The 72089-nt window shown below is 41.0% G+C and overlaps 2 protein-coding genes across 4 annotated transcripts in view; both read left to right on the forward strand.

Annotated features, from left to right (window-relative positions):
- The first annotated feature begins 16197 nt into the window (after positions 1-16197).
- Positions 16198-42278, forward strand: med13b (mediator complex subunit 13b). Its single transcript, XM_053646978.1, has 30 exons — positions 16198-17008; positions 18420-18654; positions 21548-21716; positions 23434-23579; positions 26691-26888; positions 26995-27186; positions 27416-27575; positions 27662-27769; positions 27964-28623; positions 28939-29146; positions 31122-31152; positions 31294-31415; positions 31639-31729; positions 31995-32203; positions 32300-32499; positions 33631-34526; positions 34667-34834; positions 34930-35153; positions 35273-35465; positions 36681-37047; positions 37137-37353; positions 37461-37652; positions 38135-38358; positions 38447-38589; positions 39467-39625; positions 40000-40158; positions 40245-40405; positions 40587-40751; positions 40928-41028; positions 41920-42278. Exons 1-30 carry the CDS (start codon positions 16943-16945, stop codon positions 42050-42052), a joined length of 6297 nt encoding a protein of 2098 aa, XP_053502953.1. The 5' UTR covers positions 16198-16942; the 3' UTR covers positions 42053-42278.
- A 19005-nt stretch (positions 42279-61283) lies between these two features.
- auts2b (activator of transcription and developmental regulator AUTS2 b) overlaps positions 61284-72089 on the forward strand; it is a 13729-nt gene continuing 2923 nt past the window's right edge. The window contains exons 1-9 of one of the 3 annotated variants that reach the window (XM_053646632.1): positions 61284-62252; positions 69815-70127; positions 70234-70457; positions 70656-70700; positions 70884-70979; positions 71288-71359; positions 71588-71617; positions 71708-71779; positions 71959-72089. The exon at positions 71959-72089 is cut by the window's right edge and continues 8 nt beyond it. In XM_053646632.1, coding sequence (XP_053502607.1) covers positions 70034-70127; positions 70234-70457; positions 70656-70700; positions 70884-70979; positions 71288-71359; positions 71588-71617; positions 71708-71779; positions 71959-72089 — 764 coding nt within the window. In that variant the 5' untranslated portion in view covers positions 61284-62252; positions 69815-70033. Of the gene's footprint in view, positions 62253-69814; positions 70128-70233; positions 70458-70655; positions 70701-70883; positions 70980-71287; positions 71360-71587; positions 71618-71707; positions 71780-71955 lie in introns of all 3 variants that reach the window. The other 2 variants (XM_053646631.1, XM_053646634.1) reach the window with 2 other exon arrangements.

Here is a 72089-nt window from a genome sequence, read left to right on the forward strand (position 1 = left end):
ATTAAAATATTGAATTTCAGCAAGAATGATGCATAACATAAACACTTTGTTAAGCATTTCATTGCTGCATTTTAATGAAATTTTAGGGGATGCCAGGCTTTCTATGTAGTCTTAAAGCAATCGTTTGTGCCTTGGATTTCACAGCTGTCAATGATTGGATGAGGAGTGAACAGACCTGGGAGGCAGCCTGTGTTTAAATGCAGCATGCCATTTGCCTTCAAAAACAACAAGCAGACCCCACATAGTCATACACATCTATCTCTATGACCTGGGCAGACATTCTGGCTATCCACAAAGGATCTGAAACTCAAACTCCTGTCAGAAAACTAACTCCCCATTTTACTGGTCCCTTTCATATCCTCAGACAAGTAAATCCAGTTTCTAATAAAGTAGAGTTACCACATACATACATACATACAAAATCACTCCTACTTTCCATGTCTCTCTACTCAAACCCCACTTTCTATCTCCCCTGAACCAAGTAACCAGAGCTGAGCCACCACTGCCATTAGAGATCACAGGAGCACCTTCGTTCAGTATCCGTAAGCTACAGTGACGGGGCAATGTAATGCACTATGCCAGTGACCTTGACCTTGCATTTGATTTACTTTTTGGATATTATTATTTAGTGCCTCACTTTACTCTTTGGATATTATTGTTAAGCGCTTCACTATTTTTTATTTTATTTTCATGCTGAGAATCTTCTCTTGTACAACATCCCAGAGGTGCTCTACTGGATTTAGGTCTGGTAACTGAGGATGCTATTAAAGTACACCAAACTCATTGTCCTGTTTATTGAACCAGTTTGAAACGGCTAGTACTTTAGGACTTTAGGCTTTAGGTGCATTATCTTGCTAGAAATAGACATTATAAGTGGGCAAATTGTGGCCATAAAGGGATGCACATGCAACAGTGCTCAAATAGGCTGTGGCATTCGAATGATGCTCAATTGGTATTAAGGGACCCACTGTGTGCCAAGAAAACCCTCTCTACAGCGTTATACCAGCCTGAACTGTTGACACAAGGCAGGTTGGGTCCATGGATTCATGCTGTTAATACCAAATTCTGACCTTACCATCTGCGAGTCTTTAGGAAAGAGGAGTGCTATCTGGTTGCTCTAATATAACAAACTGCAATTTTTTTGTCTCATTAACTTTGAGAGAGAAAAATAAGGAGCTGGTAAGGGAACCACTGTATACAGCTACTGTAAAGTAAGTGTCAGGAAACTCTTTGACTTTTACAAAGCACTGACACTCCTTCCATAAATGTTAAATGACTGGTTCCATAAATCTAGCAGAAAACATTTTTCCTTGTTATAACAACATGGCATCTTAATCTGTTAATTATTAGGTTTAGATTATGTATATTATATTATGTTAAGTATATGTGAATATTAATGTAATATTAAGATGTGTGCTGCTATAGAAAATTAATCAACACCTTGATTTAAGAATTCAGTCACACTGTGGTATAATTATTGTAATCAACACAATCTCTGTTAAAAGAGAAAAAACCTTTGACTACTCTGGACATGATGTTCAGTGATGTTTGTCCAATTATATTATATTATATTATCATACCTGCTAACCTTCATGCGTTTTGAGTAGTAGCTCTGCAATTTAACACCAGGGTACACTACTACAAGTTATCACCTAAAAATAAGCCAATTTTTTCTCCCCAAAATAAAACGAGATGAGCCCATCGACATATAACAATTTAAATATTCGTGCTGGTGTTTTGAGCTCTCAGAAAGTACATGTAAATGACAGTGGGAAGCCATGGCCCTTTCCCCATGTGGCACCCTTGATTTCTGTCACTGTCAATGGAGAATGTTGAGTTCATTAATATGAAATAAAATAGACGAAGGTTTTGATCTGTAACATTTTACAAATAATGTTAATGGAAATAATATATGCGGTGAGTAAAAGTGCCTTTTTTGTTTTTGTTAGTTATATGTCATTCTGACATATAAATTATGACTCCTTGGCAGACCCGCTTTCATGGGCATTCATGCACCATAGTATTCTATTTTCACAATAGAATCAGCAGAAATTTTGAGTACATTTGCAGCAATAGTATGCCAACTTTGTAATGCACATGCATGCGAAGGAGAGCCAGATTCATAACCCCAGGAAGCAGTTCCTGATTGCACAGCTGATAATATTATTACACCCTCCTCCTACCCTCTGAAATGGTGGAAATGCTCATTTTCCTGCTTTTCGGTTCCTGACAATTGTTGTGGATAAAAATGACATGAAATAAACATGAGGGAGACCTAGTATGAGTAATATGTAATTTTATTGATAATTCACAGGACTGGTGGGTGCGTAATCTTGAGGAGAGCGGTAGGGGGAAGAAAATGGGGTGTGTCCTGGGGACATGGGATAGTCAGCAAAGGTGAAATAAGGAGACCACTGAGAGTAGGGCGGACTGACAGGTGAGAAGAGGGAAGAATGGTCAGATTCAAATCCAGACCCTCCAGTAAAGGAGAGAAGGAAAAATGACGACGGGCACCTAGACACACAGAAGCGGTATTAGGCGGATATTGACGAATTGGATTCACACTTTAAGAGTAACACACTATGGTTTATTAGTCAAAAAGTCAAAAAGAAGTATAAGAGCTGAGGAGTGCAAACACACACACACACTCTCCTACAGTCAAGGGCGGGCATGTAGACATAAAACACACACACACTCTCTCTGTCTCTCTCTCTCACACACACATAAAATTATAACTTTATAAGAATAATAAAAAAGAGTATTAAGATATTATAAGGGTAATATCTTATAATAATAAAATATATACTCTTTATGTATACTCTTTATAAAAATAAAGAGTAGTAGGATATGTAGGATAGTAGAAGGGTAATATAATGATATTATGAAGTAGGAAGTACAGTAAACCATTTTGCAAGCAGTATAACTATATATAAAATAGAGATATAGAGCAAATATGAAAATAAATTATAAACTAGACATACAGAAAAATGTAACTTACTCATAATTCACATGGTGAAGATTCTTGTCACACAAGGAAGGCCTTAATTTTAAGAGAAAACCATGAGGAGCCATTTATAAGGGTAGCTGAGTCAAGCTGCCCCCCCCCCCCCCCCCCCGCAAGATAATAGTGAGACCAAGGTCACTCTAAATTGTTTTGTCTCTCCACTTTTGAACCTAATGGTAACTTGGAAAGCCCTTTTTCAGAACCTAATGGTAAATTGTAAAGGCCTTTTTCAAAACATAATGGTAATGTAGATGAGCTCTTTTTTAACCCTATTGGTATTGATATCATAGTCTTTCTGAAATATATTGGTTATCTACTGTGTAAATACAGTATAAATACTGGAGCTTGAGCTCCGGGTGTCAGATCACTTCTGAGAATTCTCATCAGTGTGGATCTCGTGTGGTGGAACGGAACCAATAAATCTTAATTGTTTTTCATTATTTTTTTAAAATGGTAAGTCATGATTAGGGGAAAAATCAGTATTACACAAGCCTATCAAGCAACATTTTTCCAATCTTCAACCGTACAGTTTCAGTGAGTCTTAGATTCCCACTGTAGCCTTTGATTCCTGTTGTTGGCTAACAGCAGTGGAACCTGATGTGGAACCTGATGAGCCCATCAGCCTCAAGGTTCTATCAGATCCCTTCTCACCACTGTTGTAAAGAGCTGTTAATTCAGTTACTTTAACCTTTCTGTCAACTTGAACCAGTCCGACTATTCTCCACTGACCTCTCTCATCAACAAGGTGTTTCTCCTCCCAGAACTGCCACTAACTGGATGTCTAATTTTTGTTTAATTTTTTGTCACACAGTGTTTTTTGTTTTTCACACAATTTTGTGTAAACTCTAGAGACTACAAAAAATAGTTTTAGTTATCTTTTATACAGATATTTATTACATATATTTTATATTATATATGGTAACATAAAATATATTTTTTTAAAATGACATGGAAATGTTATTTTCAGTGCTGTAAAAAAGTATTTGCACCATCCTGATTTGTTCTGTTTTTGGGAATCTCTCATACTAAATTGTTTCAGAAATTAAAACAAAATCTAAGATAAAACAAATGCAACCTGAGTAAACACAAAATACAGTTTTTAAATGATGTTATTTATTGAAGCAAAAATGTTATCCAATACCAACTGGGCCTGTGTGAAAATTTGCCCCCTTAGTTCCCTAAATCTATGAAACTGCATTCATAATGAGGTTCAGCTGGACTAGACGCAACCAGGCCTGATTACTGCCGTGTTCAATCAAATCAACACTTAAAGAGAACTTTTTCAACAGCATGAAGTTGGTTAAAAGGTCTTACCCAGTAACACACTATGCCAAAATTTAAATAAATTCCAAAAATGATGATGAAGAACGTGATTGAAATACATCAGTATAAGAAGGGTTACAAAACTATTTCAAAGGCTCTGGGACTCCACAGTGAGAGCCATTATCTCCAAATGGAAAAACCTATAGTGAACCTTAGTGAACAGTAGTGAACCTTCCCAGAAGTGTCCAACCTTCCAAAATTCCTCCAAGAGCACAGCAACTACTCATCCAGCAAATCACAAAAGAGCCATGGACAACATCAAAGGAACTTGCATCAGTAAAGGTCACTGTTCATGACTCCACGATCAGAAAGACACTGGGCAAAAATTGCATCCATGGAAGAGTGGCGAGGTAAAAACCACTGCTAACCCAGAAGAACATTAAGGCTCGTCTGAATTTTGCCAAAACACACCTTGATGATCATCAAACCTTTTGGGAGAATGTTCTGTGGACTGATGAGTCGAAAGTGGAACTGTTTAGAAGACATGGGTCCCGTTACATCTGGCGTAAACCAATCACTGAATTCCACAAAAAGATCATCATACTTACAGTCAAGCATGGTGGTGGAATTGTGATGGTGTGGGGATGCTTTACTGCTTCAGGGCCTGGCCAACTTGCAATAATTGAGGGAAACATGAATTCTGCTCTCTACCAGAAAATCCTAAAGGAGAATGTCCGGTCTTCAGTCCGCAAGTTGAAACTCAAGCGCAATTGCATTATGCAGCAAGACAATGAGCCAAAGTATAGGAGTAAGTCCACCTCTGAATGGCAAAAAAAAAAAAAAAGCTAAATTAAAGTTTGACAAAATTTCACCACAGTGCTGTGAAAGACTGATCTCCAGTAATCAGTAACGTTTTATTGGAGTTATTGCAGCTAAAGCTGGCACAACTAGATTTTTAAGGGGGCAATTAGTTTTTCACATGGGTGATAGCTGGTGGATAATTATAATTATTTTGCTTGAATAAAAAAATTAATAGATTGTATTGTATTGTAATAAACTGTATTTTGTGTTTACTCAGGTTGCTTTTGCTTTATGTTATAAAGCAAATATTTTGTTTGAAGATCTAAAACTATTTAGCATGAGATATACACAAAATTTCACAGCACTGTACATAAAATGTTTTCTTTTATATAAAACATTGAAAAAAATTATTTTAAAATGTTTTTATTTATAAAACAAATTCAGTAAAAGGAAAGCAAAAGCAGATATTTAAAACATGTTTCTTTAAAGGTTAAGTGTGGTTCTGTCACACAGACAATGATTTAATAATCTATTAAATTTAACTACTATTATATATTCTATTAATTAATAAATAATTTTGTCAGTTTTAAATGACTATTTGACAGGCTGGATTTCTCAATGGTACTATTAACAGTGACAATTGATAGAGGTTCTGAAGAATAATTTAGGAAGGCTCATTTAGGATAATGATTTCATTACATAATGATTTCTGTACATAACCATAATAGAATCTTGTAATGTTTTCAGCACATCATCATGTCAGTTTTGAAAATATGGCATACCTGATTGTTCCTGCTTTTTAGAGATAAAGCAAGCACAGCTGCAGAAAATGCATGCCCCTGCTCCTGAAAGGTAAATGGTGAAATTCCCTCCTGAAAGGGAATGTTGGAGAGCTATGCCAAATAAGATTTCCCCAGGAGGAGCTGCTGGATATTCATCTTCAGTTCTTGAGTATGTCACATGAAGAGTGTGAAACTGCCTGGTGTTACGCACCTTTAAAATCCAGCAAGAGGAAATCAGACTGAGCTCAAAGAACAAAGCACTGGTTTCTTCTACAGTGATTATATGCATAGATGTTTTCAAATATGTTCATGAACTCGAACAGAACAGAAGTTTTAATGCTCTGATAAAGCATTATAAAATTGCTGATGTGGAAGCAAGAGTTCATAAAAATAAGAAAAGGCTCCCATTAAATTCATTGAAACTGAAAAACACCAGAGCAGCTGTAGATTTCATTCTCAGCTGAAGCCAAAACCATTGTTCTACCTGGCTGCACACCACAGCACTGGAAAGCAGATCTGAAACTACGGCCGTCCAATTGTAGTAACCTGCATAGTTTCACTCAGGGTGTTGCGAAAGTTAAGGCAACAGCTGGTGTCTTATATGACAACTATGCACCACAGATCTTTGCAGGTTTGTCAGTCTGGACTTCAAAGCTAGCCCATACTGCAGACCTTCCAGATGAAGAGAAAAATCCTGCTGTATATGCTGTATAAGAAAATCTGGAAGGACCCAACATGGAACCTATTGATAGATAGATTTATTTATTTATATTTATATGTGTATAGTAGTCTGTAGTCTGAAGACATTTGGGTTTGAGATCAAAAGATGAATATGAGAAGAGACATGTAGATGTGTTAAACGATATAGGACATAGCACATTTTGTTAGACCACCCAATTTGTAGGCAAGTAATAATATTGAAACTGAAAAAAAGAGAGAAAATCAATCAGAGGCATTGCACAAACATTGGGCATAGCCAATACAACAATCTGAAATTCCTGAAAAAGAAAGAAACCACTGGTGTACTGAGCAATAGACAGTGAATTAGTCGGCCAATGAAAACAACAACAGCTGAAGACAGAAACAATGTTAGAGCTGTGAAGAGAAACACAAAAACATCAGTCAGTGGCAACACCAACAACCTCCACAGGGCAGGGCTAAAGGTATCACAATCCACTGTTCGAAGAACATGGTGGAGGTAGTGTCATGGCTTGGGCTTGCATGTCTGCTTCTGGAACAGGCTCACTAATCTTTACTGATGATGTAACTCATGATGGTAGCATCAGAATGAATTCAGAAGTTTACAGGAACATATTATCTGCCAATTTACAGAGAAATGCATCCAAATTAATCTGGAGGAACTTTATCGTGCAGCAAGACAACGATCCAAAACACATGGCCAACTCTTTATCGGTGGGGGGGAGTGAAAGGTTTTATAAAGGCCAATCACCAGACAGTTGAGCATGAATTTCACCTCCTGAAGAGGAGACTGAAGGGGTTATATATCTAGCAACCCAAATTTTGGCACCCCTATGAATTCACCTCAGACTTTTCTAGGTTAAATATAGTTGTGCAACAATTATTTGCACCCTTTTATTCAATACTTTCAGCTATATCCCTTTGCCAAGATAACAGCTCTGAGTCTTCTCCTATAATGCCTGATGAGGTTGGAGAATACATGGCGAGGGGTCTGAGAACGTTCCTCCATACAGAATCTCTCCAGATCCTTCAAATTTTGAGGACCACGCTGGTGAACTCTCCTCTTCATTTCACCCCACAGGTTTCTATGGGTTTTGTGGTCAGTAAACCATTTTTGTGTTGATTTTGATGTATGTTTTGGCTCATTGTCCTGCTGAAAGATCCAACCACAGACTATGTTAAGCTTTCTGGCAGAGGCAGTCAGGTTTTCATTTGATATCTGATGATATTTGATAGAGTCCATGATGCCATGTGTCCTAACAAAATGTCCAGGTCCTCTGGCAGAAAAACAGCACCAAACATTAAAGAGCCACCACCATATTTAACCGTGGGCATGAGGTACTTTTCCATATGGCTCCCTCTCTGTGCACCAAAACCACCTCTGGTGTTTATTGCCAAAAAGCTCTATTTTGGTTTCATCTGACCATAGAACCCGATCCCATTTGAAGTTCCAGTAGTGTCTGGCAAACTGAAGACGCTTGAGTTTGTTTTTGGATGAGAGTAGAGGCTTTTTTCTTGAAACCGTTCCAAACAACTTGTGGTGATGTAGGTGACTTCAGATTGTAGTTTTGGAGACTTTCTGACCCCAAGACGCAACTAACTTCTGCAATTCTCCAGCTGTGATCCTCAGAGATTTTTTGGCCACTCCAACCATCCTCTTCACAGTTTGTTGAGACGATATAGACACACGTCTAATTCCAAGTTCATTCATAACATTTCCAGTTGACTGGAACTTCTTAATTATTGCCCTGATGGTGGAAATGGGCATTTTCAATGCTTGAGCTATTTTCCCATTACAATTCCCATATTGTGAAGCTCAACAACCTTTTGCCGCACATCACAGCTATATTCCTTGATCTTACCCATTGTTATGAATGACCAAGGGAGTATGGCCTATGTGTTACCTCATATTTATACCCCCCTGAAACAGGAAGTCATGGTTGAACAATTTCCTGTACCTAGTCACCCAGACATTTTAAATATCAATGGGAATATACTTCAAATATATTTTTCTCATATTAATTCATAAGATGAATATGAGAAAATAGACTAGAATTTCATTTTTCTTTTCCGGTTATTTTTATCTAGATGTGTGAACAACTTAGAACATGGCACTATTTATTTGAGGAGTTTGCATGTTCTCCCCGTGCTGTGGGGGTATCCTCCAGGTACTCCGGTTTCCTCCCCCAGTCCAAAGACATGCATGGTAGGTTGATTGGCGTGTCTAAAGTGTCCGTAGTGTATGAATGGGTGTGTGAGTGTGTATGTGATTGTGCCCTGCGATGGACTGGCACCCTGTCCAGGGTGTACCCCGCCTTGTGCCCGATGCTCCCTGGGATTGGCTCCAGGTTCCCCCACGACCCTGAAGAAGGAGTAAGCAGTAGAAGATGGATGGATGGATGGATGGACTATTTATTTGAACCCATCCATTTTTCAAGTGACCAACAATGTTGGAATATGTGACTGGCAGGTGTTTTTTGTTGCCCATGTGTGCCTGATATATATATATTGTTTAAAAATATGAGTAGTTCTGAATGTCTGCTTTTGATTTGAGCTCTGAGTTTTGCCTGTGAAGACTGCGTTTTTGTTGTTTAAATGCATAAATCAACATAAAGACCACAGAGCTGTCTATGGGAGGAAAGCAGTTCATTTTGAGACTGAGAATGAATGAAGAAAGTAATAAAATCTGAAAGCAAATCTCTCCCAATGGTGTGATTCTTGCACTACTCCAGCAAGGCACAGGCATTGCTGTTTTAAACTGAAGGAGATAAATATGTCAGTGGTTGCTGGTTATTTAAAATGTAACATTACTGATAATTTGTTGTTAATAACTGTAGTTAGTGAACAGGACATTCATTTTAAAAATTAAGTGCAGACTGCACACTTGCAGAGCAGTGCCAGTTTGGCGAAGTGTTGTTTGATGCCCTCAGAGATAGGTTTGTGTGCAGGCTGCACAATGAAGCATGCAGAAATAACTGGTTACTGGGAAAAAAAATACTTGACATTAACTCACACATTGGAGATAGGGACTTTCGAATTGCAAAGGAAGACCACAGTAGAGTGTCGCGTGAGCTGTGCAACGGAAAAACACATGCATGCTTTAGATGTGGGAAAAAGCCACATGAACCTACTGAATGCTGATTCAAAGACAAAGAATGCAAACAGTGTAAACTGTGCAAAGTGAAACAAAAAGAGAAAAACTTGTGTAAACCAGGAAAGAAAGAGAAAAAGGTGCATGACATGAATGATGTAGGTTCAGATGGCTAATGGTAATAATAATTACTAGTATCTAGAGCTACATTCTCTGAAAGAGGCCGTTGAGTGAATCTGTAACTGAAGAATCTAGGTGACATCTGTAATTGAAGGAGTAAATTTAAAGATGGATTTGGACACATGATCAACACTGTCAAACATCTCATATCAAATGTCATATCAAACATTTTCACACATGAAACCGAAACCTACCACAGTAATGCTAAAACCGTACACAGGAGAGAAAATTGTAACTGTGGGAAAACTGAAAGTGAACACAAAAAAGGATACTTGCCCCTTATGTACTGCAGATCAACACTGTGCCTTTGTTGGATGTGACTGGCTAAGGATCATTCAGCTCAACTGGCAGTCCATAAAGGCAGTACAGCTGACGCAGCTACTGGAATGTTCTGCTCAGGTTCTCCAAGCGAGACTTGGGACTATGAAACATTTGAAGGCACGTATTTTGATAGAGGACAATGTCCAACCAAGTTCCATAAGGCTTGATCTGTGCCATACTCTATTTGCCCTAAGGCTCAGAACTGAGGCTTAACTGAAGCCTCTGGAGGATCAGGGTATTCTTTCCAAAGCAGACGGATGTAACTGGGCATCACCCATAGTGCAAGTAGTCAAAAAAATGTCACTAAATCCTGTGCTACATTCAGACCAATATCCACTCCCTCACATACATTATATCTATCACCACTCTCAGTGATGGAACAGTCATCCAAATATTTTCTCACAATAAATACTCATAAAGGTCTCTTACTACTACAGGGTGGTGTTTGGGGTCACATCAGCTCCTGCTATGTGGCAGAGAGCTCTGGATAAAGTGATCCAGGGTATCCCTGGCACACAGTGTTAGTTGGCTGATATAATTGTCACTGGCAGTGACCTAGCAAACCTTGAAGCAGTCTTGACCAAAGACTACATAGAATTCTGTGGACATGTAATTGATAAGGAGGGACTGTATAAATCCCAGGACAAAATTAGCGCACTTCTCAAGGCACCTAGACTGGTAAATATGAGTCAGCTGCAATCCTTTTTGGGTCTTGTCAACTACTACCAATCCTCTCCATGGTCCTGCATTCAATGAATCACCTGTCGCCTGTGAGACCACATGGAAATGGGAAAAGGACTGTGTCCAAGCATCTAAATATGTAAAAGAACTGATCACTTCTGAAAATATGCTTATTCATTACAACCCTGATGTACCTATGTGCTTAGCTTGTAAGGCTTTCCCATATGGCGTCGTATGTTCTAAAGATTGAGCCTCTGACATACACTGTCACATACACATCAGATGAATATGATCTCATAATGCCTGATGTGTCCATGTCTAGGGGCATCCTAGAATGTAACTGCATTGTGTTTACCTGGGCAGAACTTTATAGTTACATTGAAAAAAGTCAGTTTGGCAATTTCAGTGACCTGTTGTATTAAGCTTTGCTGTCTGACATGTCCCAGACCTTGACTCTAACACTTCTGAAACTGTTGAACCCACCACTTCTCAGTGGCCACGTTACCCTGAAAGGGTATGAAAAATGCCTCAAGGACTTGACTTGTAGCCTAATTAAGAACATGAGGACTGGTTAAAGAACTACAGCTAAAACAACAGTAACTTTTAAGATAGATGTACAGTATATTTGTGTTTATGCTTGGTAGTACTTCATAGCTTTCAGGGAGGAAATGTTGTCTAACAAATCTTCAAGTTATTGGTGAACTCAAGCAGGAACTACTTTGTTTTGCAAACCACTGCATAATGACATATCTGGATGCTCTGTTCTCTGCTGGTGAGCAGTGGACTGCTAGTCCTTCCTTCTAGGCTGGAAGACTCATCCAATGACAGTGTATTTGTCTTGGCTCTCATGAATTTGATCTGGCTTAAGGGATCTCCCTAAGGTTGGTAAAGACAAATCCTTCACTATACTCTCAGCATGTCTCTCTTTACCAATATCCTTTCTGGACTCATCCTGGGTCATTTCTTCAGTGCACTATTTCATGAAATTGTAAATGTCTAGGGGCATCCTAATAAAGGTAGTTATACAACCATTCGTAAATGGCCTATTCCTGAATGCATTTGATAGATTTGCTTGAGTCGGGTTAGTGTTCTAGAGACACAGCCTATCACCACCATGCTCCCCTTTTGCCATTGTCATCTAAATAATTACATTTTGAAAAATTACATCCCTAAGACCCACCAGACACTTACATATTTCTTTGAAATTCATCAGGGGCTGAACTTAGCCCAAGTGGAATCCCAATCCAGTGGTACTGCCCCCATGGCATGGCAAAGGCAGTCAGTGGTTGACTTATCCCTGGTGACTTTTCCTTGGCCTTACACTAAGAACCAGGAACTACCATTAAGTGAGTCCAGCATGTCTTGTGTCCGGGATTTAGGGTTATGATCATGGATGGCTGCAATTATTTATGCTGCATTTGACTTACACCTGAAAGGGGGGGCTGGGGGGTGTAACAATGACAACTCTGTTTGTCTTTTTTTAGTACCAAGCTAGTCAGCTAACTGTGATGAGTGATGTATATTTGTAGTGATCTGTAAAGTCAATATTATAGGTTTAACAAGTGAATATGTCTGAATGTTGGTTGCTTTAAAGCAAATAATTATATGGCATACCTCATTTAACCCTCCAATTAAGTTGTATCCATTATGTAACACTCTTGATATGATGCAGAATTCATAGTTGAATCAATGAATGCAAGCTGTCCAGTCCTTGAAGCAGTGAAGCAACCCCAAACCATAACATTTCCACCACCATGCTTCACAGTTGGTATGAGGTGCTTCTCCTGAAAAGCTGTCTTTGGTCAGTGGCAAACATGTCTGCTGTTACTGTGGCCAAACAACTCTATCTTTGATTCGTCTGTCCAGAGCACATTATTCCCATTATGAATCTACCAAAGGAAATAGGATCTTCAATTCCCAGCAGCCACTGCACCTTTGCATCACGGTAACATGACCACCCGCACCTGACTCTCATCCCAGTTAACGAGCACCTGTATGTATTTAAGTCACGGTTTGTACAGCACTCGGTGTCTGGCTTTGTTTCGTCTAATGTTGTCACGTTATTCTCGCTCTTCTCCTAGGTCTTGGTTTATGTTTGTTTCCCTGTTCACATATGCTATGTGTCTTTTGTGTTTTCACAACTTATTAAACTTTGAATCTGCACGTGCAGCCACCTCCGTCTCCGCATTCGTGACAATTCCAAAAGCCCTGGTCTTTGCCTATATGCTCATTGGCAAACTGTAGTCTTGCAAAGGCTTTTTCCTTGCACACCTCCCATGCAGGTCATATTTGTGCAATCTCTTTCTGATTGTAGAAGCATGCACTTTGACACCAACATTTGTAAGACTTACTAGCAGATCCTGTGATTATATTTTGGTCGTTTTGGTGACTTCTTTTTGCATCAGACGGTCTGCTCTTGGGCTAAATTTGCTGGGACAACAACAAATTGGCAGTTGTTTGAAATCTGAACCATTTGTAGATTATTTTCCTTACAGTGAAAAGACTCATAGGCATCCGCAATCTTTTTTTCTGAAGGCCTTATAGAACTCTTTAGATCTTGGTATGATGACACCACACACCTCAATAGCAAAGGGAACTCCAGACACTAGATATGAGACTTTTAAACAAGACAGGTTCCACCTGCACTCCCTAAGCAAGTTATAATCACTGGTAACCAATCTTGAACACCTGGTTCTAATTTTATGGATTTGAAGGTGTGCTAAATATAGGGGTGTATTTACTTTTTCCATGTGGCTGATATGTTGTTGTTGTTTTTTTGTTCATTTAAATTGTGAAAATTACTACAAAACGTCAATTTTATGTGTCATTTGTAACACATGAGTGTAACACATTTATTAATAGGCACTGTATCAAAGAGGATCAAATGTTTGCTTGTCCAAATATATCAAACAATTTTGATGGGGTGTACTTATTTTTTCACATGACTGTAGGTTTTTTCCATTTTTAATTTTTCTAATTTTTTTGAGTGATTACCTCTATTACCTCTATTGGCATTGCAAACCCATTTTTTACATTTATTTTACAAGGTTTAACTACAACGGACATCTTTGTGTCATGGCACACAACAAATTTTGGTTATACAGCTGTTTACGGAAACCTCAATATATAGGCTCGAGATGGGCCTACCTCCTTGGAACAAAAAACTGATCTCTAGAACATATTACAAGGTACGTGGACATATATAAACATTTTGCACATTCTTGTTCCTTATACTTAGAGGGATTGCTCACAGTTCCAGATTGCTCACAGTTCCACTTTTAGGGTCAATTTATAATGGGAAGGGTTTGAGTCTCATCCTGAGCCAAGATACTGAGGTTTCTGTAAACAGCTGTATAACCGAAATATGTTGTGTGCCACGACAGAAAGATGGTCATCATAGTTAAATTATGTTTTGGGGGTTTTTTAATGGTGATTTCACAATGCAAATACATAGAAGTAATCACTCAAAAAATTAGGACAATTAAAAACAATCAAGCAACCTCCATTATTTTCTTTTTTTGTCACCAGTAAGTCTTTGTTCAGCTATCATAGGTTTTCACAGTCTGGACATGCCTCATGAGAGTCCTTTGTTCAATGTCATGATGTCATGTTTTATTCACAATAGGGACAGGTAGATACATTGATCTTTCTGTCCTAACTGTGACCAAACTTTTCCTGTAAACATCCCCTTGGGAAATGCAGGTGTTTCATAAGGTACAAAGAGCATGTTTTTACCCCTAAAGTGAATTCCTGTGTTAGAAATTACATAGACTGTCGTAACCCACTGGTCATTCAAGTGCTAACAGTGGGCCAGTGGGGCAGAATCACTCTACCCCATGCTCGCTCTATGATTGTTTTGATTATGCGTAGGGGAGGGACATTAGACAAGGCAGTTACTGATATCACCTATCTGTGTTCATCAAACACAGTTGAGGTGGCAGTCTTATGTCAGAGATGTTCAACTAACCAAACTTGATCTTTAAGACCAGACTACATCTTTATGTTTTCTTATTGAAAACTGGTGTACAGTTAGTTTTTTAATAAGCTCATGTTCAAGACTTGTCAACTCTTCAATATGGGCTTACTTGAAAATCCACTAGATTGTAGCCTAAAGCGTAGGTCAAGTGTAATATTCTCTCAACATAATTTTGTTTGAGACTAGATCATTATTTTTTGTCATCCCGCCCCACTAAAATCTATGGTCACACACCACTCCTGGGCAGGGTAATACTAACAAGTCCCAAGACCACAACCAGGTGATTGGATCTATTTTTGTGACAGTAGAGGTTTTGCATTAGAGCCTTTCCTTATGTTATAATTTGCATTCTGTCGTATGCTTCACAATGCTTTTCTAGTAACTTGAGCTGGTGGCTTTCAAATTAACTGATTTACAAATTAAAGGTTTCATCCACCAATGTGGTAGTTCTCCTTGGTATAATGTTGATTGCTGAACTCTTAAGTGAGTTTTTAATTTCTTTATAAAATACTTTACAAATGTTCTGGCAATTTCTCTGACTAATTGTTGTTTTTATTTTTTTTTGTTTTTTTAACACCCAACCAACCTGCTTTTATTGGATAGCTTAAGAAAAAAAAATGCTTTTAAATTAATTTTTTAATTTAACTGTGTTTTACTGGGGCTTTTTTTTTTTTTTTTACTGCACAGAACATATAGTGAAACCAGCTGAAAGGATGTGTGTGGTTTATTGTATTTTAGAGCTTGGGTCTGATGCTTGATACATCTGTGCTGACCAGCTGCTGAGCAAATTAAAAGAAATTATTTACAATTTGTGAAATTATTTACAATTTGAATATGTGTACGATGCATCAGGATTTGGTTAGAACATGCATTTATTTTGTGGAAACAAACAAAACAAAACAAAACATAAAAGCCATTTTCTTAATGATTAATAGTTCTAATGTAATGTCATTTAAAACCACAAAATGCTCCATTATACATGATTGCAATTCTTCATAGTCTGGACACTAAATAATAAATAAATAAATAAATAAATAAATAAATAAATAAGAAGTAATGAGACGTAAAAAAGTTGGAGGACTTCAGTTTTATACTCCTGAACATGTTCCACCTATTACTCTAAATGGTTTTTTGCTAAGGTTTAACCCATCTGCCAACCTACAACACTACAGTACTTGGTTACCCTTTCACAGAAAGCTCCCACAGAACCCTTGTGGAACCTTTTTTTCTAAGCGTACAGACACTCTGCTTTTGCAGTCTATCTATCTATTCAAAACAAGTGTTGGTATTTTCGAGTCGAACGATTCCCGTTAAGAACCGACTCGTTCATCTTTTTCACTCTAAAGAGCCACAGAATCCGGAGTCGACTCATTTCTCCTCGGTTGACTCCCAGCCGGAGCCGAGAGGCAGCTACAGAGTTTGTCCCTGTGGCCGCCATTAAAGGATACAGACCCATGTAGCTATTCAAACAGAAAAAAAACAGCAAGACATTGATGAGAAAGCGGACAATGTTTCGCGTTTTAAACGATTTTGCATTTTGGCTTTTAATTCATATTTAATGGGCATTTTCTAATGTAAACACCTTCTTGTGAAGACCGAGAAAATATTAGGGATTTTTTTTGTAACTGAACACTTTTTTTTTTTTTTTTTACTGGACTTGACTGGCTGGGCTGCCAAACGGTTAGCCAGCTAGCTAACGTTAGCTAGCTTGTTAGCTAACGCTAGTGGGTTGGCTAGCTAGCCGTCCAGATACTCTGATGCTAAGTGAGGGGGGAGGGGGAATTACCTCGAACAATTTTATTTACGTTGTTTTTATCGGGTGTTGTTGTTTTTTTTTTTTTACAAATAGAAAACGGAACGGTATTTCGCAGAACCGGGTACTCTTTTAGAGCTGCTTATATTTGTGTTCCACCGCGGCTAAGTAACTAAAGCGAATGTTGCTGAGTTCAACAAGAGACTGGAGGATTTGAATAGTTAGCTCGCTAGCAGCTAAACTTGCCCGAGACGCGTCTTGACGGCTGATTTGTTTGCGGAGCTGCTCTGCTGGAGTTTATACTCAGCCAGCCACAAAACACACGAACACACTCCTAAAAAAATCTGTTCCTTTGCTGTGAAATGATGGCGAGATTGGCTTCACCGTGAAGATGAGTTCTTGTTTTGTACCCAACGGGGCGAGCCTGGAGGACTGCCACTCCAACCTATTTTGTCTGGTAAGAGATTTAACCGAGCTAAAGCTAAACTGCGGCTAAAGCCAATTCCAGCTAGCTGGCCAGCTACTCCAGACTAGCTTCCTCGAAGTAGCGGCCCAGGCCTGTTGAGCTACTCACTGCTGTCTGAACCAAGTAAATAATCTTGCTCGGTTTGAAAATAAAACCCAGCTATGTCTCTACAGCTCGTACTCGCAACATACACTTGCCTTTGTTTGGTTTAATGTTTTTTTAAGTTTGAATATTATCGTTTGTATTGCGTGTAAAGTTAGCACCGCTAATCTAGCTGTTGCTAGTATGTCGGTAGTAAACAATGTTACAACTATCTGGAGTTACAAGTTGAAGGTTGTAATTGCTCATAAATAACAGTCTGGCAGAACAATACCAACAATATATGTGTGTTACTATTCGTTAGTAAATCAGATTGAACGTTTGGAGTCTAATCTTATGTCAGTTTGGATTTCTATCAGTTTGGCTAGTGATCTTTCCTGTTAAAACCTCCATGCATGATTTTGTAATATATGTATGTATATATATATATATTTATATGTATATTTGAAATCTTTAAATATTGTTGAGCGTTCACCTAAAATGCACGTTACGAAAGCTTAAAATTGAATTGGATTAAATATATATATTTTCTCTGTTAATCTTCAAATCAACGCTAGTAAGCGAGCTAGCATAACTAGCCATCAATCAGACAGAATAGGAGTAAGGCCTACATGTGTGTGTTCTCTGCTCTGCTAACCTGATCAGCTTTTATATAACACTGTGCTTTGGTGTTTACATCGTGTTTAGGCAGCGTTTGACTGACAGCAAGTTTCTTTTGCGGTGTATTGCCTGTCGTCTTACAGAGTTGGGTAGTGACCTCTGCACTGCTCAGCGTAATACCGATATGATCTGATTACTCTGTTGATATTTACATCCTTTCTCAAGTAGAAAAGAAATCCATTCTTGCACAGAGAGCAGAGTATTTCCTGGCGATAATTGAAAACTTTTCCAGTCAGATGGTCTTGTATAACTGGATTTAGGCCCTGGCAGGCAGTGGTATGATGATGATGATGATGCTCTGGGTTTCAGGAAAAGTGTAATCATTCTAACCATAGGGCTATTCCCCCGCCCCCCCTGTAATCTTCTGCCTATTTTTATATTACTAAATGTTCATGCACAGCCTCGTGCTCATGCATGTTTACTCGCAGTGCACGGTTCGAAGGGAATGCGTTCTAGTTACATCAATAAATACTACTTGCAGGCGCATGTTCGTTAAACGTTACTGCATAGTCCTCTTGAAAGGTGTGTGATTGTTTTTTTGTTTTGTTTTCAGGATCTGCGTACAACATTTGTTAAAATTTACAGCATTGTCGTTGACTTTTCTGTCCTAACAATATGTATGTTTTTCTGTCTCTGACCTCAGGCTGACCTCACAGGCATCAAATGGAAGTGCTTTGTATGGCAAGGCCCCACATCTTCACCTATCGTCTTCCCTGTGACTGAGGAGGACCCCATCCTGTGCAGCTTCAGTCGGTGCCTAAAGGCGGACGTGTTGAGCGTGTGGCGGCGGCACCAGACGCCCGGACGCCGAGAGCTCTGGCTCTTCTGGTGGGGCGACGATCCCAACTTTGCCGAGCTCATCCACCACGAGCTTTCGAGTAGGTTCTCGAACTTTCTTCATATCGCAGCTCCTAATACTTATCTCACACTAAAAAAACACACACATCACCATTTGGCCTACTGTTATATTCCTGTTGAAATGTTTCATAGCTTGGCATTATTAATGTCTTCAATTCCATTTTTGGATACGATTGTGAACATTGTAGTGATTTAAAAACTCTCAGTTACATTTTAAATATGAAACAATGAGCTAAAATAAGTGTTTTTCTGTTCATCTTTAAATCAGTGTTAGTTCGCCTTACTCGCTACCTCATGAGAAAGTCATGTGGCTGGCATCGTATTGCGAGGGAGGGGGTCAGGAGAATGTATGTTTATATAGAAGGTGTTGGAGAGGCCACAACATGTACTGCAGTTGTAAATGTGTGAAGTCGTCCTCATCGAGTTTAGGTTCTGGAAACAGCTCGTGTGTATTTGCGTTCGCTTGCTAGTCAGATCATGTTTCTCGTTGCAGCTGGGCTCGGCGCACAGTGACGCGTTGAGAAATGATGCTGAGTGGAGCTCTTGGTTACTGTTTGTTACACAGGAGCTCTGATGATTAAACACTTGTACTTCTGCGTCCACATATTTGTGAACACATGAGGGCGTTGTACATGGGCGGTTGCATAGGTGTCTGCCTTGCATTTCACGTGGATATGTCCACTAGAGGGCAGAAAGAAAGAAAAGAACCAAATCAAGTTTTACATTTCACTACAGAGCAAACTGAGTAGGGAATAAAGTACTCTGCGAGATAATACTGACCATGCCTACTAGTTGTGGCTTTTAAATGACTAATAGCTGTGCTGTTAGGTAGTGAAGGTGACCAGGTAATGGACGGTTTGGGATTTTTCAGATACTCTTAAAAACTTATTAAAAGAGAATGCTACTTAGGCATCGATCACCTTGCATCAATAGTAATTGGAATTATTATTTCATGAAGTAATAGGCAGTTGCAGCCGTGCAACACCAAAACATTAGCTTGGCCAAATAAAATAAAACAATATGGGATTGCTTAGTTATGTGTGGGCATGTTTTGTGCCTGACAAGCAGAGCGCTGCACCCCCCCCCCCCCTTTTGTGTGTGTTCTTGGCAGCAATTTCCAGATGCTTGGTGATCATTATAGTACTAGGTTTCCAGTCAGATTTAACAATTGGACCTAAAAAAGGCAGCCTGCTTTATGAGCACATTATTGCTGTGCAGGACCGTGAGATGGCGTGCAATCTGTAAAGGTGAGTTTAGTTATTTAAGGAGTAAAAACATTTCTAATACCGCTGAAAGTAGATCTGTCAATTTCATTGTATTCAGATAATCATAGTGGGATGATTTTAATCAGAGACGCAAGTCGGTTGACGCACAGCACTGTAGACGCGTGCAGTGAGCCGTTCGGATTCGGGAGGTGAGTGTGTCATCCTCTTGGTGCACCTCTTACCCATAATCCTCTCTCCGGTGCATCACAAATCACTAATTCAGTGCGGAAGTATAAACTTATTTTAGCTTTTTTTGTATTTTACCACAGGAAACCGTTTTAGTAGAAAGAGAACTTTGATCTTGTTTCCAGTTTTAGGCAACATTTTGTTCCTGTTTATCAAATAAATTTACAAAACCTAAGAACCTGGCGGCTATGTGGAGAATATGATTAATAGATTCTGGAATTGCAACAACCTTCTGTGAGTGTGTGTGTTTTTGTTTTTTCTTTTTCATTGGCCGGATCATGACAGATGTACATGATTTAATGCTTTGGTGGTTATAATCCTGTAGCATTGATTAGAAGTGCAGAGATGTTAACTGTGTGTTCACCCTAGCAGGTGACGAAGTGACAGATGGCTATAACTTTCCTGCGAGTTTGCTTCACAGCCCTGCAATTCTGCGGACAACAGTCAACACTGAATTACCTAGTATTATGCAAATCCAAGTATCAAACCAAATCCAAATAATTGTGTGAAATCCCCCAGTTTTCAATGTTCACAACTTTCCAAACTATGTTTTTATAGGAATAAGAGCTTATAATCGGATCCTACAATCATTAATCTTATCCTGGGTTTTTTCTACAGTGCTTATATATTAGGTATGATTTTTTTTTTTTCCCTTTTAAGATTAGGTTGCAGTGGTTTCAGTATTTGAATGATTCACACCCATGCTCTGACCTGAAGATCTACGGTGACCTGTAGAGTCTATAAAATGACTGACAGTAGCATAGGCACATCCAAACCTAAACAAGCACTCCAGACCAGAAGTCCATTTTCCAAACAGGATTTAATACACTTGTGCTAAGGCCACAACTTAATTCATTATTGCTTTTTTTTAAACATATATTGTGGGTTATTTGTGAGAAAGGAATAAAAAAAAAAAAAATGACTATTGCACCTTTTAAATACATTTTAAACAAACGTCAGTCAGCAATATGTATAAATTAGACAGATGATTGTATATTGTAGATACTTTTTATGGGGGAACCTACTATTTTATTTAAAAAAAAAACTTTATGGAAACTTGGAGAACTGGACAGTGCATGTAATCGCTACACATCCACAGGTGCAATGTAATACATTTTTAGGTAATACTATAAACCACCCTAGCATATGATTTCCATTGATTATCCACTGCAGTTAATGAAGAAGTGAAATAAAATGTTACGTATTGATTTTTTCCCTGGTGATTTACTTGTTAAATTGCTAAACAATTATTCTGATGCAGTGAGGGGGAACTTTTGTGCTGGGCTTCAAGCATATAGACCTATATAATTAGGAGAATTATAACTAAAAAGCAAGGTTATGCAACATGACAAAATAATTATAACAAGCAGACAGCACTGGAACAGTACTAATAGCCACTTGTCGGAGTTAGGACATCTTTGGTGAAACAGACATTAAGCTTTTAATGTTTTTCCTTTGTTAGGTAATGAAGACGGTGTGTGGGAAAGTGGTTTGACATACGAGTGCCGCACACTGCTCTTCAAAGCCATCCACAACCTGCTGGAGCGCTGCCTCATGAACCGCTGCTTTGTGCGCATCGGCAAGTGGTTTGTCAAACCCTACGAGAAAGACGAGAAGCCCATCAACAAGAGGTAACACATCTCTCAGCATTGTGGAAACAATTGCGGGGTTTTTTATGTGTGTGTGGGTGTGTGTGCTTTTGTTTGTTTCTTTATTATGAGGTTTTCCCCCCTCCCTGCTGCATTAAGCATTATGACTAAAAAAGTCAAATTGCGTTCAGCTGCTGGCACAGTAGGGCACAGTTTCTCATCTGGAAGCCATATATCTCTCTGTATCCCCCCTGTGATCACTCGGTGTGTTTGTGTCTTGGGTTTCTCACTGGACTTTTTAGCAGAATCATCTGGTTTTGGTACGTCAAGTGCATGGAATCTTTTAAATCCTAGCCAAATTAACTAGGGAAGCAGGGTTCAGTGTTCAGTCTAGGTAATTTGCTCCCTCAAGACTGAGCTGTTGTGCTGTGTTTACGGTTTTGACAATGTGTCAAAAATAGCCCCTTGGCCTCCTGCTGTGCGCTGGGTGTACTGGCTGGGCCGAAGTGGCTGTTCTCTATGTCTGCACTGGAAAATGTGACTGATTTCACCCATGTTGCCCTTAACAATTTACTGCTTTTTTTTACGTTTTAAAATAAACTATGTACGCTTGGTGGAAAAGAAAACCTTTACACCTTTCCTCGTAATATCGGTGCCTTAATTTGCCCGGGTATGAGCAATTGTAAGTTTTTCCGAACACTCTCCACTAGTACCTCAGGCCGATCATTTTGAAGCGGTTTGAGTTCTTCAGCTAGACAACGAACAGATGACATAGGATGATGTCAGGCTGTGTTAAACACCACAGGGCTGTGTGCAGGCTTAGAAGTGCCATCTGTTGGTGTGGAGTTTGATGGTGAGTTGGTAGCATGCCTTAATGACACTCCACTGAGTGCTCAGCAGTCGTATGAGGAATGTGCACACTTGATTTTCCCCATTCAGCATAATGTCCCGGCTCTCTCGTTACCTGGGTTGTGATTCATGGTCTTATTTTGTGTCTCTTCCACCCAGTGGATTTTAACCTTTTGTCATGTACTTCTTTCCGTTTGACTGTAAATGTAAAAAGAATCCCCGTCATGTGTAAAATGTGTCGTGACGGAGTGTTCAGAATTGTGACAGCATTTGGTGTGCCCCAGGCTGTTTAGCCTAATAGATTACAATAATTGAAATACAGTAAAATGGGCTGAGGCTTATAGGGGTTTCAGGACAGTCTTGACAGTGTTCTAGCAGATTGTGACTTAAATCAATTGTGGCTTTTTTTAATGCCATGATTTCTCAAAACAGCAACAGAAAACTGGAAGCTCTGTGTGCTCTTGCAAGGCTCAGAGAACACCATAAACAAAATTGTGGTTTGGATGGCACATTTTCATATTGCAAGCTTCTGCAATATTAAAAAGATCTGTATTGCGAGAAGGATTAACAGTGTGTTTCATAGTGCAAGCTTAACTTGAGTTAATTAGTCACTCAAATTTAACTGGAATTATACACCTGAAGACTAGTGACGTCTCTGGGCCTTTAGGAGAAACTCCTATTACTGCTGATGTCTGTTTTATGTTGAGGGTGTTTAATTATAAAGGCCATTTGGTTAAGGATTTAATTTGCTGAAATCAGTTAGTTTGCCTGTATAACTCCAGCACCTCACTGCTTAACATGTACTGTAGGTAGCACCATTCACTTTCTCACCGTGGCTGTAAAAATTCTGGTAACTTCAGATAACCTCAGTGCTAATTCTCTTCTCTTTTTGTTCTCTGGCTCTTCAAAGCGAGCATCTGTCCTGTTCCTTCACCTTCTTCTTGCATGGAGACAACAACGTCTGTACCAGCGTGGAGATCAACCAGCATCAGCCTGTCTACTTGCTGAGCGAGGAACACCTGACTCAGGCCCAGCACAGCAGCAGCCCAGTGCAAGGTGAGGTCATGCATTTCGGCTCGGCAGCGTGATGCCAAACGCTACGTTTCTGCTCGGTAGGTCAGCTTAAGCCGGTACTTTTTTTGGCAGAGCATTTATAGCGTTGATTAAAAAAAGAAAATGGAAGTGTGTGTGTAGGCTGCACATGGGAATCACAGGAACTGATGGATAAGCTGTTTACACTACATAGTTTAAAACGTTATACTAAAGTAATATTGATGTTGCTGACTGCAACCAAGTCTGTCCTTGTAACTCATTGACTAACTGAAAGTCCACAGCAGAGAGACACGCATCAAATTTGTAAACAACCATTTCTTGATTAATTGGCTCAAACGTGGGGCATAAAAACACTCGCATATTTAAAATGAGTGCTGTTTGGGAACTATATTTCTGAGTCCATAAAAGTGATTAGTCTAGAGCTGCAACAACGAATCGATAATAATTGATTATGAAAATCGTTGTCAACGAATCTCGTTATCGAGTAGTTAGTCTGCGTGCAGCACGAGGTGCGTTTACTCACTGTGTTATTTACACGCTTCAGAGAGTAAATACTAAAGCTGTGTCCCAAATGAAGTACTATATACTTGCACTATGCACTGCGTACTCTACCGTGTAGTGTATGAATTTTAGAAAGGTAATATCATCTCAAATGGAACACTAGCGCTTTTTTGTACTAACTGCAAGTATAAGTCGCTTCCTAGTCGATGGCACATGACGTCATACGCACATAATGTAACGCCGCTAGTTTTAGCAGATACCCAGCGTCACAGATAATGACTTTCTTCAGTCTACTGTTTGTCAACGTTACCTTTTATAAAAAGTAGTGCAGAAATACTGTTGTATAATATAAACTTGTATATTCATATTATATTACATAAGATTTTTATGCATTATTTTTATGGATGCACAAAAAGCACTGAATTAAACTACAGTCCTCAATGAATAATATATATTTTGGTGTGTGTGTGTATTGGGTTCTTTTCAGTTTTATATAATTGGACAAACAGTTGTGTAAAGTTTTAGTCTGAAGTTTATATTTGTAACACTCTGTGGATTTTATTTTAAACAAACAAATAAAATGGTACTGAAAGTTTGCCCCCCGCCCCCTTCCAAATCTGATCAATTAAAAAAATTAATCGGCCAACTAATCGATTAATAATCGATTTTGGGTGTTTTGTTTTTGTTTGTTCGGTTTAGGAAGGTTGCTTTTTAGGAGAATTACTGTCTTGCTATGGAAAGTCCAAAACAGTGTGGCCTTAATCAGCAGGCAGTAATCAGTAGAGGTGTATACAGATACACTATATGGCCAAAAGTATGTGGACACCTGCGTATTGAACATCCGTTCCAAAATCATGGGTGTTCAGTCGGGTTGAGGACAGGGTTCTGTGTCACTTCTTGCGTTCCAACCTCGGCAAATCACATTTTTATGAAGCTCACTATGAGCAGCTTCTAGATCACGTCTATATATGTGTTCGACATCAGCCTATACAGTTGTGTGCTTCTAACCTTGTTTTGGGAAGGGCCACATATGGGTGTGATGAGCAGGTGTCTGCAAACTTTTGGCCATATAGTGTATATGCAGTTCAGTGCTGTGTATCCTAAATCTAGGTGAGAATGTTTCTCTGTTATTTTTGTTGTCTCCTTAAAGGCCTACAGCTGTCAATACTTTGGCAAGCTTGTGGGTTTTTTTTTCTTCTTTCCTTGAGCTCAAGGGCATAGTAATGACAGAGTTACAGCATCCTGCTGATTCTTCTGGGACTCTTGCCTTCCCTGCTGCTAGTAATTAACTCAGTACAGGCTCACTCTAACACTGATGAAAACTTACAACCACTTCACTGTTCCCTTTACCTGGTGCTCATTTAACTAACCTGTGGGGATTGTACTCATTTTAGTTTTCTCTGAGCTTCAGATATGGCAGCGTAAATAATTTGATCAGATATCTCACAGCAAGACAATGTATGAGCATCCTCAGATATGTTTCGTGTTAAAGAGCTCTGCACTGGTGATTGGGGTGTTTATTCTGCAGCTCAATAACCGATGCATTAACTCCCAGATGGTTTGTCCTCTGTAGTCACACATTCATCATTAGTCTCTCTGGGGGCATTATAGGCAGTTATATAAGCATTTTATGCTTATAGGCTTAGCCAAATGCAGCTCATGTCGCATCCAATCAAAACAAGCTCAGTCCCTCAGTATTCATTTCCCACCTTACTGCTACCAAATGTTATTTTAATGAACCTTCATGAAAGTGGAAATGTTTTACATAAAAGATTTACTAGAGTTACCAAAACACTTCTTTGTAAATGCTTCACAAATGTGTACATGTGTGTACTTCAGAATTATTAACACCCTTCAAGAAAAAAGTGTTGCATAAAAAAAAAAAAGCACATGCACAGTAAGCTCAAACATACAGAAGCACAGGGGGAAACTATACACACAGTTTTTAAGAAGTGCAAGGTCTTTAACAAAACACTGGATTCAAAATTATTAGAACTTTTACAATGAATGTTTTGTGAAAAGAATAACTTTTCCTGTAATGTCTGAGTAGGTTGGAGACACTTGTAGAGGGATCTTGATCCATGCCTCCATGCAGTACCTTTTGAAGATCCTTTAATTTCTTAGGTTCTGTGCCAGTGACACTTTGTATTAGGCTTGCTGCGATAGTTGGTGTTACCAGTGTTTGGGCCACACATCGATTACATCACTTACCCATCGTGGCACCGACCCCACCGTCGTGTTGCCTTTTTATACTAATAAAATCATTTAGTTCGGTTAGAGAACGGACGCTACAATTAAAAACTGAATGCATCTGCTCAATTCAGCATGAGCCGAAGGAGTCTGAGTCGCAGCACAGACCAGCAGGTGTCAGACTTCATTTAGCTTTAGCGAGGTGAGCTGACTGACAACACGATGGTGGAAGTTCTATGTTTGATATAAGCGAGTTTGTAATTGTACTGTTTTGTAGTTGTTGTGTTTTTCATTAAGAATAATAATGAACCCACCATGTAAGGAATTGACGCCCCCGAATTGCCGCTAATTCGAAAGTGAAATGCGCGCGGCCGCACGGGCATCTAATTGACTCTAATTCAACAATGTTTTCATTTTTTACAGTGATTCTCAGTCCATATGGTCTGAACGGGACACTTACGGGCCAGTCCTTTAAGCTTTCTGATCCGCCAACACAAAAGTTAATAGAAGAGTGGAAGCAGTTCTATCCCATTGGCCCCAACACCAAGGAGACCCCAGAAGACAAGTTGGATGACTTGGACTGGGAAGATGATTCGTTGGCTGCTGTGGAGGTTCTTGTCGGTATGGCACAAATATTACTATAGTTTGAGGATTCAGAGCATCTGGTATATTATAAGTTTAGTTGAATTTGGTTTTGATCATCGTGTTTGTGTGTTTTATTTCTCAGCCGGAGTCAGGATGGTGTACCCGGCATGCTTGGTGCTTGTAGCCCAGTCGGATATTCCGGCCCCGGCTGCAGCGAGCTCCTCCGGCGCTATGATTACCCCGGGAGGACATCATAGTCACGGCGCACACCGAGAATCTGCACTCTCCTCAGTTACGCTCACTCCTCCAACTTCACCAGAGGAGGCTCAAAAAGGTAGGATTGTAGAATAGCCAGAGAAGGCTGCATAATATATATATATATATATATATATATATATATATATATATATATATATATATATATATATATATATATGTGTGTGTGTGTGTGTGTGTATAATTTATTTATTTATTTTTTGCTGTTATTAGTAAACATGGTTTCCTTAGATTTTAGCACAAAAAATCTGCAGTGATTATTTTACTTTTTTCTTCCTTTACTGTAGTTTCTCAGCCTGCTCCGAGGTGGACAAAGATTTCATCAGCAGCTGATGGCTTCAGCTTGGACAGTACTAGTCATCATGGGGGTAAAGTTCCTCGCAAGTTGGCCAGTCATTTGTTGGAGGCAGTGTGGCAGGAATGCAATGTCAACCGTGCTCAGAACAAGTATGACCTTAATCTTTTCTGTCCTCGTATTTCTGCTGGAAAATCAGGTACATGCTTCATCATGTATGTTGGTGAATTTTTTACAGGAGAAAGTTCTCAGCTATAGCCAGTGGTGTATGTGAGGAGGAGATGGACAAAGCTGGTGTTTGGGATTTTGTTGAACGCTATCAAAGGATGCAGTGCAATTGCTCAAGGTATAGATAACATATATGCTTCTCAAAGAAGTATCGAAATCCCTTAATATTTGGGTTCTCGACACACCGGCATTCATTGTTATTTCAAACAAGAACGTGGTTGTATGTGGTTTATTACATTTTACTTGTAAGTGAATTTAAGGTAGGAAAAGTCAACTGAAATATAGTTTCTGGCTTCCCTTTTTTCCTTACAGACATAAGAACCTGAAGCAACGTACGAGTAACACTCCTGGACTTCCCCTCCCTGCTGGCCAGCCCTCTCAACTCCCCTCCAAATACAAAGTGGCAGAGAAACCAGAGAAAGCAGAGAAGCAGCAGAAGAGGCCTCAAACGCCCTTCCACCACCGCAGCTCTGTGGGTGAGGACTTGAGCCTGGAGTCAGACGAGAGAAGCAGCCATTATCGTGCCCTTCACCACGGGGATGTTGAGACAAGCAAAACTCAAACCCTGCACACATCATCCAGAGACATGGTTGGCTCACCTCAGCCTCCACCGCTCAGCCCACATCCCTGTGAGCGAGAGGAAGACACACCAGCAGAGCTGAAACGCTCTTCCACCCCACTTCATCAACAGTTCTACCCTCCCTCTTCTTCTGAGGCCTGCCTTCTACCTTCGAAAAGCCCAGATCGCGCTTCCTTTGACCCTTTGACCTCGGAGTATACTACAGCTTACCCAGACACTCTGGAACCCACAGTGTATGTTGGCTCAGCCATCAGCCCCAACGAGGACACGAGCCACAACCCCTGGAGGTACTTCAGACTCCCTGGCAAAAGAAATATGGACCTTCATCCTCCTCAGCTTCCTGTGGATAGACTGAAGCAGGACAGCCTGGACAGCGCTGTTTCTGTCACAGAGTAAGCACAAACTAATTTTGTGGTTTCGCTGTGTTCTTCTCCACATTGTTATATCTTGCTTTGTTATAAGGAAGGTTTGCTTGGTTTTGCTAACAAGTGGCCCAGTGACTTTTTCAGTGACCGGCTTTCGCAGCTAATTGTTTATTAACACGCCGTAGCACTCGTGTCGTTTCCTTATAATAGTATAATAAGCAGCTGGCAACCTCAAATAGGCCAAAATGGACTGGGTTTAATGTTTCCTCAAAAAATTTGTAAAAATGTGCAGCGTAAATTTCTGACTTGCAGGGTTTTTTTTTTTTTTTTTTCGGTTCACAGGATGATGGCTTCCTCTGCGACTCTGAAGGTGTCAGAGGAGCGGGTGAAGATGTACATTCAGAAGAAGAACCAGTATCTCTCGGTATCTGGGTGCGATGGAGAGCAGGAGCAGGATAAAGATCCCTACGCTTTTGTGGAGGGGGATGAGGAGTTCTCTTTCACTGATAAGGAGAAGAGGCCTGGAGCAGAACCTGCAAAGAGAAACAAGGTCAACAAGTCAAGCAACACTTTAGTTGCTAGTTTTCATTCAATAATGCAAATCACGAGTTTATCCTTCCACACATAGCCTAGTCATGGCAGAGTAAGTACTCTGTGTTGACATGCAGGGGCGTTATTTAATGCTTTTTTCTGACCCCACATTGTTTCCTTACTTACTGCCATTTTAAACAGGTATTTATCTACGGTCCTTAAATTACAGCAGAATTTTTATTAAAATTTTTATATCAAATTTGCCCAAAATTCAGTATTAGAAGTGAAGCTCTTTATTTCTAGCTGGGGAGCTCAATTAAAACTGATTAGTCATCTACACTACCCGTCAAAAGTTTAGACATGCTCGTTCTTTATTTTTTCCACATTTTAGAAAAATAATAGTCATCAAAACTCTGGGGTAACACAAATGGAACTGTGGGAAATATGTTGTGTTAAAAAATCCCAAATGAATCAAAATAATTTAGTATTTTAGCATCTTCAAAAGTAGACATCCTTTTTGCCTAGAATTTCCAGAAATCTTAACCGATTTCTTGAGAAATTTCCCTGAGATGCTTTTTAAACAGTATTAAAGGAGTTCACACCTACGCCGGACACTTATCGGCTGCTTTTCAGAATATTTCGCTCCAAGTCATCCATTTAAAAAAATTTTCTTAAATAAAATGGTATTTTTTTAATGAAAGAAATTAAAATGATGGCACAATTATATTTAATATAATTAATTAAATTATATTTTTGTCAACAACACAGATTTCAAACATTTACACGCCTCAGATCAAAAGGTTTTTAAGATCATGAGAAACATTTCAGTTTCAAGTGTCTCAAAACTTTTGACCGGTAGTGTATAATCTGACAGATATGGTGGTAGGTAAATGAGTCAGTCCTAAGACTTTAAATCTTGCTCCAGATTAAACAGCAGTTGATATTTTCAAATGCAAATGCACGCAGACCTGGTAGATATTTACAATAATGATCTAAATTACACGGGTCAAACCGCACAGTGTCTGTAAAACATGAGGGCTGTTGGGCCAGCTGTATTTACAAAACAAGCCACTTAAAACATGACATAAGGTCATGGTACAGTGAATAAATCTTAGATTAAGGCTACATTTTCCTTTGGAGAGAGAGCGAGAGCGCATAGTCCTACTTTGAATATTATCCAAACTCCAGATTGACCCTCCTGGCTTCTTACTTTTCAAAGCACAACAACTGAGACAAACCTCGGTCTGAGATGTAGTAATAAGCATCTCAGTTTTGGCATGCATGGAGGAAAGATTGCAGCACCGAATCATTTACACCGGGCTAAAAATACCACACTGAAAAGACTTCGACGCGAAACAGATACGACATGATACACTAAGGAAGGTGGCAAGTGGCAGTGTGAGCTTTTCAATGTGTCTTAATGTACTTCAAGAAATAAAATTATGTCGGACATTATGCCAACTTAATACTGAGCAGCAGAAAACGTCGTAATTGAAAAAATATCAGTATTGTGTGATTATTTAATAAAAAAATAAACCATGACAAGATTTTCGGTCATAACGCCAGCTCTACTTAGACACGTCTAAGATGTTCAACAGTGTAATTGGGCAACTGATATTGGTAATAGCCAGTGACTGAGTTGGAGTAGTAAGTAGGCCACAGGTGGAGGTGGGGGCTAAGCTTTTTCACGTAAAAATTCCCTATTCTTGCGAGTAAAAGGCACAAACAAGTTGGACAAAATGCAGTATGTCCTGCTCCACCTTTCTTCGTGTCAAGTGATTGTGACATGAAAACTGCGCAATTCCTCTTCAGTTCCCACAGTCCATACTCAACTCAGGTGCACCACTGATAGCAAGCTAGAAGTGAATTTTTGCTGCAGACAAGAAAGCAATAGGATTTCATATATTGTGTACTTGCTAGATTTCAAAAATACCAAATGAATTGTTGGCATTGTCTATAGATTTTGTTGATTGATTTTAATTTGACTCTTTCAGAGGGACGATGGTAGCACGTCTTCAACCGATGGTGCGTATGCTTGACATTTCCTTTTAATAACTTGATGCCGAACAAAGCACTTTAAATCTTTTTTCTTTTCTTCTTTTTTTAATCCTGTCAATATTTGTAAGAATGCCTCTACATTTGATTACTATTTGTTTGTCACCACAGACACTCACGGCTCAGCCTGCAGTAAGCCTCTCCCCTCCACCAGCCTAATACATGAGACCGACCTGGCTGTGTCAATAAACGATCTGGATAATCTCTTCAACTCGGATGAAGATGAGCTTACGGTCAGTAGGCCCCTTGCACGTTTCCCGTGAGCCATAGCTCAGTTTGGCCCTTCATATCCACTGTGTTTATTAAACATTCAGACTGCCCTTGCTTTCTTATTACACCATTCTCATAAGACTCTGCGTAGTTTCTGTTCTGCAGTGTTGCGCATAGTGTACGTGGTGTCATGGCAGTGTCGCGCAGGTGAACATTAGTTTTCTTTGCTTTTCTTGTTCTCGGCAGCCTGGAGCCAGGAAATCTGGTAGTGGAGCAGAGGAGAAATTTGGTGGCAAGGAGCCCAAACCAGCAGCAGCAGACACTCTGTCATGTTTAAGTATGTCAGTTAAACGTTAGCTGTATTAAGAGTCCGATGTCAAGTAAATTACTTGTATATGTATCATAAAAGTTCTGAATGAAAACTGCTTGTTTGGGGAAGCATTTTAATTGGAATTAAAACTGAAGTTTTCCACAGAAAATAGTCAAAACAGCTGCAATGGACTGTTAATACAGAGCAGATATTGCTTTGAAAAGGCATTGGCTCAAAATTGTAGAGTTCCTCTCATTCAGAAATGTAATAGTGTGTGTGTGTGTGTGTGTAGGTGCTGCAGATCTACACCAGATGTTTCCAACACCTCCGTCTCTCGAGCAACACATCATGGGCTTCTCCCCCATGAACATGGGTAGTAAGGAGTGTGGTTCTGTGGAAACTGGGCCAGGATTCACTCTGGCAGATGGGCCATTGCTCATTGGAACTTTTAAAATGGAGGTGGAGGAAGGCCTCTGCAGCCCCAAGCCCTCAGAGATCAAGGTGAGGACAACCGTTGATATAAACTGAAAACACTATTTATTGATTTATATTATATAATAGTGCTGAAATTGTGTTTTTTTTTTTTTTTCTTTTCAGGATTTCTCTTTTGTATTTAAGCCAGATCCTAGTCAGGTTTTCGTGGGCAGCTCTCTGTATGCTCCCTTAAAGACACTTCCTAGTCAATGCCTGATTTCCCTCAAGCTGCCGGAGGAGTGTGTGTACCGGCCCAGCTGGACTGTCGGCAAACTGGAGATGCTGCAGCCAGTGCCTGCCATGTCTTTCCTTGGCAAGGACAGGTAAATTACTGTACAGGAATGTGGCAGTTGCATCACAAGAACAGGTAGTCAGTTTACAGGGTGTCTGTGGGTCCTTAAAAAGTCTTAAAATGTCTTAAATTCCTTAATGTAAAATTAAGGCCTTAATTAGCGTGATAATGTCTCAAATTCATGTTTCAAAGGTCTTAAAAATGCAACTGAACCGACACTGTAAAGAAGATTTTTATTTTATTTTCGCTGTTGCCAACTAAAAGGTCTTCTTGCAGTTTTCCGCCAAAATAAAAGCCACAAGGTGTAACGCATAATAGTGAATTAACTTAGAAATATTGCTACTGTTATTACTATTTGTACCCCCAAATAAAAATGTATTATTATTATTAAGTATTATTCAGTGCAGTAGTAATATTACAAAAAAAAATTATATACATTTTCTTCTTTTATAAAAATGTGTGTACATCTATAACTAACATGTTATGACATTTTACATTACCCTGGCATTAAATTACCCTTGAATTAAAGAAAAAACATATAAACACTGGTGCAAGGGAGTTTCTAATACAGCTGCTGAGGGAGTGATGGTAAATTTGGCACCTTTTTCCTCTTCTGACTGCCATAACCCATCTGACTATATTTTTTTCCTAACTTGGAAAGTCAAGGAAAAGAAATACTGGATTTATTTTTTCTTTCACTGTTTGAACAAATGGTAATGCAAAAGGATACTTGCTAGTCTCCTATACGTCTGTAGCAGTGTACCCTGCTATTTTAGTTTATTTAAACCCAGAAATGGATGTATATGCATGAACACAATCCATTATAGCCGATGTATCATGTAGTATGATTGAATTGACGTGCAGGTCTTAAACTCTTTTGGAAATGTCTTGCATATGGTATTTAATTTGAAGTGCTGATACCTGCAGATACCCTGGTTTATGCTTCATCAAATTTTTGATACAAAAATTGTTTACGAATGACCCTTGTCTCACAGAGGGCACAAGTTAGCTTTTACCCTCTTCAGTGTTGCTAATGGTTGGGAATGACTTGGGATAAATTAGGGGTAGTAATTTTAAAAAACAACCAAAAAAAACTAACTAATTCTACTTGTTAGTAAGCAGCATGTGTGATGTAATTGTTCGCTCGTGTATGTTTTCACAGTAACATTCCTAGTGTAGGCAGTGCCATGGAGCTGCAAGACTACACACAAACATACACCCCTCAGACCCACACCCCTATCCAGTCCAGCAGCGCCCCGCCTAGCAACAGCGGTGCAGGTATCCTACCATCACCAGCCACGCCGCGCTTTTCAGCACCCACACCGAGGACACCACGTACCCCCCGCACCCCGCGTGGCCCTGCTAGCGCCCAGGGCTCGATGAAATACGACAACTCTGACCTGTATTCTCCCGCCTCCACCCCATCCACCCTCAGGCCTCTCAGCTCGGTGGAACCAGCTACAGCGCCATCGGTGCCTGAGGCCCACAGCCTTTATGTCACGCTCATCCTCTCCGACTCAACCATGAACTTGTTTAAAGACTGTAATTTTGACAGTTGCTGTGTGTGCGTGTGCAACATGAACATCAAGGGTGCTGACGCAGGTGTTTACATTAGTGACACAGGCCTGGATTCGCAATACTCCACCACAGAAACCTGCTCCTGTGGCTTCAGTGCCGTCGTCAACCGACGCTACGCGAACGGCGCTGGCCTCTTTCTTGAGGATGAGCTAGACGTTGTGGGCAGGGGTACAGATGCTGGCCGAGAAGCAGAAAAGCACCTGGAAGCACAGCGGCATGCTTCCTCAGTACACCTCCAAGACGAGCTCCTCCTTCTGCTGCAGGAGCAGTGCTCCAATCCCTTTCCCGCTCTGTGCATGCCAGAGCCCAGGGTTGGCTTGGTACCACGGCCGCCTCGGCGCCTGGAGGAGAGGGACTACTGCAGCGACTGCTACCTGGCACTGGAGCATGGTCGTCAGTTCATGGACAACATGTCTGGAGGGAAAGTAGATGAAACCTTGGTCAAGAACTCGTGTTTGCACTCCTGGGCCAATCGTAATGGTAAAATCTAGTTTGCTTTAATAATCTAGCGGTTTACAAATAATACCATAGGAGTAGCTTAAAATAGAACGGTACCTTGATCCAAATTCAGTTTATTATGAACGTGGTCAGAAACTTTGTTCTCTCCTTTTTTCTTTCAGCCATGGATGTGAGCTTGCTGTTCTCTCAGGATGTGCTAAGGATGTTACTGTCTCTGCAGCCTGTGCTGCAGGACGCCATCCAGAAGAAGCGATCTGTGCGCTCCTGGGGTGTCCAGGGTCCCCTTACTTGGCAGCAGTTCCACAAGATGGCTGGCAGGGGATCTTATGGTACGCTTGGTGGATACACCTCTTTTTTTTGTGTGTGTTTGGCACAAATCTGTCAGCTTGTTTGGCTAACATTCTTTATCTCTCCATCCATCCAGGTACGGATGAATCTCCTGAGCCGTTACCCATACCGACATTCCTAGTCGGTTATGAGTATGACTTTGTGGTTCTGTCACCTTTTGTCCTGCCCTATTGGGAGAAGCTGCTACTGGACCCCTTTGGTTCTCAGAGAGATGTCGGCTACGTGGTGGTGTGTCCTGACAACGAGACTCTGCTGACCGGTGCTAAAACTTTCTTCAGAGACTTGACTGCAGTCTATGAGGTAAACACAGTGTAATCTGTTTGGATAGAGATATCGACAGATTGATATATTTTTTTGCGTTTAGCATTTCACTGGACCTGTATATAACATTGGTTTATGTATTATTCCTCATTGTGCAGGCGTGTCGGCTTGGGCAGCACAAGCCCATCTGCAAGGCCCACGCTGATGGGATTGTAACAGTGAGTACTGCTGGCTTGAGACCTCAGGCAGAGCAACCGCTCAGTGACTGGTTCTTCAAAATGTGCAACACCATCAACAACGACTCCATAACAAAACTTAAACTCTACGCACAAGTGTGCCGGCATGACTTGGGTATGATTTCTTGATAATTTTTTTATCCCACGTGCTTTGCCTTTGTATTTTCAGAATTTCAGTTGACGTCAATATATCTTTTATAATTTTCTATTCAAGGTTAGGATTTTTCTGACTCAAACTTAAGGCGGAGGTGGTCCCAAGGCACACCTATATTGTGTTGATTACTATATAGTCACGCCAGCATCACAGCCAACTTGCAGAGTTAAGTTGAACAGAGCAGCATAGTTTTACTGTCAGTATATTTTTGCCAGGCTGATATTGACCCTGGGTTCACAGTAACGTGCAACTCGTCACTCATTTTGCTTGTAGTTTATCTCTTGAGAGTGCGTATCAACTGCTACTGTTGTCGTGTGGGTGTGTGCACTTCCCAGGGTTTTAGTAGTAGGCAAAATGTATGGCCTACTGCCTGATATACGATGTATACAATTACGCTCACCAGCGCTCCTTCCAAACTTTAATTTTTTTTCATAATGTCTCTATACACATTTAATAAGAGGCTGTTCATGACCGGTTAAGATAAACTCACATCATTTAAAACAGTAAAACAAACTTAATAGTGATCTGAAAAGACATCAAAAAAGCCTCTCTCTACCACGTCAGTCACATACACTACCGTTCAAAAGTTTGGAGACACTCGACTGAAATGTTTCTCATGATCTGGGAAAACCTTTTGATCTGAAGGTGTATGATTAAAAGTTTGAAATTGGTGATGTAGACCAAAATATAACCGCTTTCTATTGAAAGAAATTAATAACGTTTTATTTACAAAAATAAAAAAATTTGAACGGATGACTTGGAGTGAAATATTCCAAAAAGCAGCTGTTAAGTGTCCAGCGTAGGTGGGAACTCCTTTAATACTGTTTAAAAAGCATCTCAGGGAAATTCCTCAAGAAATCGGTCGAGAAAATGCCAAGAATACGTTTCTGGAAATTCTAGGCAAAAAGGGGGTCTTCTTTGAAGATGATAAAATATTACATTATTTTGGATTTTTTTTATCACAACATAATTCCCATAGTTCCATTTGTGTTCTTCCAGAGTTTTGATGACTTTTTTTATTATTATTCTGAAATGTGGAAAAAATAAAGAATGGGTGTGTCTAAACTTTTGACGGGTAGTGTATATACAAAATGAATAATCAGCTGTTTCCTTGTCAGTTCTTAGTGTGGACATGAGGCATGTAATCTGTAATATTTTGCATTTCTTTCTCTTCAGCTCCATACCTGGCAGCCCAGTCTTTAGACAGCTCCTTGCTCTCTCAGCGGAACCCTTCGTCCTCCTCCTCCTCCTCCTCAACAGTTTCACAACCTGCCAGCTCCAGCAGCACCTCCACAGGCCCTCAGAACACCTCCACTGCCACCAGCACCTCCACAGCCAGCACTAACAGCAGCACTGCAGCACCCACCTCTGCCACCTCCTCAAACTCTCAGGGTTTGGGAGGCTTAGGATCTAATAAGCCTAGTTCTCTCCCTCCCTTTGGCGCGCAAGGAATTCAGCATGCTGGAGCCCAGAACACAGGCACTATAGGGGATGGCCCATCAGCCATCAGCCAGCCGCAGGCTCCTCCTGAGCCCCCTGAGAGGTACACTGTTCTCATAAAACATTGCTGCTTAAGAGGTATATCAATCTCAGAGCCTCCAGTTGATATGAGCATTGCCTTTTTTTTCACAGCACTATGGAGAGGGACAAAGTGGGAGTGCCAACAGATGGAGACTCCCATGCTGTCAGCTACCCTCCTGCTATAGTGGTCTACATAGTGGACCCTTTTAGCTATGAGGAGACGAGCAGAGGCTGCAACTCTAGCGTGTGGAGTCTGGGACTCCTCTACTGCTATATGGAGATGCTGCAGTTTTTGCCTCCTCATATACGGAATGCCGTGTCTGTGCAAGTGAGTCTGTGCAAGTGTTTGTCTGTGTGTCGGTGTGTTTTTTAAAATACATTTTGCAACTAATTATTATTAAACACTAAAAATGATATGCTGTTTTTGTTTTGCAGGTGGTTCCCTGCCAGTATCTGCTGCAGCCGGTACGGAGTGAGGAGAGGCATATGTATGCCCAGCATTTGAAGTCCCTGGCTTTCTCTGTGTACACACAGTGCAGGAGGCCTCTCCCAAACTCCACAAATGTCAAAACACTAACAGGTTTTGGCCCTGGACTTGCCATAGACACTGCGTTACAGAGCTCCGAGGTATGTTGCTTCTGATTTGCTAGCACAATAGATTTCCAGCTTGGTTGTCTACAGTTTTAGAGATATTATTTACTGTGCTAACAGGGTCTTTTATATTTATTTGTATTCTGTAGGCAAGTTTCAGGAGGCTATTATTAGGGTTGCATATATACTTACTTACTCACATTTATATCTGGTTCAAGATACTTGGCTTCCTCAATTATTTATGAAACACAATCAATTAGATATTTAGCTCTCTGCCTCAAACTGCCTATTTGACTCCATACTGCTCTGACATTTGTTTAGACATTTATTTAGAGTATAATTGTCTTTTCTTTTTTTTTTTATAGGTTAGGATTAGAGTTGTTATTTTATAGGGTTATTATTTGCTTATAATTTTCAATGCGAGTTCATTTCAAGTGCATTAAACCCGTTCTGTACTTTGGTTGAGTATAACTATTGACCAAATATTGAGTCAAGTACTCCTTTTTGCCGTCATCCAGAGGGCAGAGTTTGTGCGTCTCTACACACCACCGTTCGTCCTGGCTCCAGTGAAGGACAAGCAGACAGAGTTGGGTGAGACCTTTGGCGAGGCAGCTCAAAAACACAACGTCCTCTTTGTGGCCTACTGTTTATCTCATGACCAACGCTGGCTGCTGGCCAGTTGCACCGACCAGTACGGAGAGCTGCTGGAGACTTGCATCATCAGCATAGATGTGCCCAACCGGTCAGTACTCAAAGAAATGGTCTTTTCTATTTTGCGATTTCTGTAGTTGATTCTGTTTCACTGAGAGAACTTTCGCTTCTTCATTCAGAGCCCGGAGGAAAAAGGGCTCGGCCCGTCGACTTGGCCTTCAGAAGCTCTGGGAGTGGTGTGTGAGCCTGGTGCAGGTGACCTCACTGCCTTGGCGAGTCGTGATTGGCCGGCTTGGTAGAATGGGTCACGGGGAGTTGCAAGGTAGATAACTTTATCACATACCTTATTTCTGTTTCACATGCAGGGTTTTCAGAGGGCTTAGGTGTGCTGTCTGGGCTCCGGGGGGGGGTGGTGGTGGTGGTGGTGTTAGGGAGGTGTTTGAAATTATTCGAAGGAAATTTTACGTTTTTTTTTTTTCTTTTCTTTTTCTTTTTTTTTTCATGCTGTTTTTGACCATTATCCTTACCATATTTGTGACGGAAAGCTGGCAGCACTTATTTTACTTACAGTCAAAAGTCTATTCATGTCACCAAATAATATGTTTGCGATTTAATGCGAAATAAGTGATTCAACCTTTTGTGAAGCAGTCAGCACCTATTTTACAAAACAATCCTGGCGGTTTATTTATTTTATGTTTGTTTTTGTTTTTATGAAAAACTTCAGAAAGGGACGTTACATGTGAACACAGCCTAATTTTGTTTAGCTACCAAGCCACATTAGATACGATCCAAAACACAAAAAAAGGAAATGTTTATACTTCGTTTATTCTTTGTCGAGGCTTACCTTATCGACGGTTTGCAACTTGTTTATCCGAGTCGATGGTTGTAACTACCATCCCAAAGTGACTGTACAGAAAAATATCTTTCTCATTTGTAAGTCGCTTTGGATAAAAGCGTCTGCTAAGTGAATAAATGTAAATGTAAATATCCCATCAGCTGTTTGATTAGCTTGGCGATGAGCATGTGACACACACCAATAACACAAATGCACGTCCAATCACCGATCACTCATTGCTGTTTCCAGTTTACCTTTCCGTTTAAGATCAAGCCACACTAAGCCTTCTATGGTAGGGGAAACCCTGCACATGTCATATTGTTGTTCACTCTTTTTAATTTACTGTCTACTTAATATCCAACAGATTGGAGCATCCTGCTAAGCAGGCGTAACCTGCAGTCTCTGAGTCGCCGCTTGAAGGAAATGTGCAGGATGTGTGGCATCTCATCAGCAGACAGTCCCAGCATTCTTAGTGCCTGCTTAGTTGCACTAGAGCCTCAGGCAACATTTGTCATTATGCCAGGTGGGATCTATATGAAGTATTTTAGCTGAAAGGAAAAGAAATGCTTAGAATCTTGCAAGCTTTCGCAGTCAGCCAGAGTAGCACAAGCACAAAAATCCAGGCCACAGAACAACAATGGTGTATTATTAAATCCCTGTGAGAAAAGCCTGAAAACCATTTATTTCCTTAGTTGTGTTTGTCTCTTATGTTCAGTTAATTGATTATATATTAACATTTAATACTAGTTCCAGGAGTCTGCAGCCTAAAGGCATGCAGGAAAGAAAATAGAATCCTTATTATTCAGATTTTTTTTTTCCCAAATTAGGATTTAATGACCTCTGCTAAATAATTAGCCGTGACATTTCTCTAACTATCTCCTCTTTGCCCATGTGTAGACTCTGTATCTACTGGTTCCGTGTTTGGTCGTAGCACTGCTCTGAACATGCAGACATCACAGCTGAACACCCCTCAGGACACCTCTTGCACCCACATATTGGTGTTCCCCACCTCTGCTGTAGTCCAGGTCATCGACACGCCTTTCAATCCCATTCACGGTCAGTCTCTCATACACACTCGTGGCCCTCACAACTTCAGCTGTCGTTGTTCTTGTTCAGTTCCTTAATCAGTCGTCTCTTCCCAGATGCATCAGACGCCATGGGCGGTATGGATGTGATCCTGGACTTGCTTGTGTCCGAGAACGACGTAGACCCTGACCTCATTAATATATTACCCAATTCTCCTACCACCTCCCCAGTGCACTCGCCTGGCTCACACTACCACCACGGAGGAGACGGCAGCAAGGTTCCCTCCTTAACTTAGCTCTATATATTATGTTCTCAATTATCAAATTCTTTACATGTTTTTGATAACTGATTAAAGAAACAGTCTCCGGAGTGCACTCACTATAATCTTGGCAAAAAAAATGAAGCAAACGAGCTACGGAACACCATTTTGCTCATGGGTTTGTGTTTGTGTCCCTCAGGGCCAGAGTACAGACCGCATGGAGTCTCACGATGAAACTCCCAACATCCTGCAGCAGCCAATGGCACTGGGTTACTTTGTGTCCACAGCCAAAGCAGGGCCATTGCCCGACTGGTTTTGGTCCTCCTGCCCTCAGGCCAAGAACCAATGCCCCCTCTTCCTGAAGGTTAGTAAAAAAAAAATTATGAAACTTGAGAGGCTTTACATTTTGGTTATTGATTGTGGCATCCTTCAGACACCGTATTGGGGCGGGCAAATTCAGGGCGCTACTGGCTCACGTATTTACAAATATGAGGAGCATCACTGGTAGGTGTATACGACTTGTGATATTCTGTTTTCCAGGCATCTTTACACCTGCACGTCTCCTCGGTGCAGTCTGACGAGCTGCTGCACAGTAAACACTCCCACCCTCTCGACTCCAACCACACCTCAGATGTGCTCAGGTAAATTATTTGCTTAATGTCATATTCAACACCACGTTAAAGACTGATTATCCGATCATCTCATTAATCTACTTGTTTATCTCGTAAATCCAATTGAATTGAAAGTATCTCTAAGAATACTCATCCTGAAATGAATAGACTAAAATGTGTTGTCTTTGGCACAATTAACAGTCTGGACGTGAAAATTTATTACCGCATTTCTCCCCAGCAATATCGGAAAACACTGGACTTACCCATCCTTAAGGTTCTGTGGTTTTAAGTTTCTATAAAGTACTCAGTACTCTGACTGTAATGATCTTGTATGGGATATATATGTGTGTGTGTGTGTGTGTGTGTGTGTGTATATATGTATATACACACACACACACACACACACACACACACACACACACACATATATATATATACATAGCGCCATATAAATGTGTAAAACAGTTCATAAAAATCAACTAAAGGTTCCCAGGTTCTTTGCTGAACAATTACTTGAGTAATTACTTTACTACTACACCTTGAAAATCCAAACATTTTCTTGAGGTAACACAGGCTAATTATAATCTCATCTATGAACAAATTAATGATATTTTCATAGTATCATGTTATTAAATGAATTTGGTAAATCTAGCCATTGGTATTCCCCTGAATGGGCCAAAAGTTTACAAACATGATCACTTCAGCAGAGGCCGAGTGTCGTGCGTCCTACCAAATGAGAAACGCCGTTTTCCACGCTAGGAAGACGCTGCTACAGCATTTGATTGTTCCTTTTTGATCAAAAACCTTTTGGCCAGTGGCCAACAACAATGTCTGTAATTTTCCTAATGAATCTCTGTGCATCCCTGATAAGTTGTGTATTAGGCAGCTGATGTAAATGTTTTGCTTCTGTTTGTTGTTTAGGTTTGTCCTGGAGCAGTACAACGCCCTCTCCTGGCTAACCTGTGACCCTGCCACGCAAGACCGCCGCTCTTGTCTCCCTGTGCACTTTGTGGTGCTTAACCAGATGTACAACTTCATCATGAACGTGCTATAAAATCAGAACTGCTACCGCAGACCGTAGCACACATCACACAGTCGGTCTGGGCACTTGGGAAGTGCAGGGATACATTAGCATTGCCAAGAGTCCATCTCAAAAACAACTGGAGCTAAAGGGACTTAGTCTACTGAAATGTTCTTTTTACTGACCTGATATTTTGGTCTGGGTAAGATCTTTTGCAAATGAAATGCCTGCATATATCTTATTTATTGTACGTTTTTAAATGTGTAATTTCTTAATCTTTTATATATATATATATATATATATATATATATATATATATATATATATATATATATATATAAATATATAAATAAAACATCTGAAGGTACACGTTGCCTTCCTATCAAATTAAAAATGCTCTAATATGTATGTAATTGTCTTAATTGCAAGGCAAGAACTGACAAGTGTATTTGCAGTAGGTTGCATTTAGAGAAGTATTTTCTGAGAGTGGACAGACAATTTTTATTGCCATGATGTACAAATGAAGTATGCTGAAGCTTGTTCTTAGCCTTGTGTGGTGGAAACTGCAGTATAGGCTGTAGTTGCAGAATACCTGTACAGCGATTTAATGTGTTCAAATAAGAGAACAAGAGATACATTGTCAAATTATATATTTTATATCAGATTTAGAGAATTGTGTGTGTAAATATCTATATAAAATGTGTACATACAATCTTGTGCCGCTATGAATGGTGCAGCCAATTTTAGGAATAAAGTGCGTCAACATGAAAATTATATCGTCTTTTTTTTATATAGGATGTTCATGACATCATTTTATTCTATGTAGATCTTTTTGAGTAGATGTTGCAGAATGCCTGTTCTTTAGCATCAGACTTATTTTGTTGTAATGTAAAATTTCTAACGTAGGTGAAATTTTTCTTCGTATTCCTCCTATAAATTCTGTTCATATCATATATTATACTTAGCGAGCCATAGTTGCGAGGTAAAAGCTAGGAAACGGATCCTTCTTGTTCAGTGTTCTGCACAAGTCTTTACAGTGTGTAGTGCTTCAGGGGTAATTATGAATAACGGTGTTTGGAAGTCTGCACTTAACTCATTCACACCCCTGTAAAATGATGTCCTGGGCGTTGAAGCTTTTTTTATTAAGCAGCTGTTATCGCCATCATGAGTTATCTCATTCTCTGATGGAAAGAGCTGCAGTGAGTCCATTACTGGAGTAATGTGACTTTGCCTGGAGCTCCATTATTGCTCTCCATTACGATGCCTGAGCCATTGAATCTCTTGATGCATTTCCTTTTACTGATATACTGCATATGGCCCTTTATAGCTCTCTGTGGGTTACTACCAGCATAAGCCCACCAAGCCTTGTGGTTTGTGCCTTGCTTATGTAGCGAGTGTAGTAATTTGGTGTTTAACTACAGTTGCAATCAAAATAATTCACCCCCATTGCAAATCAGGTTTATTGTCAAAATGTACAGACTTTCAGCTATTTGCAATGAACAAGTCAAACAAAATCAATTGAAATAGTTCAACACAACAAATGCTTCAAGTGGTTTCCCCAAATTCAACTGAAAATGCAACTTATAATGACTTCTCCAGTTTCGAAATTATTCAACCCCTTCATGGGAAGCATCTTTAGTACTTAGTAGAGCACTCTTTTGTTGTTATGATCTGCTGCAAACGAGATGCATAGCCAGACACCAGCTTCTGGCAGTGTTCCTGAGGAGTCTTAGCCGATTCCTCATGAGCAATGGCCTCCAGTTCAGTAATAATCTTGGGTTTGAGTGCTGCAAGCGCCGCCTTCAAATCCCACCAGAGATTTTCTATAGGGTTCAAGTCAGGTGACTGTGATGGCCCTGTAGAATCTTCCAGGACGACTTCTGCAACCAAGACTTGGTGGAATTTGAGGTAAGCTTGGGATAATTGTCCTGTTGGAAGGTCCAATGACGCCCAAGTTTCAGCTTCCTCACAGACAGCATGACGTTTTCTACTAGGATTTCCTGATACTGCAATGAATCCATTTCACCTTCCACACGCTGCAGTTTTCCAGTGCCAGAGGATGCAGAGCAGCCCCAGAGCATCACCGAGCCACCACCATGCTTGACTGTGGACAGTGTTCTTTCTTCATTCTTCTTCCTCCAGACATACTGCTGATCCATCGTGCCAAAAAGTTCCAGTTTTGTTTCATCACTCCACAGAACAGAATCCCAAAACTTCTGTGGCTTATTTATATGATTTTGAGCTGACCTTTCTCGTTCTTTCGGGTCAGTAGTGGTGTACATCTTGGGAGTTCTGGCATGGAAACCTTTTGTGTTCAGTACGACCCATACTGTGCTCAGTGAAACTATTGTGTGCCCCCCCCCCCCCGGTATTTCATGTATTTTCTGCCCTGAGCAAGTTCAGGTATTTCATGTGTTCCAGCTCAAGCACACCTGGTGCAGCTAATGAAGCCCTTGATTAGTTGCATCGGGTGTGCTTGAGAGAACATCTGTTTTGCATATTTGTGCTGTTGTGAGGTATTCTATTCAGGGGGTTGAATAATTTTGAAACTGGAGGTCATTATAAGTTGCATTTTCAGTTGAATTTGGGGAAACCACTTGAAGCATTCATTGTGTTGAACTATTTCAGTTGCTTTTGTTTGATTGATTTTGTTTATTGCAAACAGCTGAAAGTCTGTACATTTTGACAATAAACCTGATTTGTAATGGGGGTTGAATAATGCTGATTGCAACTGTATGTAATACTGCAGACCTTGTCATTATAGAGTCAAATACTGTAGCTACATCCAAATCAGCATACTAATAAAGGCCTGCTAAAAGGTGTGGACTTTCAGCTAATCACTGACCATATGGCCAAAAATATGTGGACCCTTGACCATGATATTCCTATGTTCTTGTTGAACATCCTATTCCAGTTGTAGTCCCCTCTTTTGCTGCTATAACATCCTCCACTCTTCTGGAAAGGCTTTTCAGTAGTTTTTAGAGTGTAACTATGGGAATTTCCCATTTAGCCACAAGGTTTTTAATGAGATCAGACACTGATGTCGGGTGAGGAGGCCTGGGGTGTAGTGGGGTTAAGGTCAGGGCTCTGTGCAGGTTACTTGAGTTCTACCACTCCAACCTAGGCACGCCATGTCTTCATCATGCACAGAGGCAATGTCGCACTGGAACATGTCTGGGCTCAGCCGCTTAATTCCATTAAAGGGAAATAATGCTACAGCACACAATGACAGTTTGTACAATTGTGTGCTTTCAACTTTGTGCCCCTGTTAACAGGGGCTGGGACATCACAGACTACCTAGACCTTTTCTCTGTACGTGGGCTTTTGAGTTAGCTGCATTGGATCGTTGATAATTTGACACGATCCTTGATTTGTCTGTTCTTTTCAATCATTGTGAGTCCTCGTCACGGTTTGAACAAACAGCTTATGGAAGAGTTCGGAAAAGTTCACAAGACTATGGATAGACTTTTTTGTTTCTTTTTTTTTCTTCTTTTTTTTTCTTTCACTTAGTGTAAGCATGGGGGAAGATATACAAATGCCTCTTGCCACTCCCAGTAATATTGTATTAGGACTATTTGACATACATTTTTAATATTTGAGTTTTTCCTCCAAGTATAATGAAAACTTCGCCAAGTATGAAAGGTTACATTAAACATCAACATTAAAATCACTGACCTCAACCTTTAAATGCTATGCTACACAAATAACTTTCTAAAATGAAAATACCATGGTCTGAATTACACATTTCTACCCCTTACGTCACAGGTTTCCAGCCCTGGTCCTAGAGTACAATACAGTACAGCATTTAGCAGATGCCCTTATCCAGAGCGACTTACAATTATCTCATTTATACAACTGAGCAGATGAGGGTTAAGGGCCCAACAGTGGCAGTGTGGCAATACTAGGATTTGAACTCGCAACCTTCTGATCAGAAGGTTAATCTCTGAGCTATCACTTCGCAAGAGTATATGCCTTTAGTGTTTCCTGCTCTAACACACCCACTTCAACTGTTAATTATCTTATTAATTTCATGAGCTGTGTTAGAGAATGAAAAACATTTATGTGTCGGAGAGGGTGTATTCCCGGACCCGGGGTTGGGAATCTCTGCACTTAGTAATGCACTAGGCTATATCAGTGGTCAGCAATCCTGTTCCTGAAGACCTGAGCTCCAACCATAATCGTGCCCACATGACCATCTGATCATCGCTTTAAGAAGTTCTTGATCAACTAAAACAGGTGTTCGATTTTGGTTGGAGATGAAACCTGCAGGAAGGTCAAGTAGATCTCAAGGAAGAGGGGTTGGTGACCACTGGACTATATCTAGCAGTGGTTGGTGACAGCAGATGGCGCTCTTGTGCATGCTTTACATTTCTATTTTATTTACCAGTAACCTTCTGTTGAAAAAAAGTCTTCGTTTTAAAAATAATAATAATAAAATAAATTGAACGTGCCTTAGAAATCAAACCAGGCGCGTGTGCGTAACGATGAGAGAAATAACGCATTTATTTTCTTATTGATTATATAGGCTAATTCCTAATTCTCTGAATATTGTCAGTGTGTTTTTGGTTACTCGGCTAGTTGAGAGCAGCATTTTCAGACATCAGCCCTCTGACAGCTGAGCAGACCCGAGAGAGAGCAGCCCATCGACCGCATGTCACTCAAACCTCCGGCCCGCTGTTCGCACAGAAACTCGTTAGGCCTTTAATAGGCGGGTTCATGGCCTTGGCTCCGACCCCAGGGGAATATTACCTTTGGCTTCTCGCCGTGCCGACGGCTTGGAGAATGGACTGATAGAGGAGAAGGAGTAATCCGACTCCTATAATTGCCTGTCTGGGCTGACATTTGTAGTTAGTGGAGAAGGGAGGGCCTCCCGGACCGCAGGGATAACAAAATCATTATCTGCACGTAATGCTACTCTGCTACAGGGATATGTCTAGTAATTTAACGTTGAGGGGGAAAAAAAGAAGAAAATGTGACGCTAATGGATTATGTCGCACAGAAGCATCTGGCTCCCTGCAGTCCATAGCCTGTAGTCTATTCAGCATCTTTATCAGTCTGTTATGAATGTATCTGATTGAGGGACTAATTTATCTCAGCCGAACCCTTCACTTCTAAAGAAACATTTTGCTGCCCTATGAAATGTAACCCGCTCTCTTTTCCTGATTATCTGGAGAGGAAGAGGAAGAGGGGGAAAGCTTATTCTTCACCCTTAAACCATTGACTTAACATCTGGGTCGGTATTCATCGTGCATAAGCGACCTCTGAATGGCCGCGGTCTCTCTCTCTCGCGCTCTCTCCCTCTCACACACACACTCCCTCTCTCTCTTTCTCTCTCTCACACACACTCTCTCTCCTCTCCCTCTCACACTCCCTCTCTCTCTCTCTTTCTCTCTCTCCTCTCCCTCTCACGCACACTCCCTCTCTCTCTCTTTCTCTCTCTCTCTGTCACACACACACACTCGCTCTCTCTCTCTTTCTCTCTCTCACAAACACTCCCTCTCTCTCCTCTCCCTCTCACACACACACACACACTCGTGCTCTCTCTCTCTTTCTCTCTCTCACACACAAACACTCACTCTCTCCTCTCCCTCTCACACACACTCCCTCTCTCTCACACACACACACACTCTTTCTCTCTCTCACACACTCGCTCTCTCTCTTTCTCAAAGACACGCACTCTCTCTTTTTCTCTCCTCTCTCTCTCTCACACAAACACTCACTCTCTCTCTCTCTTTCTCGCTCTCTCAACCTCTCTATATATCTCTCTCATATTTTTCTCTCTCTTTCTCTCTCTCAGTCTCTCTCACACACTATTTTTCTCTTTCACTCTCATTCACTCTCGTTCTCTCTCTCTCTCTCTCTCTCTCTCTCTCTCTCTCTCTCTCTCTCTCTCTCTCTCACTCTCATGTTACAAGCCCCCGCGCGACCTGGCGTTAAGTGGCTCAGGAAATTGCTCTGACTCCCCCACATCAGTCAGCCTATAATGGCGGCATCGTGTTGCCGGCGGAAAAAAAATGAATGGCAATAAAAAGGGGAGATGATAGCTGTCGAGGGTGAAGAGGGAAGTGGAGTTTTATTGAGCTTGGCTGCCTCTGGGTGGATGTGACCTGGCACGCTTCAGGCAGAAATGTGCTTTGAGCTGATAGATTAGGACAAAATGGCCGCAAAGTAGAGGCGCGGGAATTTAATGAATCGCCTACAAATTTTGTTCGCAGTGGGGGAGATGTGGACTCAACAGTCACGGCTGTTTACGGGAGAGGATTAGACAATGTTTTTAATCACGTCTGGTTTCAGTGGCTTGTCCTGAAAGTCGACGGGCATTTCCCTGAAAGAAAATGGCCTACTTTCAAGACTGAATTGATTTCAGGTCGATTCTTGATGCAGGCTAAAAAAGAGAGAGACATGAACCTTTAGAAATAGGATTTATTCTCAATCTTATCTCCATGTTTGAGTTCTATCCTTAAAACGAAAAGAAAAAAAAACACGCTGAACAACTTCAATTTCATAATCAATGCGAGATCGGATTAAATCTGATTGATCTAACTTTTATTTTTCTTTAGTTAAACCTTTTTCATCGACACACAGGTCTATTTTCACTTCAGTAAACAGTTTCCTATATAGTGCTGTCAGTGGTATATAGCTTTTGCTTAACCTCTACCTGAAGTGACCGCTGCAGCAGCGCTTTAGTGCTTTAGTCATATGGTTTTCAAACTGCTGTTCAGGGACGCACAGAAACCCGGGTCGATGCTTTCTTTATATTCTTACCATCTTCAAATCACATCATCGAAGTTATTAGGTTATATTTATTATTGAATTCTGATCAGTATTAGTCTGTTTGACTGGTGACTTGAATTGAATCGGTTTCCTCCAAATCCTAGTAACTTGAAAACATGTAGAACTATAAATAATGTCCATTTGAATCTACAGGGTGTCTGAAAAGTCTCCATACATCGCGGAAACAAACACATTTTAGCAGAATGTCTTCCCAAATTATTCATGTTTGGTTTATATTATATATATTTTTTCAGATAGGCTTTAAGAACGCCTTTGACAAAAGAAGAACGTATTGAAATCATTCTCATGGCTGGATCAGAAAGCTGTGATACGTAGTCCCCTATAGGCTATATGAAGACTTTTGGGACACCCTGTAATGACAAATTTAATGAAACAAAAATGTGTTATGTGAGTGAACATTTTAAAAGCTCTGAGTCCAATTAGTAGCCAAAGTATTACTGTACACATTTCTATAATAAGGTTAAAAACTAAATAGTCTGTAGATTTCTTTTTCCCCATAGTTAAAGGGGTCCCTGGCTGCAAAATTTTGAGAAACCTTACTGTACATGCTACTGAAACAGGTCAAGCCCCAACTTCAGTTTTAAAACCATCATTAAGTCCATCGTGGTTATCAGGTGCAGACTGGCCATTGGGAAGTTTGGGAATTTTCCTGGTAGGCCGGTCTTTTTAATAACTCTGATAATTCTAATTTCATTTAATAATTCTAAAAGCAGGCTATTAAGTCAAATTAGGTATCAGGTGATCATTGCATTAATTCATCTTTGAATTTTTGCTTTCTGTTCACACAAACATGGGGAGGAAAACCTTTAGCAAAAAATAGTTTCATCATTTTACATATTCGCTTAACAATACAAATGAACAAATTCAAATGAACAAATACAAATTTAAAATATATATATATATATTATTAATGATTTGTTGATAGAGAAACATGTGTCAGTTTGAATTTGGTGTATCAAATTGTGGCCGGGCAAATTCCCAGGTTGCTTTTTGTTGCCAGTCCAACCCTGGTGGTTGTCAGCTCATAGATCAGTCAAGTCGAGTATCTGCCCTAACTCCTGTGTTGTATAGCTACATTGTATTGTAACTGCATTGTATTCTGGAAATTTCCTTTTTTTATTAATTTCTGTGTTGGATTTCTCCTTTATATGACACTGAACATCAATTTCGGTTTTTGGAGATAACAGCAAATCCTTACATTTATCCCTTATGTATTCTCATTAAAACCAATTGTAACTACCCAAGCAATGTCCACCTGTGACAGCAGAGCGACACACAACCATTAACTTCTCACAGCAATGACATAAACACAGCACCAACTAACAAATTAGCACCAGAATCACTGCATATTTGAATATAAACATATTTAATGTGTTTCAGGGTGGAGTTTTCCTTTTACATACAGCTTGAGCAGAGCTCTGAATACTTAAAGAATGCTGCAGTGTTTTCGAAACATCAATCTGTGTGTGGCAGGAAGGCATCAGCATCCTGTTGAAGAGGTAGGAAAGTGCATACACCTCAGCTTCATACTTCATCATGCTCCATAATGTAGCTACATGTCAGACTGAATTCAGGTAGATGGAGTAGAATATACTAAAAATGTATTAATCATACTGGGTTGAGGTAAGTTGTTTAAGTAGTCAGTTTAAAAAAAATAAATAAATAAGAGCTGAAATTCATTAACTGGCATTGAAAAGGAACTGCAATGGTGATGTTGACAGATCATATTTTATTAGCTATTTCCAGAGGGATAGGGGGAAAACAACCTTCCGGTAAATTGGAACGATTACAGTCAGAGTAACGATTTTTATCAGGAGCAGCGTTATCTGATATTCTTTTGCATCAGCAGAACCTTTGAAAATGTCTCTCATATTCACTTGTGGTTGAGTACACAAGCCTTAATTGGGTTATCAATTGGTCAGGTTTGGAGGTTTGTAATATGCATCGGTGTCATTTGTAAGCTAGTTCGCACTGTGTCTGTATCTGTAGTGTGTGTGTGTGTGTGTGTGTGTGGGTGTGTGTATACCATGTGCCAGCTGTTTGGTGGCCCACGAGCGGTGGGTGGGCAGAGGACCCCATTAACCCAGCTTGAACTGGGCTCAGTTTTGCAGATTAAGCAGGTCAGAAAGAGTGGAATTAGCTTCTCCTGGAGAACATCTGATCACAAAGCCTCATCCAATTACAGACTTATGTCCCAGCAAATAAGATCTATGAGTAAATGGACACCGAGTGCTCTCAGCCAACAGGAGCCACTGGATAAGGGCCTGGTAATTAAATTTTTATGCCAATTAACAGGTAATAATAATGCATAATTAATCAAAACAGATCATGTATAATTTGCATTGTGACGAGGCTGCTCATCATTAATACACAATGCCAAGTCTGAAAAAGCAAAATAGACAGGACTGGTAGGTGAACATTATGGCTATAATGAGTAAGCCTGTAAGTATGATTACTGTTCATTAGTCTCAAGCTCATAACACAGATGATCATATAGGCTATGGAACCATTTTTTTAATACTCTGATGTGCTTGTTTCGTTTGAATGGTACTCAGCTAATAAATGGATGATGTGTCATATTTTAATGAGCACCATCTGGACTTGAATTGAGCACGAGAGAAGTGTTGACCCCAGACACAGTTTCTCATTGTCCATACTAAACAGTTGGGGGTTTTTTCTTTCTTTTTTTTTCCCAGAAACTGAAGTAAAATTTATCCAGAAAAAAAAATACTTTCAGCCTAAAAACTCATTGAAAAGAGGATTTATCAGGGGTTCTTCATACAGTTAAGGATTCTTGCTTTCTAAACTGGTTTTGCAAAAAGCAAAACATCCATTGTAGGGTTATACATAGAACCCATGAGGAGCATGGTGAAGAATACATTAAGGTTATTGATTTAAGTGTGTATTTGTGAGTTTACTTGTAATAAAGTCCTGTTGTATTTTTGATACCTCCGTTAAGCTCTTAGTTATAATTTGGCAATATACTTGTATTATAACTAATAACAGTAAAATTGTTGTCTGCATTAGGATTGGGCAGTAACTGAATATGTGTAATCAAATTACCTGATTAAAACAGAAATTTACACACACAGATTACAGGTACTTTTAGGAAATGTCTCTGTAAGAATTACAAGGCTATAAATAGCAACTTACCTTGCTTTTAAACAAGATAAAATATGAATAAACACTATTAAACCTCAGCACAGCTGATTTCACAAATGTGATTGGTCAGATGTTGATTCATTTTCTATAACAGCAGCTCTGACTATAGTGCTTACTGTGAGGTAAATCACAGGTTTATATTAATGCTCTCATTCTAGTATGTTGTAATTTATGTAGTAACAGCTCATTCACAGGGACGTATGGCATGTACGCCACATAATCAAAGTATCATAATAAATGAATTTAAACATGTATTGTTCTTTAACAAAAGAAAAATTTGTAACTGTTTGATATGATGAATTTATAGAAGGAGTCTCCGGTGTCAGCGCTTCACACCGGGCCGCATCACACCACGGCCCTGTTGAGTAGTTTCCTATAACAGTACACCACTTCATGTTTTATTCCTTACATAATAAGCAGTTAGTATGAACGGGTTCATCTGTCAGGACAACATCCACCGATTCATTTCAATCTTCTACCTTCAAACGTCAAGTTCAAATCCAGTTTCTGTTTCTGGAATCAGAATAGTTAAGTGTATCAGATTATTTATTGCAATTTTAACTGAATAAGATCCTAAAAAAGTGGATGTGACATTAAGATGTTTAGAAATGTCGAGTAATCAAGTCCTTATTTTGTATAAATCTGACAATCAAACGGTCTGCTGCTTTTCTGTAATTGGACTGAATGTTTTTTAGTCGCCTGTGACACAGCTTGTGTGGGCCTAATTTGTCCTGTCTCATCTCTGAACAGCTTGAGCATCAGTGTTATCTTAGACATTTCCCTCCTCCGCTTCTATCCTCCCACCACGTTCCTTCAAATACAGCTGACAGGCTAACCAGAGCAACCTCAGTGATCTCCTTTGATGTCGACTCCTTGGAGAGATGTGAAATGGGAGAAAAAAGACGCTCGCGCCAAAGCACCCCTGATAAGGACCTAATCAGCTGCCGTGGCGCCTTCCATTTAGCGCACCCTGTGAAAAAAAAAATCATCTGTCACCGAGCTAGCATGCCGCTCGTGTCATACTCCATATTCTCCTGTCGAACGGCTAATTTCTCACGTGGCGTAGAATTTATCTTCCTGCTGAAGCTGTCCTGACAGGTTTGTTATCGGTTGGCCTGCTTGCCGAACCCTGGGGAGATGAGGCGTAGCTATTAGCCGACGGGAATCGGAGTGCGTAAATGTCAAGTAAGCTGTCATTGCTATGAGGGAAGCCAAGAGACTGTGTTAAAGGCTGACATATTCAGTGTGGTAAACACCGTGGCGAATCTCACCTGTCACAAGCCATTTGTAATATTCCATTCTGGTTGTTGGTGAAAGCAAGAGGAGAAGGAGATAATAGCTTGTTATGGGCCATTCCTCATGAAGGATGTGCACTGCTCTTATGAAATCCCACTGTCGTCAGAAGAAAAAACGATTTGTAAGTTGGTTTTTATGGTTAGGCCTTCTATTATGATGTTACTCCAGTATCACAATGCTTCTGAGTGCATAAAGCCATGCCAACATCTGCCTGTCTAAGTATATATTCTGTTTTTCCCATATGCTGATACCCTAATGTTTTGAGTTGACCTCATCACTTGCTCACTTGGTGAGTTCATAAACCCTTTGTTTCCACTTCAGTGAGTAGAAGAAACTCTTGCCATCTGCCTCAGAGCTAATGGATTACCCTTCAGGGCTTCTTGTCTTGGCCTCTGCTGAACTACTGGTCTCCGATGGACAGTGGGACAGTGAGAGCAGGGTTAATTGCTTTTCACAACACAGGATCATCAAAATGATTGTAAGTAAGGTCCTACGGGACCATCTGACCATCACAGTCGACAAGAGCATTGAGAATGATCAGCGGCTTTAGCGAAGTGACCAACACAAATGTAGCTATCTTCCCATTCAGGAACTGATTCCAGTAATTGAGGGAGAGAGATACATTTAGTGTTGTCCCAAGGGGAAAGTACACATTTCTTTATTCCTCATTCAGAGCTTGTCAAAGCAACAATAGACAGACATTGCCACTATGGTTAGATGGAAAACTAAGAGATTTACAATTATGTAAATGTCAGTGTTTTTATTCTCTGCAGCGACGTGCAGTGCTGGATGTCAGCCCCATCAGAGTGGATGGAGTAATGGAACTGACTATTCAGGGTCCGTGGGGTGAAGCATCAAAAAGCCTGGACTGGATTCTTTGTTTTGAGCTTCAGTCTGATGTTTATAGATCATTAGAATAACAACTAATCTCAAATTGGAAGAGAAAATTGATGGAACTGAACTTTACATCAATAAAATATATTGGAGGTCCTCTGGAACCTTGTCTCTGCTATCAAAGATACAAATGGTTTAGTCTACACCACGGATACAGTATAGTAATCCTTTAAACACAGATAATCATGGCTGTCACAGGACACAGTTATGTCCGTCGTTAAGAAAATAAAGTTGAAAGAAGGAAGCTTGAGGGGAAAAACAATTCGTAAGTAGTTTCTTACTGAAACCACCCCTTCCTCAGTTTTTTTTTGAGAAGACATCCCTCAGAGTAGCTCCATATGCAGGCCCAGAGTTTTGTGCTATGCTGTTGCTGAGTGCTGAGAGTCTTCTTCAACGCAACATGTCTGAGTGCAACTATAGCGCTGACAGATGGTAAGCATCCCAAGGACGTTGGCAACGCCAAGCCTCCCACAGAGCTATCACAGAACACAATTTGTTTCGCCGCGACTGTGTGCCAAGGTGTCCTCAGTGGTGGGCCAGCTCTGCTCTGTTCTCTCTCATAAGCATGCAGGAGCAGAGCATAGAGAGGTGCAATCTCACCAGGCAAAGAGCCTCTTCGGCGAGAAGCTCCAGGCTAGCAATCAAGGCGTAAGCCAACACACATATTGACAGCATTTCTAATGCATTCCTGATTATGCAGCTTCTTCCTTCACAGTTTGATGGAAAAAGTATTTTGGCCGAGACAGTTTTTGGCATCTTTATAGGCTCCAACTAAAAAAGAAATGAGGCTAGTGCCAAGTTGACTATCTTTTCTATGCTACACACTGAGAGTTCTTGCCCAGGTTTTCAGCGAAAATTACCACTCCACATGCTGACAAGGAGAGTTACAGTTCCGCGTTACAGATAGCTGCTCCATATTGGCATCCCAAGCTGCTCTGCTTCTTTCCAGTCGGAATGGCAGAGGGCGTTGGTGGCCACGTCCCGATCTGTCTCCATAATGTATGAGCTGCTGGAGAGGCTCATCATTAGGCTCCGGCGGTGTGTCTCGGCCAGGCTGGAGACGGCTCCTGGACAGAGCTGTAAATTGGATGGGCTGCCCCTGCTGAGCTGAGCGGCAGAGTCAGTGCTGTGCGAATTAGGGAGCTGTGCGAATTGGCGCTGCTGTCAATTATAGAGCTGGCACGGCACTGCCACGGCAAACGCACCCACTCCACCGTGGCTGTCATTACTAGCACTGGCAGACTCCCAGCCCTCTGTCATATGCGCACAGTCAGGGCGCCTCCGTCTGCTCACCATGCCGGGCATTGGGGAAGGTGGGGGTAAATGGACCTTGAAATTGATATTGGGCGGGAGGACTCACAAGCTCTTTTATTCCCCCCATCCACCCACCTACCCCAAAATCCACAGGCGAAACGCAGAACTAATTTCCAAAGGAGTTTTTGTTATTTCACATATATCAGCCTGTTATTACCATAAATGGCATGCTAAAATGGATGCACAGGTTTTTGTACTTGTAGGCTTTATCATTGCGGTGCATTAAATATAGCACTGAAGTTTGCATAATTCATTGAACAGAAAGAGGATGAATTTATAAGTTCAAGGTCATTCATAAGAACTGGTTGAAGTTTATCATTTCTCATGTATTAACCTTACCTAAACCTTACCAGGCCAAAACTTGGAACACCTTCAAGATCAAGATGGTAAACCTGCTGAGATGTACAGTGATATATGGTGATGTCTACTCCTATCTGATCAAATCCATTTTGTGTGTGTGTGTATGTGTGTGTGTGTGTGTGACAGGCTTCAGTTCACAGACTATGTGTGCTACCAACTGACAGAGGGTAAGAAAGAGCTTTCCCACTCTGTCGGTTCATGATTTCTCCCCTGTGTTTTCACTGACAGTACACCAGAGGCCATTGTCACAGATGACATATCACCATTTGCATGATTTTTGTTTTTTTTCTAGGGCTATTTGAATGTACTTGGACCGTAATTTGTTCTTGGCTGATAATATGACCCTTAGCGAGGCAAGATCATGGGGCGACTGAAGTGATATTTTCTGTTAATGACGGTCATAGATCATTTTTGACGGCAAGGGTTTAGAGGCTAGCACATCGCCGTGGCCTCCTCAGGGACTCAGCTGCCATAAAGCAGCGAGACATAAGGACCCTGCGGAGAGCAGAGCAATTTCACAAGCTTATCCGGAGACCTCAGTGGCTTGAGGCTGCGCCTCTCACTGTCCTGGTGATTAATACCTCCCAAGTCCCATCATCTTTCTTCATGCTCTCCCTGGGCTGGTGCACTGCATTAGCACTGGTCTAGATGTCCTCAAGGTGGAATGCTGCAATCATTTTCAGCATATAGGGCTACTAGCAGGGGAGTGTGCTGGGATGTGAAATATGGAGAGATCAAGCCATAGCACTTTAACTCCAGTGGTGGAAAAGGAAGGGTGGGCCACCTCTATATGCCAAAGAGCAAGGGTACATGGTATCCCAGATTGAAAAGCTTGGGATGCAAAGGTGAGGGTTAACTAAAAAGCTTTATCACAGCCTGCAGCAACAGTTGCTCAATCTGCAGTTTACAGCTTCCCACTGATTGATGATCAAGCAAAGACTGGAGTTTGTGTGTATGTGTGTGTGTGTGTGTGTGTGTGTGTGTGTGTGTGTGGGTTGCAACCAAGGTTTAGCTGCAAAGGAAAGGTGAACATATACCTTCCAACCAAAATGACATGAAAATATGACATGGTTGATAGATTTATTCTGGGTCTGCCTCTCTTCTCAGCTCATATTCTGTATCTTTCCCTATCTACCTTCTCTATTGTGTTATTCTGAAACCTTACTATCTGAGGGGGAAAAAAGCTGAAGAATTTCACCTCTTTGCTGTCTCTCCTCTTCTATCTGCACTCATGACTGCAATGGGAGCTGCGTGATTATGATGGAAATCTCACAAGCCATTACCATGAAGAGGCCGGGCCCGATGCAGACAGCTTAATGGGCTCATTTGTAATTGGTAGGGGGCAATGACTAAGCTACCATGCTCTTTGTCTGATGGAGTATAGAGGCATGCATGCAAATGTGACAAATGAATAGGGATGCCTCTCAGGTTTCCCCCCCCCCCCCCTTCTTCATCTTTCCAAGCCAGCAGAGTGACCTTGAGAGACTATGCAATAGGTGTTAAGAATCAGCATAAAGGGCTGTTAACACTGGGGGTAATGAATGGAAAGGAGCAATTCAGGACATCTAAAGAGCCATATTCATTAGCTGTCACATGTGTAACCTCCAAGAAGAAGGGTGTTGTGCAGCGCAGCCAGTAAAACATGATGGTAGTACATTTATGTTCATACTGCATGTGCCATCAGATTGTCACATACGCCTGCTGCAACATGTCAAATTGCCAGGAAGTTAGCAAATTCAACACTGAATATACAATTGCACTTGTCATCTCCAACTGATGGCAACAGCAACGGGGTGAGGTCTTCACAAAAGTCAGAAATATTTCACTTGCCAAAGGTGCACCTAGCAAATGATTGAATTATTATTATTATTTTATCATTATGCCCCAAGGAACGTATGCGTTGATGAGAACATTCAGTTTGTTTAAAAAAAATAAATAAAACATTTCATCATGAATAATCTTGTTAATGTCGTTCATCAGCTTGGCAGGCAGGAAAAATACGCTCCTTTGTGAGAGGTGCTTTTTTGTGTGTGTGGCATTGGAAGAGAGCCTGTTCTTCACAGATGTCCAGGGAAAATTACACAAGTGGCTCATTAATGAACGGCTGAGCGGTCTCGGGAGGAGGCCACTGAGGCAGCTCTTTAATGAGCTGGGAACCTAAACACTGCCAAAGTTTACCCTGACCCTGCCTCTTAGTCCCGGGTCAGTCGGAAGAGCGATTCAATTCAGGGCCACTGAAGCAGAGGGGAATGGCATCACGCTGATTTTCCCCTTTCAGCTCCCAAGGCAGGAATAATGCACTTTTGTGCCACGCATCCTTGGGAATTATGGCTCCTAATTTGATTAGGTGAGATTTGATTAACTGGAAAATGGGGATTTCACTAAAACTTTCACATGCTTAATTTATCCCGAGCGGAGCAGACGCAACATTGTATCATCCAAACCAAAGGGCATATGGGAAGCCTTTTCAGGCGTTAGATGGGCTTTGAAATCCAAGAGGACTGGCGTTTCGCTATGGTTCTCAAAGAAGTCCAAATTCCTTTGATTTACTTAGGCTGGCGTTGATAATCACTTGGCAGTGCCATTTTCTGTAGGGCAGTGATGCTCTGCAGTCATTTATAATGCATAAAAGAACCTTTGCTGACCAGGGTCTTAGCATACATTCACTCCTGATGATGGATTGGGGCAAGAATTTTCATTTGTAGGAGGCTAGAAAGGCAGGTCGTTTGAATCTTGACCCGAGTTTAGCCCACGCCTTACAATACACAGGGCTGATATACTTCTTATTGAGGCTGACTGGCCATTAATAATAGTCAATAAGAGTCACAGGCCATTACAGCCGAGCATTTATGGAGGACATGTGCTACTCCAGAGGGCCACTATGTCCATTAACAGTTATCTGCTTTAATCAGCTCTCCCTCTCTTTGGGCTATCATGCCAGACTTGCATGCTGAAATTAATAGCCAGGCTCAAGCTGAAGGCTACGACATCAGTTTACTCCTCCTCCAGACAGAAAATCGGTGAAAACAATCAGGCCAAGCTGCACTAATGACTTTGCCTTTGAGGCAGGTCTATAAGATTTGCCTCATATTTTTTCATAGAGATGAGTAAGTTGTGTTTTTTTTTTTTTTTTGCTGAGTTTGAGGGCGTACTAAACTGCATGCGACATTGTTATGAGACCATTCTGGTTCATTATCATAAAAACATGATTTAGAAAGGATTCATGCAAATGGGCACTCGGCTCATCAAGAGACTTGCGCACTCTCTCTGCAGCTCAATTTCCGTGATTATGTGTGCCTCAGGTTTGCAGCCTTTGAGAATAATTACACATTTATTAGAAACTGACAGTTTTGAGACATGCAATTGTTTCCTGGAGGTATTAAAACAAATGCTGAAGAAATAAGGCTATTGGAAAGTTTGCTCCTTAAGCCTGAGTGTGTGATGAATAAACTTAAACTTATTAAAGGTCTAACAGCTAGTATCTATCTATCTATCTATCTATATATATATATATATATATATATATATATGCTAGCTGGTTTGTAGACCAATTAAGCATCTTCTCTGCTTAGCATACAGTTATGAGGAATTAAAAGTCACGGAGCTTTATGAGTTTCTGACCAGACCAGCGTTAGAATGCAACACTAACGTACATGACATACATTGTTTTAGTTGCCAAATACAAAGTTGGATTTATTCACACAGGACTCATTGGCATGTCTTTGGCATACAATCACCAACCGACGCCAACAACTGATTAAAACATTTTGCTTTTAATTATTTACTGACTTTAACGTTCATTTTCAAGTGTTCTTACACAAGCACTCGCCAGCACAGAATCTGTCTGATGAACATTTGTCCACTTATTCTCCACATCACATGCAGAAAGACACATTATAACACCCCTGTGTACCAGAATGTGGTGTACTGACAAATAAACACTTCTATATGCACTTGCCATGGTAGGAGTAAATGCGTACTCTCTATCAGAATATTTCTATTGTTAGATAGATGGATGTGTATAGTCCTTTTACAAACAACAGCTTTCGAACGACCACAACCAAGGTATTATTCATAAGTTTTGATAAGATATAAACCCTGTCATGCCAATAGCAGCACACAAAATAAAGATTTTACGCATGTTCATGTACTGTTCTCATTTGATACTTATGATTAAACTCTCAGGTCTGATGATGTTGGACCGAAATGGTTTCAAATCCCCTGTTGTCACTCTGATCTTCCCCACTCTAAAAGCTGAACAGCAAATCAACTACACCATCAGTCAAGCCTCCGGCAAATAAAATTGGAACCATTTTCTTTGGTGATGGAAGGAAATGGCAGCCGCCTGCCGTTCTCTATCCTTTTTTCCCCTCCCTTCTTGATCAGCCTCCCGGTGTGCGCCATCAGCCGAAGGAAGTGGAGGCCATTTTTCCTCAGGCCTGCCGACTCGCCGAAGCTCTGCGTCCCGCTGAGGAGTCGCGAATAACAGCCCCCATCTCAGCAGGAGAGACCACGGCGCCTCCAACAAGGCCTCGCTCTGTTCAGGGCCTTGGTGAGATGCAATTAGACACCCCCACAGGGCCTGACAGAGAGAGAGAAAGGGACCTCCCTGCTGGCCTGGACAGCCTGAGGGCTTTGAAGTCCTCCGCCATCTCTCTTCTGCTCTGAAGAGGGGTGCCGTCAGGGACAAGAAGCCGTGGGCAAACTGCTGCGCATGCAGCTTGCCTTTAATCTTCACCTACGGCCTTTTTTTGGTTAGATGTTATTTGACCACAGGCTCGTTTCCCTGTGGAGAATCGGGGAGGGGGATAATGTGTGATCATGGCCTACTTTATGTTTTTTTATATGCAAAGTCTAGTAGGAAGAAGTCCAGAACTTGTGGCCTGTCCTTGAAGAGATTTGGCCACTAATCTGAGGCGCTTCATCGGTTCTGCATAAACGAGGGGTCTCACGTCTTCAAGGTTACAAGTCCAATAGAAATGTAAAAATTTGGGGATAACTTCAACCTTGTATATTTCTGAAATGCACTTTTTACCATCACAAGCTGCCATACTGCAGTGAGAAGAAAGAGCAGTGGCTGCATGTGCAGGCTATATGACTAAGTAGTTAGGATATATAGGAGTTATATATACTGTAAGGGTTTATGTAGGCTACACAGCATGCTTGAATGCCTTGGCAGTGGACATAAACACGTTACCTTTCTCGCTGCCAGATCAGCACACCGCTATTAATTATAGTGTGACGCTGTGGCACTTGACTGAGAGGTCTCTTTACTGTGTGAACCAGAACATCCTCATCACCATACCCAGCCTGTGCACACTCCCTCAGGCCATCACCTCCCTCTAATTAAAGAGGACACACTCAGTCTACAGACCTGTCTGTGTATGTGTGTGAGACCATGTTTTTATATATCGGTGGGGACCAAATGTCCCTACAAGAATAGGAATATCTGACAGGTTTGACCATGTGGCCGGTCCTCACAAGGAAAATGGCTTCCTTTTGGTTTGGGGTTTAGGGTTAGGGTTGGATTCAGGTGTAGACATAGCATTAATTAGCTGTGTGTGTGTGTGTGTGTGTGTGTGTTATGAGAGAGGGATGACTCGGAGCAGGTGTCTGCTGTGCTGGTCGGTGTCGTGCGCTGCCTGCACCCTGCTGGGCGGAGGGACAGAGAGAAAGAGGGAGGGAGTGAAAGAGGGAGGGAGGGAAGAGCACTACTGAGGGTGGAGATCGAGACGGAAGTGCAGAACAGCACTCGTCTTTCACCGACAGATCGTTTTCGCCCGCGTGCAGCCTACCTGCCTGGCGGAGACGCGCTTCGGCGGGCGGGAAAAAGCGCTTCCTTGAGCGTTGGACGCACGCGCACGCGCGCACTCGCGTAAAAGAAGGGCGGCCTCACGCGCTGCATCTTCTTCTTCTTCTTCTTCAGCGGACCCGGATTTAATCTGTTTCACTTGTGAGCCAGCTGGGAGAGACCCGAGTCTCCGCCTCTCCAGGGATTTGTTTGAATTTTTTTTATATTTTAATTTTTATTATTAAATGGATACGAGCTTTATTCACGATGGACGTGGTGATAAACGCCATTTTCCGGCCACAATGTCCTCGTAAATCCGAGGAATAACCGAAGGGGGAAAAGTCGTTTAACGGTCTCGTAGCTCTGCGGAAACACTTCGACTTCTGAGCGGCTTCTTTTGTCCTTCACACCGCACCAACTTTCTTTCTCCACTCGTGCTGGTTACGTGGGCTAGCTAGAGCCACACACACACACACACACACATACACACACACACACACCCTGAAGGATTGAGAATAAAGACACTTTGTTGGGATTTGTTGTGTTTGTGGATTATAACGCGGAGGAGAAGACCAGCCGGAACGTCATGTCTCTCTTTGTAGTGTTCTGTCTGTGACTCGGGTAAGTAAACATCAAAATGGCTTCAGTCAAGTCTCATAAAGTAAACATTTTAATATCGACACAGTCAAGTTCGGTTTTCGAGTAATGTTGAAACTAAAGGAGTATAATGCTGAAAGAAAAGAAGAGAGAGAGAAAGAGAGAGAGAGAGAAAAGAGGTTTCTGAGCTAACATCAGACCTGAAAATCTACTTCACAGTTTAGTTGACAGTTCAAAGTGCTGAAATCGCTGGATAACTACTAACCCATTCAGACTCTCCTGTCCTGTCAACATTTCATAATAATTCATTAGAATAATAATAATAATAAGGAGAACCTATAGACTGTCAACCTACATTTGTATTTAATACCATTTCTTTGTTTTTACCTCACAGTATGATGTTGCACGTGCACACACACACACACATATATACATACACACACACATACACACACACACACACACACACAGATATATATATACATACATACATACATACACACACACACCCGCGCACACACACACACACACACACACACACACACATATATATATATATATATATATATATATATATATATATATATATATATATATATATATAATATTTGTATATGTGTGGAATGAGATGTTTTGACTTGATGTTTGGTAATAACATGTTATAAACACACACAAAAGCAAAAAGCCACATATCTATTACACAATTAACATCACCTTGCACTGTTGGGGGTTCAAAAGGAAGCAGTGTATAATCTAAATCTAATGCCTCATGTTTTACTCATTCATCTCAGACATGTAGGTCATGACTTGGTTTATTTGAATCTAAAATCAAATAAATCCACACACACACACACACACACACACACACGCACGTGTCTAATAATGCTGTAAAACTACACAACACACCCCCTGTTTATTTCCCAAGGACAGACTATTTTGGATTTCACACTATGTAACGTGCATTGTATTACAATAATATGTGAACGTACTAATATTTTTATTAACGAGTTTTCTGTTAAATTCTCACCATGGAATTTTAATATATGTTAAGAAAAAAAAACTCCCTTTGTTTCTGAGAGTAAAGGAATCCACACAAGCTGTCATATTGGCGTAAAATATCACATAAACCCAATTACCTGAAATGGTCGTAATCTCTGCAGTCAGTATTGGCACAGATTTCAAGTTGCACACAAGAGCCCTGTTATAACCTGAACATCCATAAATGGCAAGGTCATTTTAAGTAGTTTCTGATCATGGCAAGTTATCTTGATTCCTCTTAACCAAGGACAGAGCTTAGCTGAGATTTAAACCATGAATAAACGGACTAGTTGACTAAGTGCAATCATTTACCCTGTTCATTTCAGGATGTTCTTTTCAGTGTAATTTATGAGGCCCTGAGACCTCACTAAAAGCTGTAAACATCATGCTGCTTAGGATATGTGATGTGTTTTATGGAGACATTTAATACTCCCGTAGATTATGAAACAAGGCCTAGTGGTTTGACATTGCTATAATAATGTTTCCACTAGATTGATTCTTCACTGGACAGCTCTCAAAGTACATAAAACATGTGGGTTCTTGCTCTGATTAAAAAAAAAACAAAAAAAACTCAGGCACCAGACTTTACTCCATTTGACTCGAAACATCTCGGATCTGTAATGTTAACGTATGCCCGTGTGCTGCTGAGATACAGAAACGTTATATCTCCTATTAGCTCTGAGCAGATGGCATGGTGAGAAATCCCCAAGGACCAAGGAGAAGACTGCAAAATGCAATATCTTGTTAACCAATTAGTGTCCTGATAACTTAAGGAAGTGTATGTGGTGAGCCAAGCGTGTGCTAGTAATCACTAAAATAATTGGATTGGAAGACAGCACCATTACCATGAATCATGTCAACATTATTGAAGATTACGGGGACTGTGTTACTCGTGACATTTTGATAAATGCGCTTACTAAAATGCATTTAATAGACAGTCATAAGAAGTAAAGTACGACCACTGATGTAATACATTAACATTTGCCTTGTGTTGCCTTTGCCCTTTAAGACTGCGAAAACAGAAGCACTTAAGAACGTAAAAAGATTATGGTTATACGGTCTCCAGTGTTAGTTAATGGTATTTAGGTCTTTAAATTAGTGACGGTGCTTTAGAAAAGGTCTTGTCTAGCACATATGTCAGCAGGGACCAAAGCCTGGCTTGCGACCCCAAACACCGATGGCAAGGCATGCTGGGATTCCGGGATCAAGGGGCGACCGCCAACCTGCTGAGCCAGGGCTCCAAACGAAACGCTAGTAGATGTGGATACCTTCCTCAGAGGTGTGAGGCATTAAAGCCCTTCCTTGTGACTAAAATTGGAGGCAGAACTCGGACCGACTGGAAAGCGTTTTCTTTTCCATAGCTGTATCCAGTTGCATCATATGGCGCAGCTGTGTCTTGCGAAGCCATCGTAGTTCACTTGAGTTAAAGGGCACTTGCTACAGTCACAGGCGATTTTCTTCCTCTTGGAGTCTACATTAATAGGACAGCTGTGACGATTAGCAAGTTTTAAAACAGCAATCTATAGATAACCGTGTCTATAATAGAATCTTTCATGATGTAACGTTTACTGCCATTTACAGTTGTATGACTCCAGTTTGATTATCCCCCAGTTTATGATATCTAATATCACATGGCACAGCCACTGTAACAGCGTAACTGAGCAATGTTAGTGGCTTTGTGACTGATAGCTCTGATCTCCAAAGCATGTAAGCTTTAAAAAGTTTAAAAGTCACGGGTTCATGCCCTGGTTGGGGATGGCCTAGTTACATTAGCATGTTGTTGATACGGGATACGTGTCTGTGCTGTTGGTATGGTGCTTCTGCTGAGGTACCATTTAAAGTAAGATAAGGTCCCAGCGGAGCTAAACCGCAGCTCATCCACTTGGCTGAATCCCAGCTGTCAAATGCTGACAGCTTCCCTCAGCACAGAAGCCTTACCTTGTCACTGCCTGGAATAACTGGAGCGGCTATTTGTGGAACTGTTTCTGGCCCCAACCTTGGTATTGCTCACGTTGTGTTGCAATCGGCCATGGCCGAAGGTTTTTGCGCCTTCGTAACGCCTGTGATCTACGTTATTAAAAGGACATGCCAGAATGTACGCAATCACGTAGGAGCACAAGGTTTCGACATGCTTTAGGAGATTAAACCTCACGTGTCCTGACGTGGACACCACCGATGTTATTGCAGTTCAGTTGTAGCTGCTTGTGTAGTCTATTTTTATGTTTATTTGATCACTTGGTCAACAGAAAGTCTTTGCAAAGGACTTTTGAAGAAGCGGTTTAATAATATGCCTGAAAGCGTTTGATACAAAATCCATTTCCGGAACATTCAGGGCTCTAAATTTTCCAAGAACTATGGTGAGGCATTCCAAGAAAGTGAGGGAGGCATTTGGCCTCTGCAGATTCATAGCCAGAGCTCTTAATGTGGAAAAACCAACATGCAGTGGAATGTCAAACCTCATTTAAAAGCTATGAATGGCCTACTCATAGTGGAATTGGTGCAAATATGTACAGTAGTAAAACTGTTATGTTTGAATGTGTAACCTGGAAAATATATATATATATATATATATATATATATATATATATATATATATATATATATATATATATATATACACACACACACACACACACACACACAAATATCTCATCTTTTCAATTTAAATTGGTGGGCACTGTAGCCATTTCAAAAAGTACATTGAAGAAAAAAAAAGTGGCACCAATGTTTAAATCACATCTCTAGAATCACATCTATTTTTAATTCATATATTAGGGATTGCTCACAAAAGCTTTCTGTTGCCAGGCCAGGAAGGCAGAGCTGTAAGTGCAGATTTAATTGCAGCTGGCTCATAGATGATGCATAGGAAATAACCCATCCAAGGCCACTGCATGATATATTAATTCGCAGTCCAGCACAGACATAGGTATGAATGTTAGTACAGACGGATCCTGGGAGACTGGAGAGCCTGCACAGGGTTCACATTGTTCTCGTGGTAACCTGAGCTGAGCCAGGCATGTGTGGAGGGGAGGGAGGGAGGGTGGGTGGGATGGTGTGCAGCCAAGGTGGACTCTGTTGAGAGATCAGCAAGACAGTTGCCCATTCGGGAGCTTTCAACGCGGCTCAAATAAATACTTTGACTACCTAACTTACGAGCGTTAAGATCCCCCACACACACACGTTAGAGCCGCAACTGCAGCAGCTCTTCATGTTGGCCCCGTGGAGGCGGCCTAGCCCTTTCTCATTTGTAAGGTCATTCTTTAAAGCCATCCATTATAGGGAAGGAGTGGAGGGAGTCCCTGGGGTCCTCTGGGCTGCAGATTGTTATACTAGCGTGCTAGGGGGGATTGGTTTCTAGGAAGCAGGCGGCACGACACATCCCAGAGGCATTGACAGCTATTGTGTGCATGCCCGCCCTACATCACTGCTGCTAATCTCTAACTGAGAGAAACCTGACCGCTAAATAATGGAAGAGCTCAGTGCCAGCGCACTCACCTATTTCCTGGCATGGACCGATTTGCTCGCCATAATTCATGTGTTCTTTTCAAAGTCTTCTGCCTTACATGGTACATTGCGAAAGGGATTATCTTCGATGCCAGGGCTGTCTCGCTCGAATAACACGGTATGTTTTATTGAACACTGCCATAGTTATCTCAGGTCTTCACATAATTGTCGAGACAATATTTACGTCAGCGTGTTAATAACTGCAGAACAAGCTTATTGGAAATTCTGTTCGAAATGTTATTATTTAAAACATTTTATATAGTTCCCTTTATATAGTGATTGATGTTAGTAATGTTCTGTGGTGCATTCACCATCAAACAGGCTTAGTGTAGAGGGAGGAGTGTGTTTGCTTGCCAGAGAGAGAGAGAGAGAGAGAGAGAGAGAGAGAGAGAGAGACATAAGCGAAGTCTTCGCTTAGACTGTGTGTTACCCTACACCACAGACAGTGAACTTTCAGACAGAAGTAGAGTATACAGAAAGAGCTCCCTGGTGCCTTATTCGAGAGCCATAGAAATCCACTGGAGGAAAATTTCATTAACTCAGCTCGTTACACTCCAGCTAGACTGCAGACTTTCCGCACTTAAAGCGGCAGATCTGCAAAGATGTAAAGGTTGCATTGTAGCGGATAGCTGTCGAGGACTCGAAGGTGTTTGATTTAACAAACTGAAAAAATCTCATTACACATATTCTTTTTTTGACTTTTTGATTGATTTCCTCCTGGTCTGGAAATGTTTTGAAGCGTAGATCAAAGGTTATTCTTGTGTTGCTTGAAAAAGAAACGCTGGGGAAGTTGCTACATCGAAGTGTCTGCTGCGGTGGAATGTAGTAACTTGGTGTAATACTTGAACGTTGGGAAAATGTTGCTGTATATGTGAGCAGAGTTATGGACCCCTTTAGCTGACTGGGCCTCATTCACAGCTAAACTAAAAGCAACGTGAGAAACTATAAGTGTGCAAGAACAACTGTTTCTCTGTTTCGGTCATTTGCCAGTTGCACTCAGGCAGCGCTGTCCACAAACCGTCATGTTGCGGGAGACTTTACAGGCTGTCCCTTGTCCAGCCGTTTCCAACGTAAACACTCTCTGACTTTCCTCTCCGTGTTTCCGCAAGCTTACCTCGAACCATTCCTGAGTCCTCCATCTTTTCTTTTCGTGTACACACAAACCTCTTCCAGTGGCTCCTTCACAAGGTTTTCCTGCCACTCTGAGCGGGACAAAAATGTAGAGAACAAGAGTATTTAACCTTCAGCTAATCTCACCTTTGTGTGATTGGAGGGATTAGGCCATTAGACTCAGCATGCCTGGGAGGTTTAGCTCAGTAATGGGGTTGATGAATGACAAAAACCGCTTGGACAAGAGAGGTGCCGATTGAAATAGGAAGACATATTTGTTGGTGGGCTGACAGCTTTGAGAAGCTTAACCCTAATACCTAACCTGCATCAAAGGAACATTAACGTACCGTGACTCGAACTGGAAATACGCACTTAGAGTCACAATAAGGAATTTCAGTAAGGGAAAGTGGCAGCTTTGAATTTTCTACATCACTAAAATGACTGTAGTCATTTTTCAGTCATGCTGCTTGGTCCAGAAATTTATGCATTGAACTGAATTTAAAAGGTTTAAATGGTTTGCAAACAAAGACGTAAAAAAAACTGTACAATGTTAGCTCAAAATATATTAAGTAAATGTATGTACTTTTTGAAAACACCTTTCTGAAAACCCTGATTAGGTTTAATTAAACATGTATTTATAAGAAAACAATTTATAATAATACCTTTAGCTGTATATTCAGTTCTTATAAGATAAGATAAGATAAGATAAGATGAGAAGTACTTTATTAATCCCCAGACGGAGAAATGTGGGTGTCACAGCAGCAGCAAGACAGGTGAAGAAAAAAAAAAAGAAGAGATAGTCAGGAGAACAATACAGGGATATATAAAGAATACATAATTGAATACAGAAACTGCAGAAACCAACCAGTGCCACAATTACACCAGCTCCAAAATGACACAACGGTGCACTGAAGATTATGTGGTCTATATCTCAAGTGCTCTGTCGCACAAAGGCATGTTCCTCGAGGCAGCAGTGCTCTTGTCTGCTGTTCTTCCTGGCGTTTCCATGCTCACCCCCCCATGGTTGCATCACCCTGCTTAATACAAACTGTTCACCAGGGGAGAAGCGACGCTCTGCAGAGGAGGAATAAGCTGTTCCTACTACTCCCTCCTCCATGGACCCCTGGTGCTTCCCAAAAGGAGCTTTACTCTAAGAGAGTCTAACCATCCATTATGGACCTCTCAAAAGACCTTTCACTCTAGATACAACAGGCTCCAGGGGGGGGAAAGGCCTGAATTGACAGCCCAACACAAAAGAGACTTACTGCTTATCTTCATGTGCATGAGTGGCATTCAAAGAGAGGTAATTGCAGGTTGTATACATCGGCAATCCTCCTGGGATTTCAGGCCTCCGCCCCATTTGCATTCACTATTGCCGCTCCCTTGGGAAGGTCCAGCAAATGTCAAAGTGACACCAACATTAGCTATTAAATGCTAGGTTTACTTTGAGCGCAGCAGAATTAAAAGAGCACGGCAGCGTAATGTCATGGAAAAGGTGCTGCAATAAAAGCAGAACGGCTCGCTTTTATTTTCCCTAACCCCTGCTTTATTAGCTCTTTCAAATGACATGGCCCTCTCTGCCATACCCAGCTCTCTGTTGCTTTTGTCCTGGCTGCATTACTGCAATGTGCTCTGTCCTGTTTAACAAGATTAAACAGATAGCATTCTACTAACATCCTTTCTTGGAACAACATGCTATCAGATGAAATTAGTGGCTTATTAGTGGCCTCATCCTAAATTAGGTTATTGTCCATAATGCAGTCTGACTACACTACACTGGATGTATTTTCGTTCCAATACAAGTGCACAGAGTCGGGCGGTAAACACTATGGGGGGGGGGGGGGGGGACACACGTTTTGATACTTCAGTAAAGTCGCGTAAAACGAAGACTGTAAAACGTTTGCGCTGACGGGATTTCATTCTGTCTCTTGCAGATACCAGTGATGGTAACGATCCTACACATACAAGGCCAGACGAAAGTGGGTTTGGAGATTTTACGAGAGGAAGACTAAAGTTCGGTTGTGTTTCCTGGTAGCAAACGAAAGCACGGGAAAGCATACAACATCTCCGCACACCAACTGCGCACGAGAACCTTCTACATAAAAGCGGTCATATAACAGTCCCTGTGCTCCTGGGATCAGCAGGATTGCACCATGTTTTCTCCAACTGCAGCCTTGGCTCCTCCTCCTCTCCTGACAGGAAATGCTCTAGCCGTGCCCAGTTCGTCTCCTGCAGGTCCCTACACAGGTACATCACTGCAGGCTTTCGATTAGACACCAGATTTGTGAAAGATTGCATTTGTGTATGCGACGTGTGTTTAAATTTTTTTTAATTATTATTGTTGAAATTACAGAGCAGGACCTGCTGCGCCAAGAGCTGAACTCGCGCTTCCTGGCCTCCCAGAACGTGGATAGAGGAACTCCTCTGGCTGCTCCGTCGTACCTACGCACCGAGTTCCACCAGCACCAGCACCAGCACACACACCAACACACACACCAGCACACGTTCTCCCCTTTCCCTCATCCGGCCATCCTGCCAGGCCCTGTAGCACCCCTGGTGCGTACCACCACCAGACGTGTGAGGATGAGTTAACGAGGCTGCTTTTTATTCTCCTAACGGTCACATTGTGTACATGTAACACGTGCAGGAGGGCTAGTGTGACCCTAGTTAGTGCTTCTGTAACAGTGACACTCTAGTGTATATGTTGTTGCAAAAAATGTGGTAGAAATGAACCTCGTCTGTGTGTAAAATAACATTTTCTTCCTCTCTCTCCAGTTTGACAAATACCCACCAAAGGTTGACTCCTTTCACAGGCACAACGTACGTCTTACAATTTTCATTCTACATAGAGCAGCTTTTTAATCTTGACTAAACCATTTTTAAGTTCATTAATCCCAGCACATCTTTCTAAAACAGCATTTGTAGAATTTTTTTTAAATGAAAAATTGCATTCTCATTCACCTCATGGACAAAAAAAATCCACTATCCAATCATCTTTTACAGTTACTTCAATCGTATCCATCAGTAATGCCGGGAATGTCTCCCATGGTGCCCCCAACAGGGATCTTCAGCTCTCTGCAGGGAGCCTTCCAGCCCAAGGTACTGAAGCACCACATACACACACCAACCCAAGTTATCCTCTTTTTACAATATTAAAAATGATTTTTTTTTTTTTTAAAACAAACTTTTTGCTCAAAATTAAGTTGAGCGATATTTAACATTGGTAGTGCTTTCTAAAACATTAAAAGAATGAAGTTTGGCAGATGAATTCATCACTTTGTTTCCTGTGAGAAATTTTATTGACTGACCTCTAGCATCAAAAAGACTAGATACAGAATTTTAAATATTTTTTAGTACTCCTGTTATACAGTATGCTTTTGTGCGACTTTGTGATTTTGTTACAATAGGCCTCCAACCTACACGATGTGGTTCCTGGACCGGGAGCAATGCCTCGTCCGCTCGTACAGAAGGAATCCAGAGTAAGCTTCCGAATGAATATTACCGTATTCGAATTATAGCTTCGACATGCAGTTATTAAACATGGCTGTGAAACCGGCTCGTCACCCGACTAAACTGATCGTAGTCCGAGAGCACATTTTAAAACGAACAAACGAACCTACTCTTTGCACGAAATAATTTCAATGAAGTTGATTTAAAGTACACAAGTGGACACTGAGCCAATATTATTTATGCCGATTCTTTTCCAGCTGTTGGACTCGGCGTGTCCGACACCAAAGGTACGAGCTACACCATGTCCCGCAGATAAAGCGTTATTCGATCATCTGTACAATCAGAAATATAGTCATTGCCCTGTTTCTCGTTTACAGAAGCCTGGGAAATGGTGTGCGATGCATGTTCACATTGCATGGCAGGTGTACCACCATCAGCAGAAAATAAAGGTACGTTAGCAGATCAAACATTGGCACTGTAGCACGACTCTTACGATGTTTGTTTTGGAAGCTGTTGCTCCGTCCTTCCTTCCGCCTTTCTCCATCTGCGTTTACCAGATCACTGATCTTCGGCTTCTGTCATCGCTACTCGAACGCTAAGCCCCTTTCTTGTGTGTGCATTTCAGAAGCAGATGCAAAATGAGCCACACAAGCTAGACTTTGGGTTGAAGCCAGAGTTCCTGAGTCGACCTTCTGGTTCAGGCCTCCTAGGAATGATCCAGCAGCCGCGTGACTTACCCCGCCCTTCCACCATCTTCTC

Source organism: Ictalurus furcatus, chromosome 17 (genome assembly GCF_023375685.1).
Source record: "Ictalurus furcatus strain D&B chromosome 17, Billie_1.0, whole genome shotgun sequence".
NCBI classification, from domain to species: domain Eukaryota; kingdom Metazoa; phylum Chordata; class Actinopteri; order Siluriformes; family Ictaluridae; genus Ictalurus; species Ictalurus furcatus.

Coding starts and splice junctions, on each gene's coding strand:
- med13b (XM_053646978.1), top strand. CDS start 16,943: ATGAGTTCTTGTTTTGTACCCAACGGGGCGAGCCTGGAGGACTGCCAC. Junction 31,153..31,293: donor TAGCACGTCTTCAACCGATG/GTGCGTATGCTT, acceptor TTGTCACCACAG/ACACTCACGGCTCAGCCTGC. Junction 41,029..41,919: donor CACACCTCAGATGTGCTCAG/GTAAATTATTTG, acceptor TTTGTTGTTTAG/GTTTGTCCTGGAGCAGTACA.